Source organism: Antechinus flavipes, chromosome 6, assembly GCF_016432865.1.
Source record: "Antechinus flavipes isolate AdamAnt ecotype Samford, QLD, Australia chromosome 6, AdamAnt_v2, whole genome shotgun sequence".
In the NCBI taxonomy this organism is placed as follows: Eukaryota; Metazoa; Chordata; class Mammalia; order Dasyuromorphia; family Dasyuridae; genus Antechinus; species Antechinus flavipes.
Genome location: NC_067403.1, coordinates 98,989,293 through 99,061,381, shown reverse-complemented (window position 1 = coordinate 99,061,381; position 72,089 = coordinate 98,989,293). Strand labels below are relative to the sequence as shown.

General features: G+C 33.9%; 1 pseudogene; it reads right to left on the bottom strand.

The window, feature by feature from the left end:
* Positions 1-13,954: 13,954 nt before the first annotated feature.
* LOC127541415 (claudin-6-like) lies at positions 13,955-54,154 on the bottom strand (annotated as a pseudogene).
* Between the last annotated feature and the right edge of the window lie 17,935 nt (positions 54,155-72,089).

Sequence of the window (72,089 nt, the reverse complement as noted above, 5' to 3'; positions counted from 1 at the left end):
TGAGAGTACTAGAGTGAAACTCTTTCACTAGCTTTTCTCCCTAAGAGTTGAATAGCCATGAGAATCTTTAAGGACACTAAGCACCTATTTGGCAGCTAGATCACAATGGATGGCCAAATCTAGCAAAGGAGCTGCAACAATCACCGTGACATATTCTGGATATAGTACTTATTACATCTAGCTTTTATCTAAATCATTTAGTTAAAAAAAAAAAATGGAGTGAATGTCACATGATCAGGGACACACTTTTTGAGTTCCTTGGGGAAAAAAAACTTTTTGAAAGTTGACATTGATCCACCAATTGTGGTTCATTGAAGTTGGTTATTAAATTTAAGGATTTTTAAAGTCAAAATTTCTTAATGTACAACTGTTGGAATCCTTACTAACTGCTAACTAATTAGAGTTGATCTAATCTTACAAGAAGATGTTTTGGCCAGAACCTGAAACTAGGTACTAAGTAGAACTAATCAATACAAGGCTTGTGTTCACACCTTTACTCATTGGAGTTCAATGAATTCACACCTCCCTTGAAGCTCTTTGGGAGCATAAATAGAGCTTCAATGGGCCAGTCGAGGAGCTCTAGAGAGTGAAGACGCTACAAGTCGAGATTTCAGCGGAATGACATGAAGAGTTGGAGCTGGCTGGAGGCTGAAGAAAGCAGAGGCAGAGGCTGAAGGACCAGACCTTTGGATTTGGTGACATTCGGAGAGAGCTCTTGGAACCAAGCAGAGAGATAGGCCTCTAAGCTAACCGGGCTATATTGGGATAATAAAAGATCTGAACTTTTATCACCTGGCTGCGTTTTGAGAAGAAAAAGATCACAACATTTTGGCGCCCTGAACGTGGGACTGACAGACCCCTCAGTGGATTTCAGTGGAAAAGCTCCAATCCTGATTCAAGTGGAAAAGCCTCTGATCCTGATCCAGTGGAAAAGACTCTTCAACCCAGAAATTAGAGTGAGTACAACAAAGAAATTTTGTTAAAAGAGTTAAAGTAGAATTTCATCTAAGATGGGACAGATATTTAGAAAACAGCCTTCTGTTTCTGTTCAAGGAAAATGTTTAGAGAGCATTGTCAAAATTATGGAAAGCCAAGGTTTAATTATAAGTTTACAGCAAATCACTGAACTTTTACAAACTGTAAAGGACATATGTCCTTGTTTCTCTCTTGATAAGGAATTAGATCTAAATGAATGGAAATTGGTTGGAGAGGATCTTTGTCAATTCTATGATAAAAATGGGCCTAACTCAATAATTAATACATATAATGTAATACAATTGGCTATAAGAAGTTATTTAAGTGATAGAATGATGAAAAGGAAAGTACAGGAGGAAGAAATGCCAACTTTACTAGGTGAAAAGGAGGACGAATCAGATGAGAATGGAGTTAATTACAATTCTGAGTACAGTGGGCACAAATGCTTATTATGCCCAGACTATGATGAACATGGAAAGACAAGGTCCTTCTTGGCAGAGGAATTCTAGAGAAACTCGTCGATGTTTTCAGTGCAGAAAAATTGGACATTTGAGAGCTCATTGTAGATATGGAGATAGAGTGAGAAGACAGGGTGAGAGAAAACCCAAAACCCCATGTCCAAAATGTAACCGAGGCTTTCACTGGGCCTCTAAATGTATATTGACCCAGAGGAATGAGAGGCAGGGCCCAGCTCTAAAGTATCAATCAAAGGACAGGTGGGGCATGATAGCAGCTGAGGTTACACCCAGAGAGACTTTAGAAATTCAGAACTCTGATGTCATCAACCAACAGAAAAGCAATCAGGATTACAGTTGGGAAGAATACAGGCCTTTTATGTTGTTACATTACTACTAGCCTGTGTTATATTACTATGTGCTTATGCATTTTAAGCAATTGCAAGAATCATTGGATTTCTTGAGATGAAAGATTGTTGATGAGACTTTTGCAGTAGTTAAATTTTCATGTTGATTCATGTTATTTGTTACATTACCACTAGCCTGTGTTATATTGCTGTGTGCTTTTGTAAATTATGTATAATGCCTCCCATATTGATGGATTTATGTATACCATGTATATCTGTTACAAAGTTCTGGCCCATATTGATGGATTTATGTGTACCCCCTCAGAAACCCCCTATGTTTTAAAACAAAAGAAAGGGGGAGATGTTGGAATCCTTACTAACTGCTAACTAATTAGAGTTGATCTAATCTTACAAGAAGATGTTTTGGCCAGAACCTGAAACTAGGTACTAAGTAGAACTAATCAATACAAGGCTTGTGTTCACACCTTTACTCATTGGAGTTCAATGAATTCACACCTCCCTTGAAGCTCTTTGGGAGCATAAATAGAGCTTCAATGGGCCAGTCGAGGAGCTCTAGAGAGTGAAGACGCTACAAGTCTAGATTTCAGCGGAATGACATGAAGACTTGGAGCTGGCTGGAGGCTGAAGAAAGCAGAGGCAGAGGCTGAAGGACCAGACCTTTGGATTTGGTGACATTCGGAGAGAGCTCTTGGAACCAAGCAGAGAGATAGGCCTCTAAGCTAACCGGGCTATATTGGGATAATAAAAGATCTGAACTTTTATCACCTGGCTGCGTTTTGAGAAGAAAAAGATCACAACATACAACAATTTATTTTCTCTTCTACTGAAAAGACAAGCAAAGTCCTAATAATAATTATATGTAGTCAAGTAAAACAAATTCTCAAATTGACCATGTTCAGAAAAGAGTCTTAGTTCCCTATTAATCCATCATCTTTCTTAGGAGGAAGTTATCATCTTTATCACCAGGTTTAAGAATCACGATTGATCAATGTTGATAGATTCATGAGTTTTTATGCCTCTCAAATATTTTTTCTTCTGGCTCTGTACACTTCAATCTACATCAATTCATACAAATTTTCTCAAAAATCTTTGAAACCACCTCTTCCATCATTTCTCATAGTATAAAAAATTCCTTCACAGTCTCATCCTACTCTATAGAATTGTATCATTGTTTAGCTCACAACTCTTCTTATTCACAAATATCTTATAAAAGATTATTGAATTTTTTTTTTTTGGAAATTCAGATATAATTTGTTTACAATATCATCATCTGCTTCACTGGCCTACCAGTGTGGTTTCAAAATTGCTATTGTTTTCCAAAACAACTCAGTTAAAACATAAAAGAGGCAGGGAATGAACCCATTCTTATCCATTATCACATTGTTATGGGTTGTCTCGTCATATTTTAGAGAATAAGGTAACCTGAAGAAATAGGCAGAATCTATGCTTTTTTTTTTTTGCTAAGGCAATTAAGGTTAAGTGACTTGCCCAGGGTCACCTAGCTAAAAAAATTTAAGTGTCTGAGATCAGATTTGAATTCAGGTCCTCCTGATTTCAAGGTGCCACCTAGCTGCTCCAATCTAAGTAAATTTTGATAAGATGAGCAATTTCTGACCTCTGAAGAGAGAAGCTTAGGATGAGGTTTTATAGTGAGGAGAATATGCAGAAGAAGAGAGAGAAAAGAAGTCTAACAAAAATTTGGGAGCTGGGCTAATGGAATAGGAAATTTGACTTATTAGGGGATTGGAGAGAGAGGACAAGAAAGTAGGAAAGTAAGTCAAGTATGCCTCAGTTTCTCATCATCTTTACAAACACCAAATTTCCATCACTGAAAAAGTAAATGTATTCAATAGTGACTACATTCCTTACTTGCTCCAGATTTAATACTGTCTTGACTTTTGTTCTCTCTGCTTTTTGGACTTCATTTTCCCCTTCTGAATTTTCATTTATTAAATCTTAATTTCCCTTATTTGAGCTGAGGTTCCTTCTGGCAACTTTCTTGCCTATTCCTTCAGATCCATCTGCTCAGTCTACCCACAACCCATAATCAGGAACACATCCTTCCTACCACAAGCTTAATTACATGGTACAATAATTCAACCAAGGACTCTTTTCCCAGTTTTCTTTAATAACCCTCTACTTGATGATCAGACACTGCTGCTCTTGCTCAGTTATGGCCCTGCTGCCTACTCTGGTTTTTGTAATTACTTCAGCAACAATTGTTTTCTTAGCTGCATGAATCTGAACTCCAATTCAACATAGTGGGATGAGAAATCTCTCTCTCCCAAAAAGAAGCTCTGCCAACTTATTCTCTATAAATAATGGACATTTCTACATGCCACTATTTTCAGTGAACTTGTTCTCAACATCTTAATATGTCATTTACTGCCATTAGGGAATAGAACATTGTATAGAAAAGCATTACTATGAATAAGGATAGACTCCTGATTTCACTGATATAGTGATTCCCAGAGGAATAATTTTCTCTAACAATGAAGATTAAGAACTTTTGCCTAGTGTACTATGTCGAGTTCAGAAAGAAATGGATTCCTATGGGTTAAATATTGACCTTTTTTAAAATGTTGTTAAACATTTCCTAATTGCATTTTAATAAAGTTTTAATTGTACTTGGGAATGTTGTTGCTGCTTGAGATCAAAGCTGGTGAGTTTAACATTTAGTCTAAGCTAGATCAGAGAGTTGCCATATGGGCAGTATTTACTGAAGTTAGGATTTGAAGTCAGGTCTTCCTAATCCTGAGGTTAACTCTCTATTCATTATATACTCTTTATCCATATCAGAAATAGAAAAAAAAGCAATACAATAGTTTTTATGAAAGTCCAAATAGAGCAAATAGGGAAAAATGTGTTAAATTAAGTTTTACTCTCTATTCACAGTTTTGTTAGATATAGATATAGATGTAGCCATAAGTGTAAAAGTGAATATATGGGGCAGCTATGTGATGCAGTGGATAGAGCACCAGCCCTGAAGTCAGGATGATACATTGTTTTCAAGTTGTTTTCTTTAAGAAAAAATAGGTGATGGAAATAACAAAAACTTGCATTCGAAAAAATACATTTGTAGCTCTTGACTTGAAAACAAAACATAAAATTAAAGAATATAAACTTGATGTTTCAAATCTTGAATGAGTCACTGTTATGTGAAAAATATAGCCATGATACAGTACTTGTCATTGGGGCAATCAAGTGACACAGAGGAAATGATGCTGGATTGAGAGTCCAGAAGACAAGTCCTCAAATTCTGTTTCAGAGACTTACTACCACTTTATCTTCTTTAGCATTAGTTTCCTTATTTATAAAACGGAGATAATTGTAGCTTCTACTTCACAGGGGTTGCAAGGATCAAATGATATAACATTTGTAATATACATTGTAGTATATAAATGCTGGGTATTGTCATTTTCATCATAAGTAGTTTTATATGTTATACGACTCATTGCAACTCTTAGAGAATTTACCTGAATATTAATAGACTTTTGCAGCTTCTCATTTAAAATATGCATGAATATTTATGTTTTATATATGTTTCTTAGAAACATATTTGTATTCTGTTCAATTCTAATTTTTTGATTCATTCAGCTTTCCTCTTTTTTTTCCCTTTTTTCCCTCTTTTTTCCCCCTTATTTTGTGGATAATTTCATTCTTTTCAGGATTATAAATTACAAAGATTATAAATAACAATTGAATATTTCCCTTCATTGTATCCTCATATCTTTCCTTTCCTTTTCTTTGTTTTTCTTTTCTCTCTACCCTATTCTTTAAAAAGAAAGTGGTAAAGGATAAGTTTGTCAAATGAGTGTGATCTGTACACAAAAAGAGAATTTTCTGCCCTATTGCCTCTCATCCTTGCCATTGCTCTGCCTCTATTCATAGGTATTTCTTCTTTTTTTCTTTTTCTTTTTGATCCTGTTTTTTCTTTCCTCCTGTTCTTGAATACTGAAATTCATTATGCTAATGATTATTCTCTTAACTTTCTTGCTTTCTTTCTTAACCACTCCTCTTCCTGTTCCCACATATTTCCTTACTGAATTAAGGTGTGTAAATGTGTGTGACAGACAGACAGAAAGATACAGAGAGACAAAGATAAAAAGGGAGAGACAAAGACAGACAGAAAGATTCACCGAGAGAGAGAGAGAGAGAGAGAGAGAGAGAGAGAGAGAGAGAGACAGAGACCAACCAACAGACAAAAAGAAAAACACACACAGTGAAAATTCAACCTTGCTTTGTCTACTTCAGATGAACGTGAGATTTGTAGGATGCTTATTCTCAATTTCCTTTTCTCTTCCTCCATTCTTAATTACTTTTCCCATGTAAAGTCCATGACTTTACATGGACTTCCTAGATATTTTTTCTGGGCCAGTCTCCTGCTATAGCAAGGGCTTCAGGGCTGTCCTCTACTGCATATTATTCATAGCCTGTTGTCTGTTGAGGTTATCTCCAATCAGACTTTCTAGAGGATTCTGCCACTATTTTTTATATAATCCTGAACTGGATAGAAGATTTTATTGTTGAATCTCTTTCTCTTTTGCTTATTTGTTTGTTTTGTTTTGTGTTGGAACAACACAAAACAAAACAAACAAATAAGTGGCAGAATCCTTTAGAAAGTCTGATTGGAAAAAAAAAATAAATTAAAATTTAAACAAGAGAAGGTGGAAGGCACAGTGCAAAGAAACTCAGGCCCATTGTAAAACAGCTTCATACAATATCTGGTGATAAGACTACAGGCATCTTTATACCTTTGGTAGGAGATGGGATCAGTACCCACCACAGACAGCCTTATAATCTTGACAGTTGGGATTCAATTCTTGGACTAATTAAAGTCTCAGCTCTCAAATTAGCAATAAATATTGTAGTCAAATTCATCTCTGGAACAGTAGGTATCTTTTTATTTTAAGCAATAATTTCTACATTCTAGAAGCTATATAGGAGCACTTTCCCTCTTACACTATGCTCATCTGTTGACCAGACTTCATCAGGCAAAATAGGCTCCACAGTACAAATCAGAGGAACACAATTATGCAGATGCAAAGGGTAATTCAATGGTAGAGATGCTGGAAATAATTGTCTATGTAACCAAATATAGATTTTTTTTAATTTAGAATTAGCAGTGTTGTGTCTTCCACCAAAGAGTACCTCTCACTGTTTCATTGAGGGTAGTTGAAGGAGCAAGAATACAGATAGCTCCTCAAAGAAAGAGGAATTGTGAGGAAAGATACAAGATGAAGAAAAAAGGTAGCCAATAGGAGAAAACAAATGAAAACAAAGGTGTGAAAAACCTTATATCACAGAGAATGCCAGAATTAGGAGTTTTTCTTCACTTGTGCTCCTACCAGACAGGAAAGTGTGAGGCAAAATATTCACCAACCACTCTATTGTAGGCCTTTGTTGCTCTTCTTCTGAGTGGAATGTAGAAATTATTGCTTAAAATAAAAAGATACCTACTATTCCAGAGATGAATTTGACTACAATATTTATTGCTAATTTGAGAGCTGAGGCTTTAATTAGTCCAAGAATTGAATCCCAACTCTGCTATTTCCTTCCTGTATAATCTTGGATGAATCATTTAACTTTTAGGAGACAGAGTTTCTTCATCTGTAAAATGAGGGAGTTGAAGTAAAAAGATTTTGAAATCTATTCCAGTTCTAACTTGTTTGAGGGGAAAATGTGGACAAATTCCAATAAAAGAATAACAGCTAGCATGCACACACTTCTATAATGTTTGCAATGCACTTTACATATATTGTCAATATATTTTATTTTGTGAACATTGAATTTTGCAATATCACTTATTTTTTCTCATTTCTCATTTAAAATAATAATTAAAATTTAATTAAACCATTTTAATTTTTTTTTTATATACCATATTTTTGTGTGTTATAGAAAGATGAATTAGTGAAAGGTTGTTTTCAAAATTCCTCTTTCTAATGCCTTTTAGTAATCATGAGCAAAATCATCCAAATTCCCATCTTCAATTACAAGTCACTGTAGTGATGATAAATCTTCCAAACAAGAGTTACAGTGTAGATACTTTATAAGGATAGCTGATTAGAATATGAGAAAGAAAAGATTAAAAGCCATTTCTAGACTGCCTTTCATAAAATGATTAACACAGAGGCAACCAAAACGGAGAATATGACAAGTCATCTCAACAAGTTAATCTCTGATTATGGAAAAAAGAACCTGGTAGTGAGATAGAAATGAGGCTAAAGGAGTCATTTTAGTGAGCTTTGTTCCTCTAACTGGCCATGATATACACAAATATAAATGAGAAACAAATGTAAATTTCCTATCTTAACCCTGAAACTCAGACTTCTAATTTAAATCATTTAACTAAGATTTTGATTCAAGAAGTATGTTAATTCTTTCTTGGGCAGAAAAATATAGAAGGGATATTAAATAACACAGAACACAAAATGAAATGGTATTGTTTATTTAATGAAAAGAAAGGCTCTAAGATATAGGTATGGGTAATAAATAGAAAAGAATATTGGTTTTGTTCTTTAAAGAACATTTTTCATTTTGTTGATATGTTTTATTGGGAAGCTTATTAACACACAAATATAAAAATACAATGGCTTAAGCAATAGACCAGACAAGCATAAGAAACATTTTAATTGTAAAATTGCTTCAAATATATTATTTTTAAATGCCTCCGTTTTACTTACATGTAAAATGGTTAAATTCACAGACTATGCCCTTACATAACCACATACACACACACAACACACACATACACACACCCCTCATTGTCCAACTTTATATTATTAGAATGCTATTATGCACACTGGGTTTCATCTCCAGCAAAACAATATAAATGAATTAGTGCAATTCAGTGGAGTCATTAATCTCTAAATTTATTTGGAAGCCGTATATCTCATAGATAGAGTGCTAAGTTTGGAGTCATTTATACTAATTTCTACTTCTGACATTTGATAGCATTTTGGCCTTGATTATGTGACATCTTCCTGTAAACCTCAAGAAACTTCTGGGACTTTATCTACAATCACAAATGAAATATAATATGCATTGATGAAAGGAGTTCCAAATTCCATGAGTACCCTTCTTTCTATGCTGAAGTTCTTTCATTATTAATATCTGAAAAATAAGACCAGTGAAGAAAGTTCAAATGCATTAGAATAACCTCATCTAGAGAGAAGTTGTTTGAGCCAATCATGGCATTTGCCTCTAATTCAAACACTGGAAAGATTTAGTGAGAATTCTCACTTCCTTCTGACTAAGTTAATACTTCTAGGATTAGAAAAGGCAACACTGTAAATAGTATGAACAGGACATTACTAAACACAGCTTCTTCCCTAATCATTTATTCAATGAATATTTATTGAGTCCCTCCACAACCCAAAGAAGATCTTACAATTCAGAGCAAATTAAACTGGTCATTAGCACTTCTTTATTTTGGGCCTCTGAAACTCAGAACCCTACCTCCTATATTCATTGTTACCTGCTTGATTCTCCTAATTTTAATTGATCTATTTGAACTTGACATCTTTCCCATTTGAAGCTGTAGCAGTTACCAGAACAACTTATTTACTCAAAGTCCTATTCTTATTTTCTCTCAGCTGACCCCAGTGTCCAATATCTCATTATGACTGAAAGATAACCCATTCATAGTCTTTGAGTATATGCAGGAATTAATTATATTGAGGGGGAAAAAAACATAGAGCAAAAAAGAGAGCTAAGTTCATATCAAGGATAAAGTGATACACTAATTTACAGTGCCCATCATTAAACAAAGATATGGATTTTTAAGGAGTATGCTATTTTCTGTATGTTTTTACAAATGGGGTTAATGACATTTAATCTCTCATCAAAGATGGGGATCAAGAAGTATGATCATCTCATAATGTCTTTAAAATTCAGTGATTCACTCATTCTACTGCACAGAGTTACTGTAAACAATAAAAATTATCACTGATTCCTTAAACATAGAGATATACAATAAAAGGTAAATATAGCAGCAATAAATTATAGTTCAAGTCAGAGTTGTCATTTGGAATAAGTTTTCTCAAGAATCATGATTTAAAAGTTGGAGGATGAAGTGTAGAATGACAAATAATGGAAAATCTAGCCTAATGCCTCAGCATCAATGTGTGTGTGTGTGTGTTTAGTGATTAACTATATACTATACAATCTCAGTGTAAATTCTCTTTTGCACAGAAGATGCTATATTCCAGACTAAAGTATTAATTCCAAACAGGGGCTTAAAAAAAATTAGTTCAATTTAATTCAACCATTTGTTAATTTCCAGTTGGGCAGCTAATCTAGGGGATATAGATCTGGGAATTGAGTCAGAAAGAACAGAATTAAAATTCTACCTCAGAAACTTACTAGGTATTTACCATGGATAAATCACTTAATCTATTTGCTTCAGTTTGCTTATCTGTGAAATGGGATAGTATTAGCACCTACCTCCTAGATTTTCCATGAAGAATAAATGAGATGATAATTGTAAAATGTTGATCCCAGTAGCTGGCACCTAGTAAGCACCATATAAATTTTGACTATTCTGTAGGTCATTGGTAACATATAATGATATATAAGATGCATTTGCTTTATAAAATTTATAATCTAATAAAATGATATGATATAATAATTTTAACAGTAAAATTAAATAGAAGATGGTTCTCTATTAATGCACATTTGTGAAATGTTTATCTTTACTTTAAATATACATATATAAATGTGTGTGTATATAAAATGAGAAAGGAGAGAGAGAGAGATATTCGATAGCAGACTATTTTTTTTTCCTTTTTCCTTTGCAAAGCACAGTACCTAGTATATGGTAGACACAGTACTTTTAGGTGCATTGATTGGTAATAGACATTTTATTATTTTTTTTAATTAAAGCTTTTTATTTTCCAAATATGTATGTATAATTTTTCAACACTGACCCTTGCAAAACCTTCTCCCCCACGCCCTTCTCCGATATGACAAGTAATCCAATATATGTTAAATCCAATATATGCATACATATTTGTACAATTATCTTGCTGCACACACACACACACACACACAAATCAGATCAAAAAGGAAAAAAAAATAAGAAAGAAAATTAAATGCAAGCAAACAACAACAAAAAGAGTGAAAATGCTGTTATCCATACTCAGTTCCCACAGTTCTCTCTCTGGGTGTAGATGGCTCTCTTCATCACAAGACCATTGGAACTGGCCTGAAACACCTTATTGTTGAAAAGAGTCAAGTCCATCACAGTTGATCATCACATAAACTTATTGTTGCCATATACAATGATCTCCTTGTTCTGCTCATTTCATTTAGCATCGGTTCATGTAAGTCTTTCCTGGCCTCTCTGAAATCATCCCACTAATGGTTTCTTATAGAACAATGATATTCCATAACTTTCATATACCATAACTTATTCAGCCATTCTCTAATTTATAGACATATAGACAGTTTACAGTTTCTTGCCACAACAAAAAGGGCTGCCACAAACATTTTTGCACATGTGGGTCCCTTTCCCTCCTTTAAGATCTCTTGGGGATATAAGCCTGTTTGGGACAAAAAGACCTACCCAAATTGTCTACTACAGAGATCACTCATAGAAAGCAGAATTATTAATTAGAATCTCTAGAAGCAGACCCCATCCTGGCCTGCAAGCAAAATTTCACAGCAGGATAGGACCAGAGCCTTGAAAATGCTTACAGCTTTTATACATTTCAGACAAAGAATCTCCAAAATCCTGCCCTGTATATATTGTGATTGGTCACATAAATCTACTGTTCCCCTAGTTGGTCAGTGGAATGCAGTAGACAAGGTGATATACAGCTTCTTCAGCCACGTAGTCCAGGCCTTATCTAAAATCATGTGACTCCGGAGAAGCCCAAACTGAGGCCTATAAAGCTTGATCTACTTTAGAATCTGTAAATTCTTCAACTTTTCCCACACAAGCCCAATAAAAATATTGCTGGACCAAGGGATTTGCACATTTTGATAGCCCTTTGGGCATAGTTCCAAATAGCTATCTAGAATAGTTGGTTCAGTTCACAACTCCACCAACAATGTATTAGTACCTCAGTTTCCTCACATCCCCTTCAACATTATTTTTTTCCTGTCATCTTAGCCAATCTAAGAGATGTGTAGCAGTACCTCAAAAATTGTCTTACTTTGCATTTCTATGATCAATAGTGATTTACAGAACCTTTTTATATGATTAGAATGGTTTCAATTTCTTCATCTGAAAATTGTCTGTTCATACCCTTTGACCATTTATAGTTTGGAGAATGGCTTGAATTCTTAAGAGTTTGAGTGAATTTTCTATCTATTTTAGAAATGTGGCCTTTAGCAGAACTTTGAATATAAAAATGTTTTCTTAGTTTATTGTTTCCCTTCTAATGTCTGTATTAGTTTTGTTTTTAACTTAATATAATCAAAATTATCTATTTTGTGTTCAATAAGGAACTCCAGTTCTTCTTTGGCTACCAATTCCTTCCTTGTCCACAGATCTGAGACATAAAGTATTTTTTGTTCTTCTAATGTTGTCTATAATATTACTCTTTATGTCTAAATCATGAACCCATTTTGACTTTATCTTGGAATACGGTACTATATGTAGGTCAATGCCTAGTTTCTGCCATACTAATTTCTAATTTTCCCAGCAGTTTTTGTCAAATAGTGAGTTTTTATCCCAAAAGCTGAGGTCTTTGGGTTTGTCAAACACTAGATTGCTATAGTCATTGACTATTTTGTCTTATGAACCTAACCTATTCCACTGATGGACTATTCTGTTTCTTAACCAGTACCTAATGGTTTTGATGATTACTACTTTATAATATAGTTTTAGGTCTGGCACAGTTAGCCCACCTTCATTTGCATTTTTTTTCATTAATTTTCTTGAAATCCTTGACTTTTTGTTCTTCCAGATGAACTTTGTTATTATTTTTTTCTAGATCTATAAAATAATGTCTTGGGAGTTTGATTGATATGGCATTGAATAAATAGATGGATTTAGTTACTTTTGTCATTTTTATTATATTCTCTTGGTCTACCCATGGATAATAGATATTTTAAACTTGTTATATGAATTGTATGCCTTATCATTCCAACTATTTTAAGAAATGCTATGGGACAGGTACTTTTTTATTTCTCTTTTGTATCACTAAAGCATTTTTATATCCCTTAGACATATACTTAGATATTTCAGGCATCAGAGACTTCACTGATAAGAGTTTTTTCTGCCACCAGGACAAATTATATTTCAATTATTCACCAAATTAGTTAACATGAAAAAAAAAAAGAATAAATTTTAAAGAGTGCTAGTAATTAATTTGGTGAATATGAAGAGATATCCCAGAGTTGTTTTAATTTGCCTTTCTCTAATCATAATGATGTAGAACATTTTTTTAAAAATAATATATACTTTATTCTCTAAAAAATCTCCAACCATGGAAACTCTATAAAAAGACAGGGAGGGAAGGCAGCAGTATGGTGGGAGGTTGGGAAAAGTGTTTTCTAAATTCTGGATTAGGAAAAGTATGTTAAAAGCAGAATAAAAGAGCTAGCAGTTAGATCACATCCTGCTTTCTGGGGTTCAGAGGGATCATAGTAGCTATTGTAGTTCCCGTGGAGACCAAGAAAGGCAAATGGAATATTGATAGTCCCATTTTCCTGGGAGTTGGGGATGGCAAGGATAAAAGATAGTGGAGAACTTTGCACTTACCAGAGTTAGAAACCAAAGAGGATTCCAGAGAAATAGATGCTAGAACTCTTATCCAAGAATATCTGGAAAATTTTAGAATTCATCAGTAGTAGCAGTAAAGACCAGAAAGGGATGTCGAATCTTAGCTCAGTCACCCAAGAATGTTTTTTTTTTTTTTTTTTTTTTTTTTTGAGGCAATTGGGATTAAGTGACTTGCCCAGGGTCACACAGCTAGGAAGTATTAAGTGTCTCAGGCCAGATTTGAACTCAGGTCCTCCATACTTCAGGGTTGATGCTCTATCTAATGTACTATCCAGCTGCCCCATCCAAGGATTTTTTTAAAACAATAAAAATAAATGAAAACCAAAAGCCTCAAGACTGACAGGGGTCACCTGTAACTTCATCTTCTCTTACCTGAGGGAATCATTTGTTTTGTCCCTCCCCATTCCTTTCAGATTCAAACATAATTATTGGTTGGGTACTTTGAAGGACTTCAAGAGTTCTTTGGGGAAGGAAAGATGTAGAGTATTGGGCCCTATAGCCACAGCTGCCCAGCCCATATATAGCCTATTCCCCAATTCCTTTGTCTGAGCATCAGCCACTAGGAGTTGTAGAAGGCACTGATGATCACATAGGCAGTCCAGCATAGAGGAATCAGGATCAGGACTGCTGAAATGAGGAAAATGATCCCTAAAATCAGAACTAGTCAAGGTTTTGATTCCTCGTCTGCTACAGTTGACCCCAGAAAAATAGGCCCACCAATGCCACAAGAAGAGTAATGATAGTGAAGGCTGTAGCTCCTTGAAGGTCAAGAGGCCAGGCCAGTAGAGAATCATACACCTTACACTGCATCTGAGCAGTGTTCTAGACCTCACAAGACATCCAGAAGTCTTTCCTCATTACCTAGGACACTACAATGTTATTATTAATGAAAGCTGTAATCTATCACATCGGCATGGCACAGAACACTACCACTTATATTCAGCTCAGTATTGAAAGAATTATGTCCAGGATCCAGAAGTGAAAAGAAGCTATGGATGAGGCTTAAGAGAAAATCTGCCTAGGAGAGGAACAGGTCCAGTCAGAGATCAGGGTAGACTATCTAGAACATTTTTTAATGTAAGGATTGATAACTTTGATTTCTTCCTCTAAAAATTTCCTGTTCATATTCTTTGAGCATTTATTAATTAGAAAGTGGCTAATATTTTTATAAATATGACTCATTCCCTACATATTTGAGAAATGAGACCTTTATCAGAAAAATGTTCCAGAGCAATCTAGAATTTGATAAATCCCCAAATCCAAACTTTAGGTGCAAAAACTCACTATTTGACAAAAATTGCCCAGAAAACCAGAAAGAAGTTAGACAGAAACTAGGTATATACCAGCATCTCACATACTGGACTAAAATAAAATCAAAGTAGGTATATGACCATGGGAAATGAGTAATTCTGATTATATGAAAGTAAAAAGGTATTGCAAAATAAAACAAACAAACAAACAAACAAAACAAATGCAACCAAAATTAAAAGGAAAGCACAAAACTGGAGGGGAACAACAACAACAACAACAAAACACTACAATTACGATTAGTGTCTCAAATAAACACCTGATTTCTCAAATATTTCGATATCTAAGTCAAATGTATAAAATAATAATAATAAAAGCCATTCTTTAATTGATAACTGGTCAAAAGATACAAATAGCCAGTTTTCTGAAGAAGAAATCAAAACTACCAATCATCATATTAAAAAATACTCTAAATCATTACTAAAAAAATTTAAAACAACTTTGAAGTATTACATCACATCTATCAGATTGGCTAATATGCCAGAAAAAAAATAAAATGACAAATGTTGGAGAAGATGTGGGGAAACAGTATATTAATGCATCCTAATAGAGTTTTAACTGAGAGAGCAATTTGGAACTATACCCAAGGAGCTATTATTCTTTTACTCAGCAATACAACTATTAGGTCTGAATCCCAAAGAGATAAAGAAAAAAAAAACAGTAAATTATTTAAATTATTTTTTCTGCCTCTTTGTCTCTCTCTCTCTCTCTCTCTCTCTCTCTCTCTCTCTCTCTCTCTCTCTCTCTGCATATATAGATATAGATAGATGTTCAAATATATATATACTTGTGTGTTTTGGTGTGTATGTGCATGTGCATATGAGTAGCAGCTATTTTTGTTGTAGCAAAGAATTGGAAGTCTGGTGGAGCCAAAATGGAAGAGAGTACCCAAGACATTGACTGAACTCTCCCCAGCTTCTCTCAGAATCAATTTTAAATCAAGACTTTGAGTGAATTTTGGAGTGACAGAACCCACAAACATTCAGAGTATAATAACTTTTTAGCTTTAGATAACTTGGAAGGACTTCAGAAAATGGCTATTTCAATTTTGCAGAGGTGGGGGAAGGTACAGGCACAATGTGGGGAAAACTGGCAGAGGGAATCTAGCAGGACTCTCTTAATCAAAATATAACACACACACACACACACACACACACACACACACACACACACACACTGAAGAAAACAACTCCTTAAAAATAGAATTGGTGAAACACAACTGAGAAAATGTATGTAGACTAATGAAAAATGAAGTGAGCCAACAAGACATAGTCATACTGATAATGTAATAATCAATTATAAAAGACTTAACTACTCTTATCAATATAATTGTCAGACAATATGATTGTATTATAATAAATACTAATCCCTTTCAGAGAAAGAGAATTTATAAATCCTGAGTGCAAATTATAATACTTTTTTCAATTCCTTTCTATTTCTTCCTTTTTCTTTCTTTTGCATGTTTTGCAACATGGCTAATATGGAAATATGACTTCACGTGTACAATTGATGTATTTGTTTCCTTCTCAATGGTTACAAGAGGAGAAGGAGGGAGGCAGAAAATTTAAACCAAAGTTTTCTTGACTGTAAAATAAGGATCATAATATCATCTATCTCAGAAGATAGTGATGAAAAATGAGATGATTTTTGTAAAACAATTAGCATAGTGCCTCACATATAGTAGACATTTAATAAATTCTTGTTTCCTTCCTTATATTTCAACATATATTCCTGTGAATTTGCTGAATGAATTTGTTGAAACTATATGATTCAGGAAAAATACTCAATACTGGCATATTACTTAATAGACTATCAAATGCTAGAAAGCAAATAAGTTTATTATTATTTTTGTATTCCTAGGACTTGGATCAGTACCTGCTGCTGCTAAAATGCTTAGTAAATAAATAATAAGTTGTACTGAATTTAATTTAACTGAAAAAGAGGCTTTATATCACAAATTATCCGCATATTTGCCATAATTTATAAAAATCTGTAGAGTTAAGATGTCAAAACTAGTATTTTCTTTTTTTTTCTTCAAGGACCAAATTTTGTGGATAACTTCAATGTATTGGTAGGGGGCGAGTGGGTTGTTTTTATTGTTGTTGCTCTTTGCAACTTTGAAAATAGCAATGTCAAGAATGCAGATTTGAATGTCAGTAGTCACACACTTCTCATATTTCCATTGATTTATTTTCCAGTTCTATGTCTCACTTTCTCTTAAGTGCAACTCAACTATAAGATGTGCCAGGGCTATTAGAGCTAATGAAAAAAATGATGTTTACCATGGACATCGTATTTTTGCATCAGGCAGGATATTAAGAATGGTAACCTGCTAATATAACATCCTGCTTTGCAACCCTGCTCAACAATGTTCTGTTTAAAAATCAATTACACATGTTCAAAGACATGGGCTACTGACAAAGAAAAAATATATTTTTATTTTTAGAGTTGCACTCATATATGTGTGTGTGTGTGTATGTGTGTATGAAAATGCAACTCTAATAGTGTGTGTGTGTGTGTGTGTGTGTGTGTATGCATTTTTTTTTAAACTAATGTTTGTAGTTTTAGTGCTCATTATCTTTGGTGCCCACCATCCCTCCTCCAACGACTGAATGTAACAGAATATATTCTCCTTCAGGTCAAAGCTTATTTAGTTTTCATTTTTTGAATCCCAGGGTGTATAAAGTACAAAACAAAGATTCTGGAAGACATTCATTTAAATTCTGCCTTAGACATTTTATAACTAGGTGACCTAGAGTGAGATATTAAATATCTCTGAGCTTATTTCCTCACCATAAAATATAGATCACAACTACTTCCAAGGGTTATTGTCAGGATCAAATGAGATAATTTATGGAAAGTGCTTTGCAAATCAGAAGGTGTGATATAAGTCTTGGATATTATTTTCATTATCCCTAATCCAGTACAGTGTCAGGCACATAATAATTTGATATGTTTGCTGATTGCCAACTCAAAAATCAGTACAACTATAATTATTTAAGATCTTTATTGTGATGCCCACATTTGTTTCATCAACATAATTATTATATCAAATTAATTTTTGGCCGAAATGTCTGTTGTTAAATTTAAAAGGTGAACCCAATTGATTATCAGCACTTATTTTTGCCTTTAGGGATCATAGCCTCAAAGCCTTTAGAACTTTTATAAACCAAAGGCAAAATGGATGCAAAATATTTGCAATTATCTTTTGATCCCAGAGAAGTGATAAGGAGGCACTTCTTTTACAATAAATGCAGGAACTATGGATGCGGAATGATGTTTACTCCCATTCCATTCATTTTTTTTTTTATAGTAATGAGTTACTGAATATCCAGAAATAGTTTTGGCATAAAATCAAAAGGCAGTAATAATAAACCTATTTTAAAACAAATCTAAGAGAATATAAGACTAGACGTAAAACTATATAAAAATATATTTTGTTCTAGTGTTTAATATATTTGCTTTTGTTTCTTTCTTACTAGCCTCTATAAGATCCCTGTGCCTCCCAGGATTTTCAGTCATGTGATTTACTTTTAGATACCACTTATCTTCATGTGGGAGATACATAAATTAAAAATATCACAATTTCACATTTCTGACCCATTTTATTCCCAAAAGCTTGAAACATTCTCATCCAGTTATCAGAAATGCTTTCTTGAAAATATTGTTATATTCATTTTACATTTATGAGAAACAAGCAAAGAAAGACCAAAAGATCTTGACAAAGGAATCTTAGTAATTCAAGAGAAATTTGGGAATATCTGATTTCTATGTTAAAAATATTATCTTTAGAAATGTTTCTATGCTAAAATATTAAGTTATGTAATATTTCATCTCACATATCCAAATACACCAGCATATTTTTGTTTATATCTATCTTGCCAAGACATCTTTTTCCAGTAGGCTTTTTCTTGCCCTTCCCTCTTTATTCTTTTCCTCTGTTTCCATCTAAATTCATTAGTAAATTACCATCTTTATTTAGATATGCCCAAACTTCTGTCTCCAATCTGGGCCTCTTTCTTGAATTTTGATCCCTGAACTACAATTTCATTTGCCTACTAGGCATTTCTATGTGGTTGTCTCCCTGGCATCTAAAATTTAGAATATTATGGAATCAAATTCTTTATCTTTTCCTAACCCCAACTCCACAAACTTTTTATCTTTCCTTTGTTCTACATAATCAATCAGTAACTAAATTCTCTTAACTTTATCTGGCTAAAATATTTGAAAGTTATAATTAACTTTCTATTTCTAATGCCACCCCAATAATTGAGGATTTTATTATGCTTCATATAGGTAGAATGGCATAGCCTTGGAGCCAAGAAGACTGGGATTCCAATTCAACCTCAGTGATTTACAAGTAATGTGACCCAGGGAAATCATTGATTATGTGTATCTTTTTCTTGTCTGTAAAATAAAAATAGTAAAAATATCTACCTGCCTATAAAAGTTTGTGTAAAATGATTTTCAAACCTCAAAGGACTGTACAAATATGACTTATTTTGGTTAGAGTACCACATTTAGTCAGAAGACTTGAGTTAGTATATTTTCTACCTGAATTACTTTGAATAAGACATTATTAGTCTCTAGAACTCAGTTTTTTCATCTGTAAAATAAAGGAATTAGATGAAATTATTTCTATCACACCCTCTAATTCTCATCTCAGAGATGAAATTGTATTCAAGTAGGGCATGTTTTTAGATTCTACTTCAGATATTTTCTGCATAAGCATGGGCAAGTTACTTAATTTCTGAACATCACTTTTCTCACTTTTAATTAAAGAAGCATTAAATAAAATCTTTTTTTGTTTAAAAGTGTCAAAAAAAATTGGACCAAAGACATATGCAGATGAATCATATTAATATTGAAATGCATATCATATGTATATATACACACATTCTTAGAAAATTTTTTTAAAAGACTGTTAACCAGATTTTCATTTTGAGATAATACCAAAAATAGAGAAGGATAAAGCAGAGGACAACTATAAATAAATATCACTACTGTATGTTGATGTAGTCATTTAAAGCAGGGATGGGGAACATCCAGTCTGTGTGTCATATAAGGCCCGAAAAATTATTAGGTCTGCCAAGACAATCACAGGCAACGACAAACTCCCTGCTTGAGTTTTTTAAGTTGATAATTTGATATGGCTCACAAATGATATTATGAATAATAATGTAAAGAAAGGAAAGAATGAGATGGGGATGATTGAGATGTCACAAGAAAACATGGAATGGTAGTCAGAGATGGAATATTATGCACATAACTCAGATACACAAAGATACTAAATGGAGCCAAAGAGCAATAGATTGTCAGGTCCTTTACAACAGCAAAATAATGTTAGTCTAATTATCAGTCTTTGAAATAGAGAGGAAATATGAGTGGGGAGAGAGTGATAGTACATCTAGTACTACTGCTAGCTCACTGTTGATGGACCTGTGAAATTGTTCCAACAACTTTAGAATAAAATTTGGACATGTGATGTTTTTAAAGGTAGATATAATATCGTTACTTTAACCCACTTCTAGGATATTCTCAAAGGAGGTTAAAAAAAAAATTGGAAGGCTTTTAAAAAATAAGATCGTAGAAACATTAATGTACTGTTGAACTGTGAACTGATCCAACTATTCTGGAGAGCAATCTGGAATGACGCCCAAAGGGCTATAAAGCTGTGCATGCCATTTGACCCAGCAATGCCACTACTGGGTCTGTGTCCCAAGGAAATCATAAAGGAGGGGGAAAGGACTTACATGTGCAAAAATGTTTGTGGTATCTCTTTTTTCTGGTAACAAAGAATTGGAAAATGAGTAGATGCTCATTAATTGAGGAATGTCTGAATAAGCTATGGTATATGAAGGTAATGGAATATTGTTGTTCTATTTTAAAAAAATAATAATGGACAAGCTGATTTTAGAAAGGCCTGGAAAGATATACATAAACTGATGTTGAATAAAGCAAGCAGAAACAGGAATACATTGTACACAATAGAAGCAAAAATGTATGATGATCAACTATGAAAAACTCAGTTCTTCTCAGTGGTTCAGTAATCCAAAGCAATCCCAATAGACTTTGGATAGAATGTGCCATTTGCATCCAGAAAAAGAACTATGAAGAGTGAAAGTAAATCAACACATACTATGTTCATTTCTTTTTTCTGTTTGTTTGTTTTTTTTTTTTCTTTTTTATGGTTTTTCCCTTTTGTTCTGATTTTTCTCTCCCAACATGATTCATAAAGCATCATGTATTAAATAAATAAATATATATATATATATACATATATATTTAAAAAATAAAGTAGTAAAAACTAAATACAAATACATATGATCCACTAAGGAATAATTAACCAATATTTGATTGATACTAATATTTAATACTAACAATTAACCAAGCTGTAGTATATGAATATAATCAAATATTATAGCACAATGAGAAACAATGTCCCTAAAGAATTCAGAAAGCACAGGAAGACAAAATCTTATAAGTAGGAAAATAAACAGAACCAGGAAAATAAATGGAAAGAATAAAGAAATGAAATTGAATAGTATAACATTATAAAGCCCAAGAAGCTTAACACTGGAGAACACTCTAGAATATTTCTTCCATTGCTCACACTGTCAGAGATGGTTCACACACTGAATTTTCTGAAGTGCCTTTTTGCTTTTTATATATACAATCATAGTTTGCCTTTAGAGTGATTCTTCTTAAATGAAAGGAATATAAAAATAAAAATAACCAAAAAAAAAAAAAAAACCTTTTATGTTTATTCCACCCTCCTTCATCTTGATATAACTAATGGACATATAACTAATAATTTTATTTTACTATATGTTAAGAGAAATATTTTTGTATTTATTAAAACTTTTTGTTCTATCTTTCACCACTTTGGAGTTCATAGCAACTAAAGTGTGATGTAATAGAAAAAACCATAAGTTCAATAGTGAATTCATGGACCTCCTTAACTATGCCTGTCATTTCAACATCTCCATCACAATTTACTTATGAAGTATCTTAATTATCTATTGAAGATGGTATAAATCTATATCTATATAATCTTCTCTTATCCCTCTATAGCAGCATTTAAAGAAGCAAATAGCTTTACAGTATTTAGGGAAAAACAAAACCTTCATTTCAGTTGTGACAAAATCTGGACACTGTAATGTTCTCATGAATATTTTTATAGAGAATTAAATTATAATTTTAGAACAGGCCATAGTCTGAGAAACCATTTAGAAGTCCAACCCAGCAATTCAGGGAGTTTCAATGATTTACCAGTAGCAGTTATCAGTGATTTATTTGGAAAGTGAGGCTATTTTCCCCCACATAATATCTATTATCAAGTGCCCACCTTAAACGATGTCATCTCTCATTTATTGGATACTTTCAACTTCTGGCATGCACATGGACAGGGTGATGAGGAAGTAATGATTCCATCAAGCATTGTACTTCATAAACTATAAAACCCATATTTTCTCTCTAAATATTCCCAGTACACTTCTTATGGAAGGAATAGGAAGTGAAAAGATCAGATTTTCAAGTAGGAAAAAATGCATTCGCTCCTGTAACTTCTTTAGGAGACACTGTAAAACTCCCTCAAGGGTGAAGGGAAGATTGTTCAATAGCAGTCCAAGTAAACATCAGTTTAAGTGCCCCAGGCTAGACTTGTCAAATTGATAAAGAAAACAACTTTAAAAAGCAAACATATAATTCTGCTTAACTTAAGTTGTGCTTTCATGATCTGCTACAGCACTGCTATAGCCTGTTAAGTACTACTAAAAAAAAGGGCATTTATGACTTATTAAGATTTTCCTGAGCTTTTTGGTACAGGGAATAGAAGTATGGGCTGTTATTTCAATATTTAAATATGAATCATTCCTGCTAGTGCTTTCTTAAAAGAAAATTAAGACTCTTCTGGGTCCCAGGAGAACATAAGGCTAAGCAGAATTGCCTTTTATCTTAAACACCGACATTAATTAGACTCCTGGATAATCTTAAATTTATCATCTATAAGTTACATGCAGTTTGGAATTTGCCAGCATCTTCAATCACTTCACTGAATTAAAAAAACAAAAGATATGTAAGGAAATGATCAAGTGGAGGCAGCTCTTCTTGGCTCCCATTCACAGAATTCCATTGGTCAATTTTCTCAATTAATATGCAAAAGTCACCTGTGGGGAGCAAGTAAAACAAAACACAATCTCAGGCACAAATCTTGTAATATAATTAGTATGGAAATAGAGATATTAAAGATTGAATTTTCCAATATCCAAAGTCACCAATATTACGGACTTGGAAGTGTCAGGGATTTTTCACAAAGATTTGAAGAAGAATAAAGAAATGTAGGAAGGTTAAAAGGTAAGACCATTTTCAAGGTCATTCTGTATCTTGACTGCATATGGATTTTGCAGAGTATAATGTTTGAGTTCACAATCATTTCAGATATATCCTGTTCCACTACAAGTGAACCATCACAATAACTTTTCTAAAAAAGAAGATGAAGAGAAAGAAAAAAAAAAAAAGGAGGGAAGGAAGGAAATACAGAGAATCAGAAACACAGAGAGAAGCTTCTGTTAAAGGAGAGCTTAGAATAAATTATGCCAGAAAGCAAAAGAGTTAGGATTACAACTAAAAATAAACTACCAATAAAACTGAATGTAATCCTTTAGGGTAAAAATTATATTTAATGAAATAAAGGACTTCCAAGCATTCTTGATGAAGAAACCAGAGTGAGTAGAAAATTTGACAATCAAATCAAAAGTAAATACTAGTCTACTATTTATTAAATAGCAGGGCTTATTAAAGTTAAATGATTTACCTTCATATATGAGAAAGTTATATGCTTAACTCCTAAAAGCTTTATCATTATTAGGACAGTTAGAAGAAGTCTCCATAGTTAGGAGGTGTAAGTCAATTATGTTGGGATGATTCCTGAATAAAACATATAGGATGAGGCAGCTAAATGGCACAGTGGATATACCAGATAGCAAACTGGCTCAGTCTGAAGGTACTGAGTTCAAATCCATCTTTCATACACTTTATATATCCTAGTCATATGACCCTGGGCAAGTCACTTAACCCTAATTGCCTTAGCAAAAATAAAAAAAAATAAAAAAAAAAAAAAAAAAAACAATGTAGAAGTAAAAAGGAGGAGTGAACTCTCAGGAGAGTGAAGGGAAAGGTAATTTTTCTCACATAAAAGAAGTATAGAAGGAAGACTTTTAAAATGGGAGAGGGTGAATAGGAATGTCAGGCAATTCTCTCTCTCACACACACACACACATATACATACATATTATTTTATTCAATATAAAAGTAGAGAAAGTAAAAAAAAAGGACATGGGAGGAAGAATGATAAAAGGGAGGGCACATTAAAAGAGGCAGGGAACAAGAGCAAAACAGACTTGAGAAGGAACAGAAGAGACAGAGAGACAGAGAGAAAGACACAGAGAGACACACACAGAGAGAGAAAGACAAAGACAGACAGAAAAAGAGACAGAGACAGAGACAGAGATGAGGAAGAGGAAAAGCAAGAGGCCAAGGGAGAAAGGAGAGAGAGAGAGAGAGGAGGGAAGAAGGGAGAGAAACACAGAGAGGAGAGAGATGGAGTTGGATACAGAGAGACAGTGAGAGAGACAGTATAGACGAACATCTCACACTGTATACAAAGATAAAGTCTAAATGGGTATGTGATTTAAATGTAAAAAGTGACACCATAATTAGAAAAGCAGGGAATAGTCTACCTGTCTAACCTATGATGTAAAGTATGGGCTAGTCTCTGGAGGCCTTCAGGGTCAGTCAGAGTCAGGATAAATCAAAGTCCTTGGTCTTTAAGGAGAGAAGTGAACGAGGCAGGCAAGCTGCCAAGAGGCTTGCCAAAGATCTCTCCTGGATTCTAGAGTCCTGAGTCACCAGCCTCTCTCCTCCTCATCCTGCTCCCAAGTGCTTCTGACTCTCCCTCCCCCTCCAGTCCTTGCTTATGATTATCTCACTGCCAGACATTCAGCAAGCACCAATGGTGAGGAGAGCCATTGTCCAAATTGCTAATAGAGCCATTGTCTCACATCAAATAGGTAGCTTTAAGTGCTCTCTTGTCTGATTCAGAGTTTCAGCCCTCTACATTGGGAAGGGGAAACATTCTCACTTTGAACAAGAGATAGAGAACCTTACAAAATACAAAACAATTTTTGTCATATTAAATTAAAAATATTTTGTACCAACAAACCCAATGCAACCAACATTAGAAGGAAAGCAGAAAGCTGCTAAACAATCCAAAGATGGGAAACAATTCAAATATTTACAGAACTGAGCCAAATTTATAATACAAGCCATTACTCAATAAATAGATGGTCAAAGGATAAAAAAAGGCAGTTTTCTTTTTTTTTAATTTTCTTTTGTTTTTAAAATTATTTTTATTTTCCCCAGTGACATGCAAAACAAATATTTTTTGTTATACATGTCCATTTATTTTTTACATATTTCCATACACATCATGTTGGGAAAACAGAGCATGAAAGGAACAGAAGGTAAAACAAAACAACAACAACAACAAAAAAAAAAAAAAAAAAAAAAACAAGGTGAACATATGTGTTGATTTATATTCAGTCTCTATAGTTCTCTTTTTGTAAGTGGATAGCATTTTCCATTCAAAGTTTACTGGCATTGCTTTGGACCCAAGTCTATCATAGCTGCTGTTACTTTGTACAATGTTTTCCTGTTTCTCCTTGCTTCAGACAACATCAGTTCATCTTTCCAGGCCTTGCTAAAATTGAAGGTTTCTTTTTGTTATTGTTGTCTGTTTGCTTTGTTTTTGTCCTTTTGAGGAGTAGGAAATTGAGGTTAAATGACTTGCCCAAGGTCATACAGCTAGTAAGCGTTAAGTGTCTGAGCCTGGATTTATACTCAGTTCCTCGTGGCTCCAGGGCTGGTGTTCTAGTCACTGTACCATTTAGCTCACAGAACAGGCAGTATTCATTGAAGAAATCAAAATCATCTATAGTCATATGAAAAAGTATTCTAAATCAGGGCTTCTTAAACTTTTTCATTCAGGAACTATTTTTGCCCAAGACATTTTTATATGCCTAAATACATAGGCATATAAAATAGGTATACAAATTAAAGTATATTGATAATAAATTACAATTTGGTGACCCCTACATTTACTTACATGATCTCATATGGACTCATGATTCATATTTTAAGAAGTTTTGCTTTGAATCTCTTTTGATTAGAGAAATACAACTTAACAGAACTCTGACATACTATCTCACAACTATCATATTGGCCAATATGAAAAAAAAAAAAAAGGAAAGTGATACATTTTGGAGAGAACATGGGAAAATCTGGATAGTAATGTATTATTGGTGGAGTTGTGAACTGATCCAATCATTCTGGAGAAGAATTTGGAATTTTGATACCACTACTGGGTCTATAATCCAAAGAAATCATAAAAAAGAGGAAAAGACCTACATGTACAAAAATATTTATAGCAGCCTTCTTCATTGTAGCAAAACATTGATATTTGAGAGTATGCATAGCAATTGGGGAATGGCTAAATGGTATATGAATGTAATGGAATGCTATTGAGCAAAAATGATGAGCAGGCAGATTTCAGAAAAATCTGAAAAGATATGTACAAACTGATGCAAAGTGAAATGAGCAGAACCAGGAAAACATTGTACATAATGTCAACAAGATTGTATAATTATCATCTATCACTGACTCAATTCTTCTCAGGAATACGATTATCTAATGCAAGTACAAAGGACTTACAAAAGAAAATGTTATCCATAATCAGATAAAGAACTGACAAACTCAGAATACAGATAGAAGCATATTTTTCACCTCCTTTATTCATTTTTATATTTGTTTGTTTGTTTTCTTTCACAACTAAGATTAATATGGAAATATGTTTTACATGATGTCACATGTATAAATGAGATCAAATTGCCTTTCTTCTTTGAAAGAGGGGAAAGAGGGAGTGAAGAAGGAAGAAAACTTTGGAACTCAAAATCTTTTTTTTTAAAGAATGCTAAAAAAAAATCTTGTAATGTATTTGGTAAAAATAAAATGCCATTTTATTTTTAAATAATTTTTAAAAACCAAAAAGGAAATAGTGAAACTAAATTTTTCCAAAGACAAAGAAATAATATCAAAAAGTTTTACAAGTTTCTCTAATTAAAATCTCATTTCTCAAATCAGAAGAAAACAGTCAAACTTATAAAAATAAGAGTCATTCCCAAGTTGATAAATGGTCAAATGATATAAAGAAATCAAAGCTATCAATTATCACACGAAAAAAGCTTCAAATCATATTAATTAGAGAAAAAAATTATAAAGTTTTTTATTTTCAAAACATATGCACAAATAATTTGACAACATTGACCCCTGCATAACCTTGTGTTTCAGATTTTTCTCCTCCTTCTCCCATCTCTTCCCCCAGACAACAAACAATTCAATACATGTTAAATCCAATATGTATAAACATATTTCTTGCTGCACAAGAGAAATTAAATAAAAAAAAAAGAAGAAGAAAATAAATGAGTAAGGAAACAAAATGCAGGTGAACAACAAAGAGAGTGAGAATGTTATGTTATAATCCACATACAGTTCCCACAGTCCTCTCTCTGTTTTGGCCAGAAATCTGGAGGTCTTCCCCTCCCAGATTAATTCATTATTTTTTTCTTTATTTAAATTTTATTTGGACTAGGCAAAAGAGGAGATTCTTTATCTCAATTGTCACCAAGCCTTATTCACTGAATGATTCTGTTCTCAATTAAACTGGGACCTCTTGAAAAACTTAGATATTCCTTTACAAATATTGTGTTCAACAGCAATATGGGAAAGGTAAAAAAAAAAAAAAAAACTCAGGAATCAAAGACATAAGCAACAAAACAACATCAAAGAAACCATTAAGAGATTCTTTGCAAAAGTACACAATGAGGTACTATCTCATGAAAGTAGAAGAAAATATGACATTAAGCATCATAAAATCTTGTCTGCAAGTGAATCAGCACTTTTAGGACACTAAATGATAGAATGGAAGAGTGCATAAGGGAGAAAAATAATGTAGATGGAATATGAGAAATACTCTAATCAAGTAAAAGGCAAACAATGAAAGGAAAATAATTCCTGTGTTCTTAAGAGAAAAAGATTGCCTCTAAAAAAATGGAAGAGGAAGAGTGAAATAAGGTCAAAGAAAGGGAGAAATCTTATTTTTATGTTAGAAGAGAGATTTTTTTTTTCAGACACACTGATCAATCCTGAAAGGATTTCATTTATTTTACATTCTTGTGAGAGCATGTGCCTAGGCCAGTAAACACATATTTGAAATTGCAAAGGCATTCTTTTATGAGAGATATTTTATAAATCAAAATGGAAATCTTACAATAGTCATAAGCAGCAAAAATTTGGTCTTTCTAGTTAGAAAAACCACTCATCCTATCTCAAGAAAAAGGGAATCATTCTCTTAAATATAACTGACATTTGGAAAAGTCGGAGGGCATAGACATACAGAGGAGATGTCATGACAATGGCAGGGAGAAGGCTTTAGGAGGGCAGAGATTAATAATGAATTTCATCATCAAAGACAAAAGAACCATCCTATCATGTATCAATATCTTTATTACCTGCAAGAATTGATATGTCTACAAATTAGGCAAAATATATAAAGCAAGTAACCAGGGGGATAAGCCCATTTTCAGCAAAATGTCCAAAGTCATCATCCTTGGAAGCAGCCCCGTTAGAAATATAGCTATGACCCTTACAGGTGCTACAGCCACATCTTTTGAAGATCAGAGCAAGAAAGTTTTGTCACCAGATTTCTTGTCATTGTCCATTGATTCAGTATCAGAAACTGGAGTGATTTTATCGGTGGGAAATGACATTAAAGAAAAGGTATTGCCATCTGTATTCTTTCACTCTTAGGGACCATGGGACCTTTCTATCTCATTTGTCTCTTAAATGTCTTTTCTTCCTCATTAGAATCTGAGTTTCTTGAGATCAGGGACTGTCTCACTTCTCTATTCTATATTTTGTACATAGTAAAATAAATGCTTCATTGATTCAATAAGTGGGCAGACTTTTGGGAAAACTAATATGTAAATTCTGCCAGCATACTTTTCATTTTTCATATAGAAAATTCTATTTCTAAACAATTTATATCTTCAGATTTATTGAATGTTGAATTCTATTAATTCTGAGTCTCCTTTATCTTGTCTGTTTCATTGTTCTTCTTTTCTATTTTCCTTGATATTTTGTCAGCATGCTCTCTAACATCTTCAAGTTAAAAGAAAAAAAATACTTCTTTGTCATCAATTTAGCAGAAACATTTTTTTAAAAGAATAATTTATTTTCTGGCAGTCTTTACTGGTGTGCTTTATATTGTTCCTTCCCTAAATCTCAGCTTCTACTGCTTTGGGGGATTAAAGAAATTAGAAGCATATTCTGGGTTTGGAATCAAAGTAGCTGCTCTGCTGTTTATTACTTGTTACCTTGAAAATTTTGTTGAAACTTTATTTTTTTTTTTATTATTTGAAGCCTTTTGTTGTCAAAATATATGCATAAATAGTTTTCAACATTCACCCTTACAAAACCTTGTGTTCCTCTCCTCACCTACTCCTCTAGGCAGAAATCAAACATGTAAACACGTGCAATTCTTCTACATATATTTTTTCACAATTATCATGCTGCACAAGAAAAATCATATGAAAAAGGGGAAAAAATGAGAAAGAACAGAAAATACAAGTAAATAACAAAAAAAGTGAAAATACTATGTTGTGACTCACACTTAGTCCCCTCAATCCTCTCTCTGGATGCAGATAGTTCTGTCCATCACAAGTTCATTGAAACTGGCCTGAATTACCTTGCTGTTGAAAAGAGTCTCTTCCATCACAATTGATCATCATATAATCTTGTTGCTACATACAATATTTTCTTGGTTCTACTCACCTCATTTAGCATCAGTTCATGTAAGTCTCTCCAGGCCTTTCTGAAATCATCCTGCTAATCATTTCTAATAGAACAATAATATTTCATAACATTCACATACTAAAACTTTTTCAGCTATTGCCCAACTGATGGGTATCCACTGATTTTCCAATTCCTTGTCACTCCAAAAAGGATTGCTACAAACATTTTTGTATATGTGGGTCTTTTCCCCTTTTTTGTGATCTCTTTGGGATATAGGCTCAGAATAGACACTGCTGAATCAAAGGTGTGCACAGTTTGAAAGCCCTTGGGGCATAGTTCCATATTGCTCTCCAGAGTGGTTGGGCCAGTTCAGAACTCCACTAACAATGTAGTTGTGTCCCAGTTTTCCCACATCCCCTCCAACATTTATTATTATCTCAGCTATTCTGAGAGGTGTGTAGTGATACCACAGATTTATCTTAATTGTGTTTCTCTGCTCAATAGTGATTTAGAGTACTTTTTTATACAACTAGAAATAATTTCAATTTCTTTACCTGAAAATTGTCTGTTGAAATCCTTTGGCCATTTATCAGTTGGAGAATGTTTTTTTCTTCTTATAAATTTAAGTCAATTCTCTATATATTTTAGAAATAAGCTCTTTATTAGAACCCTTGGATATAAAATTTTCCCCCCAGCTTTCTGCTTCCCTTCTAATCTTGTTTGCATTGGTTGTTTGTACAAAAACTTTTTAACTTAATATAATCAAAATTATACATGTTGCAATCCCATAATGTACTCTTAGGTTTTTTAGGCCACAAATTCCTTCCTGCTTCACATATCTAAGAGGTAGACTATTTTTTTTTCTTCTAATTTGCTTAATGTTGAAATCACAAATATATTTCGACCTTATCTTGGTAAAGAGTGTTAGGTGTAGGTCAATGCCTAATTTCTGCCACATTAATTTCCAATTTTCCCAGCAATTTTTGTCACATACTGAGTTCTTATCCCAGAAGCTGGAGTTTTTAGATGATAAACTCTAGATTCTTATAGTCCTTGACTATTGTGTCTTATGAACCTAACCTATTCCATGGATTGACTACTGTATTTCTTATCCAGTACCAAATGGTTTTGATGACCTCTGCTTTATAATATAATTTTAGATCAGGTAAACCTAGGCCACCTTCAATTGCAATTTTTTTCATTAATTCCCTTGAAATTCTTGACCTTTTGTTCTTCCAGTTGAACTTTGTTTTTATTTTTTGTAGCTCTGTAAAATTTCTTGGGAGTTTGGCTGGTTTGGGACTGAATAAAGTGTATTAATTTAGGTAGTATTTTTATTATATAAGCTCAGCCTACCCATAAGCACTTGATATTTTCCCAAGAGATCATATCTGATTTTATTTGTGTGAAAAGCATTTTGTAATTGTGTTAATATAGTTCCTGACTTTGTCTTAGCAGATAGATATATTATCTATAGTTATTTTAAATGGAATTTCTCTTTGTATTCTTGTTGCTGGACTTATTGGTAACATATAGAAATGCTGGTGACTTATGTGGATTTATTTTGTATCCTGAAACTTTGCTAAAATTGTGAGTTGTTTCTAGTAGATTTGTAATTGATTCTCTAGGATTCTCTAAATATACCATCATATGATCTGCAAAGAGTGATAATTTGGTTACTTCATTACTGACTCTAATTCCTTTAATTTTTTTTTTTTTTTTTTACTTTTCTTATTGCTAAAGCTAACATTTCTAATACAATATTGAATAGTAATGGTAATAGTGGGCAATCTTATTTCATTTCTGATCTTATTGGGAATGGTTCTAATTCATTCCCATTACATATGATGGTTGCTGATAGTTTTAAATAGTGATCATTTTAAGGAAAATTTCACTTATTCCTATGCTCTCTAGTGTTTTTGATAGGAATGGTTATTGGATTTTTTCAGAGATAATCATATGATTTTTGTTAGTTTGGTTAATGATATAGTCAATTGTGCTAATATCTACTCTAATATTAAATCAGCCCTGCATTCCTGGTATAGATCCTACATGGTCATGGAGTGTTATCCTGATGATAATTTGCTATAATCTCTTTGCTAATATTTTATTTAAATTTTTTCACCAATATTCATTAGAGAAATTGGTCTATAATTTTCTTTTTCTGTTATGACTCTACCTGGTTTAGGTATCAGCACCATAATTGTGTCTTAAAAGGAATTTGGTAAGATGCTTTCTTACCCTATTTTGCCAAATAGTTACATATTGTTGGGATTAATTTTTCTTTAAATGTTTGGTAGAATTTGAATATAAATTCAAATGGCTTTGGAAATTTTTTCTTCAAGAGTTGGTTATTGTTCAATCTCTTTTTGTTAGGAAAATGAAGGGGATGGGATTAGATAATCACTAAGTTTTCCAATAGCTTGAAATCTGTGATTCTCTGATCCCTGCCCTCCGATCACTCAAAGCCCTTTGTCTAAGCATCAAGAAGTCCTCTTATGGCAACAACCCTCTTCTCAGCCTTGGCACTGTTAAAAAACCAACCTTCAGGGGCTTTCCCCAACTCTTTCAACAACTTGAGTATTAAGGCCCCAGCAATTATTTTAGCATGTCAGTATTTATATTGACAAATCTGGTGGTCTAATAATAGAGCTCCTTATTCTCAATTCTAACAACTTCTTCTTCTGTCATATCTCAATCAAATAGTCCTCAGCGGGAGACTTCCGGCCAAGATGGCGGAGAGGAAATACACTTCTGTGTGTAACCTCCGTGTTTTTCTCTCACTATTCATTTCATTTCATGCCTCTGAATTAATGCTCGACTGAAAAAAAACCATACAATTACTTACCAAGAGAAACCATCCTTGAGACTCGTCAAGAAAGGTCTGTTTTTGCGTGAGGGCGGGGACGGTATTTGGAAGCAGTCTGTGGGCAGCAGCTGCAACCAGAGCACAGATAGCAGCTCAGAACCGGGTAGAGCGGAGAGGGGGTGGGGTGCGATCGCAGCCGTCTCTGCGGGGAGAGCTTTGCTACAGGAGCAAGTCAGCAGCCCAGCAGAGAAGCTAAAAACACCTGGGGTGAAGAATACAACCCCAAACAGCTGGAGTCTCTCGGGACCTGGCCACCCCTCCCCCACAGTGTCTTAGCCCGCTCGGATCTCAGAGCGCTCGGATCTCAGCGCGCAGGCGCCATAGCACAGTAGGACCCGTGCCTCACGAATACCCTGCCCCTCCCCCAAAGAAAGCAGCCTCCATTCAAGGGGTTTTTTTCCTTCTGTTTCTTTGATAGTTTGTCTTTGATAAATAGACAGAATGAGCAAGAAACTGAAAAAGAATTTAACCCTGGACAGCTTTTATACAGATAAAGAGCAGACTCCAAACCCTGAGGAGACTAAAAACAAACAGTCCCCAGGTGAATCCCCAAAGGAGGAGACCATATGTCCCTCAGCACAGATGAATCTCATGGAGGAAATTAAAAAGGCTCTCACAAGGGAGCTAGAAGAAAAATGGGAAAAGGAGAGGGAGGCTCTGCAAAAGGGGAAGGAGGCTTTGCAAAAGGAGAGGGAGACTTGGCAAAAGGAGAGGGAGGCTCTGCAAAAGGAGAGGGAGGCTTGGCAAAAGAGCCTGGAGAAGTCAGTTAAAGAGAGAGTGGATAAAGAAACCAAATCCTTGAAAAATAGGATTGGTGAACTGGAAAACAAAATTGGTGAAATGGAAAAAAATTCCACAGAACAAAAGAACTCAATTGGACAATTAGAAAAAGATCTTAAAAAAGTGAGTGAAGAAAATACCTCACTGAAAATCAGGGTCGAACAATTGGAATTGAATGACTCGAGGAGACAAGAAGAATCAGTCAAGCAAATCCAAAAAAATCAAACAATGGAAAAGGATGTGAAATACCTTCTGGGGAAGACAACAGACCTGGAAAACAGATCCAGGAGAGACAATCTGAGAATCATTGGACTCCCAGAAAAGAATGATGAAAAAAAGAGCCTGGACACTATCTTCCAGGAAATTATCAAAGAGAACTGCCCAGAAGTCATAGAAACAGAAGGTAAAATAGACATTGAAAGAATTCATCGATCCCCTACTGAAAGGGATCCTAAAATCAAAACACCAAGGAATATAGTGGCCAAATGCCAGAACCCTCAGGCAAAGGAAAAAATACTGCAAGCGGCTAGAAAAACCCAATTCAAGTATCAAGGAGCCATAATAAGGATCACCCAGGATCTGGCAGCATCCACATTAAAGGATCGAAGGGCCTGGAATATGATATTCCGAAAGGCTAAGGAACTTGGTATGCAACCAAAAATAACTTACCCAGCGAGATTGAGCATCTTTTTCCAGGGAAGAAGATGGACATTCAACGAAATAAGCGAATTTCATCTATTTCTGATGAAAAAGCCAGAACTTAACAAAAAATTTGATCTACAAGCACAGAACTCAAGAGAAATCTAAAAAGGTAAAGATTAATCTTGGGAACTATATTTCGGCTGTAAAGATGTATAAAGAATACATGTATACCTTGTTCTAGAAACTAGATGTGGAAAGGACATTGTACTAGAAAAAAGGGAAAGTGGGGGTACTACATTTCATGAAGAGGCAAAGAAAACCTAGTATATCTGAGAGAAAGAATGGAGAGGGATGAAAATAGTGAGTATTTTACTGCTTTCAGAATTGGCATTAAGAGAAGAATTTTAGACATATTCAATCTATGGTGAAACTTCTCCCACCTCATTGAAAAGTGAGAAGGGAAAAGTGAAAAAGGAAGGAATAAGCTAAGTGGAAGGGAATACGGTAACTGGGAGGGAAAGGGGCAAGTTGGGGGGGGAACTCTAAGGGGGGGGGGAGGGATACTGAAAAAGGGAGGGCTGTGAGAAGCAAGGGGAGCTCACAAGCTTAATACTGGGAAGGGAGGGAAAGGGGAAAGAATGGAGAAAAGCATAAACCGGGGTTAACAAGATGGCAAGTAATACAGAATTGGTCATTTTAACCATAAATGTGAACGGGGTAAACTCCTCTATAAAGAGGAAGCGGTTAGCAGAATGGATTAAAAGCCAGAATCCTACAATATGTTGTATACAGGAAACACACCTGAAGCGGGGTGATACATGCAGGTTAAAGGTAAAAGGTTGGAGCAAAACCTACTATGCTTCAGGTGAAGCCAAAAAAGCAGGGGTAGCCATCCTGATCTCAGATCAAGCTAAAGCAAAAATTGATCTAATCAAAAGAGATAAGGAAGGGCACTATATCTTGCTAAAGGGTAGAATGAATAATGAAGGAGTATCTATATTAAATATATATGCACCAAGTAGTGTAGCATCTAAATTCTTAAAAGAGAAATTAAGAGAGCTGCAAGAAGAAATAGACAGTAAAACTATAATAGTGGGAGATCTCAACCTTGCACTCTCAGAATTAGATAAATCAAACCACAAAATAAATAAGAAAGAAGTCAAAGAGATAAATAGAATACTAGAAAAATTAGATATGATAGATCTCTGGAGAAAATGTAATGGGGACAGAAAGGAGTACACCTTCTTTTCAGCAGTTCATGGAACTTATACAAAAATTGATCATATATTAGGACATAAAAACCTCAAACTCAAATGCAGTAAGGCAGAAATAGTGAATGCATCCTTTTCAGACCATGATGCATTGAAAATTACATTCAATAAAAAGCCACAGGAAAGTAGACCAAAAAATAATTGGAAACTAAATAATCTCATACTAAAGAATGATTGGGTGAAACAGCAAATTATAGACATAATTAATAACTTCATCCAAGAAAATGATAATAATGAGACATCATACCAAAATGTATGGGATGCAGCCAAAGCGGTAATAAGGGGAAATCTCATATCTCTAGAGGCCTATTTGTATAAAATAGAGAAAGAGAAGGTCAATGAATTGGGCTTGCAACTAAAAATGCTAGAAAAGGAACAAATTAAAAACCCCCAATCAAACACTAAACTTGAAATTCAAAAAATAAAAGGAGAGATCAATAAAATTGAAAGTAAAAAAACTATTGAATTGATTAATAAAACTAAGAGTTGGTTCTATGAAAAAACCAACAAAATAGACAAACCCTTAGTAAATCTGATTAAAAAAAGGAAAGAGGAAAATCAAATTGTTAGTCTTAAAAATGAAAAGGGAGAACTCACCACTAACGAAGAGGAAATTAGAGCAATAATTAGGAGTTACTTTGCCCAACTTTACGCCAATAAATTCGACAACTTAAATGAAATAGAAGAATACCTCCAAAAATATAGCTTGCCTAAACTAACAGAGGAAGAAGTAAATATCCTAAACACTCCTATCTCAGAAAAAGAAATAGAACAAACTATCAATCAACTCCCTAAGAAAAAAACCCCAGGACCAGATGGATTTACATCTGAATTCTATCAAACATTTAAAGATCAATTAACTCCAATGCTAAATAAACTATTTGAAGAAGTAGGGATTGAAGGAGTCCTACCAAACTCCTTTTATGACACAGACATGGTATTGATACCTAAACCAGGTAGGCTGAAAACAGAGAAAGAAAATTATAGACCAATCTCCCTAATGAATATTGATGCTAAAATCTTAAATAAAATATTAGCAAAAAGATTACAGAAAATCATCCCCAGGATAATACACTATGACCAAGTAGGATTTATACCAGGAATGCAGGGCTGGTTCAATATTAGGAAAACTATTAACATAATTGACTATATCAACAACCAACCAAACAAAAACCATATGATCATCTCAATAGATGCAGAAAAAGCATTTGATAAAATCCAACAGCCATTCCTAATAAAAACACTTGAGAGCATAGGAATAAAAGGTCTTTTCCTTAAAATAGTTAGGAGCATATATTTTAAACCTTCAGTAAGCATCATATGCAATGGGGAAAAACTGGAACCTTTCCCGGTAAGATCTGGAGTGAAGCAAGGTTGCCCACTATCACCATTATTATTCAATATTGTATTAGAAACACTGGCCTCTGCAATAAGAGTCGAGAAAGATATTAAAGGAATTAGAGTAGGCAATGAGGAAACCAAACTATCACTCTTTGCAGATGACATGATGGTATACCTAGAAAAACCCAGAGATTCTACTAAAAAGCTATTAGAAATAATTCATAATTTTAGCAAAGTAGCAGGATACAAAATAAATCCCCATAAATCCTCAGCATTCTTATACACCACCAACAAAATCCAAGAGCAAGAGATACAAAGAGAAATTCCATTCAAAATAACTGTTGATAGCATAAAATATTTGGGAATCTACCTACCAAAGGAAAGTCAGGAATTATATGAGCAAAATTACAAAAAAGTTTTCACACAAATAAAGTCAGACTTAAATAATTGGAAAAATATTAAGTGCTCTTGGATAGGCCGAGCAAATATAATAAAGATGACAATACTCCCTAAACTAATCTATTTATTTAGTGCTATACCAATCAGACTTCCAAGAAAATATTTTAATGATTTAGAAAAAATAACAACAAAATTCATATGGAACAATAAAAAGTCGAGAATCTCAAGGGAATTAATGAAAACAAAATCAAATGAAGGTGGTCTAGCTGTACCTGATCTAAAATTATATTATAAAGCAGCAGTCACCAAAACCATCTGGTATTGGCTTAGAAATAGATTAGTTGATCAGTGGAAAAGGTTAGGTTCACAAGACAGAATAGTCAACTATAGCAATCTAGTGTTTGACAAACCCAAAGATTCTAAATTTTGGGATAAGATTTCATTATTTGATAAAAACTGCTGGGATAACTGGAAATTAGTATGGCAGAAATTAGGCAAGGACCCACACTTAACACCACATACCAAGATAAGATCAAAATGGGTCCATGACCTAGGCATAAAGAACGAGATTATAAATAAATTAGAGGAACATAGGATAGTTTATCTCTCAGACTTGTGGAGGAGAAAGAAATTTGTGACCAAAGATGAACTAGAGACCATTACCAATCACAAAATAGAAAATTTTGATTATATCAAATTAAAAAGCCTTTGTACAAACAGAACGAATGCAAACAAGATTAGTAGGGAAGTAACAAACTGGGAAAACATCTTTACAATTAAAGGTTCTGATAAAGGCCTCATTTCCAAAATATATAGAGAACTGACTCAAATTTATAAAAAATCAAGCCATTCTCCAATTGATAAATGGTCAAAGGATATGAACAGACAATTTTCAGATGAAGAAATTGAAACTATTACCACTCACATGAAAGAGTGTTCCAAATCACTATTGATCAGAGAAATGCAAATTAAGACAAGTCTGAGATATCACTACACACCTGTCAGATTGGCTAAGATGACAGGAAAAAATAATGATGAATGTTGGAGGGGATGCGGGAAAACGGGGACACTGATGCATTGTTGGTGGAGTTGTGAACGAATCCAGCCATTCTGGAGAGCGATCTGGAATTATGCCCAAAAAGTTATCAAACTGTGCATACCCTTTGATCCAGCAGTGTTTCTATTGGGCTTATACCCCAAAGAGATACTAAAAAAGGGAAGGGGACCTGTATGTGCCAAAATGTTTGTAGCAGCCCTGTTTGTAGTGGCTAGAAACTGGAAAATGAATGGATGCCCATCAATTGGAGAATGGCTGGGTAAATTGTGGTATATGAATGTTATGGAATATTATTGCTCTGTAAGGAATGACCAGCAGGATGAATACAGAGAGGCTTGGAGAGACCTACATGGACTGATGCTAAGTGAGATGAGCAGAACCAGGAGATCATTATACACTTCGACAACGATATTGTATGAGGATGTATTCTGATGGAAGTGGATTTCTCTGACAAAGAGACTTAACTGAGTTTCATTGGAGAAATGATGGACAGAAACAGCTACACCCAAAGAAGGAATACTGGGAAATGAATGTGAACTATTTGCATTTTTGATTTTCTTCCCGAGTTATTTTTACCTTCTGAATCCAATTCTCCCTGTGCAACAAGAGAACTGTTCGGTTCTGCAAATATGTATTGTATCTAGGATATACTGCAACATATTTAACATATATAGGACTGCTTGCCATCCTGGGGGGGTGGGGAAAAGAGAGGGAGGGGAAAAAACGAAACATAAGTGATTGCAAGGGATAATGTCGTGTAAAAATTATCCTGGCATGGATTCTGTCAATACAAAGTTATTATTAAATAAAATAAAATTTAAAAAAAAAAATATTCCTCAGCCTTTCTAAAAAAATTTCCCACCTTGAAACTCCATGCTTTGGACATTTTTCCTTTTACCATGCTCACTTTCTCACTAACACTCAGATGTATCATGATGTTCATTGTCTTAAAAGAAGAAATAAAAGACTTGGAATGGCTTAAAATATTTTATGTTCTGTTCCTTCTCTCTTATGCAATCTTTGTCTTAACATAGACCTATGTGGTATTTAATGTTTCATTCACTATCTTAATAGATAATTATCTTTCTTATCTCCCTGACCCACACCAATTCCTAACCTACAAATCGTCATCCCTAATATTCTTCATGACTCACTATCAAATTTCTCTACCCTTGCTCTCAGGTTAGTATCAGTGGAAAAAATTGCTAAGTTGAACTGATTTCATTCAGTTTTATTGATACATAACTTTATCTGAGTCATAACTGCTATTTAATAAGCAATTTTCATATTTTCCTCAGAGACTGTTTAAATGATCCTCCTTTCTCTTTTTGTAACCAATGAGACTCCCAGATTCCATATGTAGGTTATATGTCTGACACTTCTACTTCATTGAAAAAGTTGAGATCATCAGTACAAGATCCTGACTACTCCATTTCTGTTACTCAATTTTTTTTTTTTTGCATCATCAACTTCATTTTTGCTCTCACCAATGAAAAGCTATCCCTACTTCTCAAATGTTATGTCTCATCAACTGTTTATCCCTCTATCTTCTTCCCTTATTCCTATCCCCCCCCTGTGTAATGTTTGGGCTAACTTTCTAGAGGTCTTTCAGACAAGTCTTGGTCTCAGTAGGATACATACCACAAGAATGGTCAAGAATAGAGTATAGAGTCTTTATTTTAGCCCAGTCTTTCTTAGTAGAGGAGTGCAGAAGGCAGGAGAGCCACCAGGAGGATGGTCAAAAATGGAATGTCTTACTTCCAGTCCTCTCAGTCCTTAAATACCTCAGTATGATTATATCATTACAGCACACTAAATCTATGTGAACTAGAGAACCATTATCTCATCAATTACACTGGGTAAACACCCTGTTGTAAGTATCCTTGTTTCAAATATACTTTTCCAGAGTTTCAGCCCTCTACATCCCTAGCTTTCTTTTGTTTTAGAACACAGCTGGTTATGCCTTCCCTGACTTCTCAGGAATGGAGGTGAGAACACCAAAAGGAAATGGGGAGTCAAACCAGATATTGTTAGCAGGTTTCCTCTGGGCTGAAGGGTAATTGAAACAGATATAAATCCATTAACATGGGAGGTATTATACAAGCACATAGTAATATAACATAGGCTAGTAGTGATGTAACAAACAATATGAATCAACATGAGGAATTATACATGTCCATAAGTCATGTTAATACATGACTTGGTCATGATAATGGGCCTATTATCTGTCCCATATGATATGGGTATAAATGTCTCTTTTTCTCCTCTCTACTATTGCCTGTTCTTGAGGGTTAAAGGGTATGCCAGTTGTGTGTAAAATCTGATACTGTGCACAAAAGTGTGTAAAATGTTTAGAAGTATATGCAGGCCCATTATCTGGTTTTATTGCTTGTGGAACACTCATAATTGCAAAAGCTTGAATAAGGAATTCAGTGACCACTCGGGCTATCTCTTTGGCTGCTTGTATTGCAAAAGTAAATCCTAAAAAAGTGTCTACTACAACATGGATAAAAAACAGACGACCAAAAGATTTATTGTCATGACCATGTTATGAACCAGGATAGTTTAGAATCAGCCAGAGTCAGGATAAGTGAAAGTCCTTGATCTTTACTCTTTGTGAATGTGAGAGGAATGGCAACACCAATCTGGTAAGGCATCACTCTGGCTTTCTCAATCCACCCTGTAATCCCTCCTCCAAATCTCTCTATAGGCCAACAGATCAAGCCAGCACAGAATGTTGGGGCGGACCATTTCCAAAGCAAATGCTAATAGAGTATTGTCCAATTGGTAATTAGCCTTAAGTGCTTGCATGTCCGAACCTCAGTGCATCTGCTCAGTTTCAGCAGATTACATCTTATAATAGGTCACATACATTTGCCAAATTTCATTGGGTCTCAAACCACAAGGGTTCTACCCTGAAGGGAGCATAGGAGCACAGAAAGAAAGGCAAGCTGTACTTGCTATACTCCTAGCTTCCTCTTTTATTATCCCAAATTGCAAACATAAAGCTCAAGCAGCTTTATGATATTTAGGATGAGATTTTTGAGCTGCCTGAAATAACAGAGTATTGGCTAAGATTGTTAGAAGGCTATCTGCCTTTGATTTTCCATCAAAAATAGGACCTGAAAGTCCTAGGCAAAGGAGGCAAAGGATCCATAGGCTAAACAAGGACAGATTTCACCTTTCCAGGGGATATCTCAGTAGTCCCAGCTGCATACATCTCTATCCTCACCAATTATAATCTCTTTTCCCCATCAGGTTCCTTTTTGGCTGATTGATCATGTAATATATTTCTCCCATCAAATGTCTTACCCACATCTCAGTATGATTATATCATTACAGCACACTAAGTATATGTGAACTAGAGAACCATTATCTCATCAATTATATTGAGCTTTCAGATACTCTACTTTACCACATTGAAAGCAATGATGAGTCTCTCTGGAAGTTCTTTGCCAAAAGGAACTCTGTCTTCCCATGTTCAGATCTTAAAAAATCTGAGTTATAGCTTGGGTATAAAAGGCATTTGAGCTCACTGTGGCACAGCATCTTATGATCTCATCTAAAGGAGCATCCTTATGTGGTCCAAGCATAATTCTTCTGCAAACCTCATTAGCATTTTCTTGAGCAAATTGTCTTATCATAATTTCTGTTGCTACATTTTCATCAATATTTTGTATGATAGTTGTCTGCAGATGTCCCATGAAATCAGCAAAAGGTTCATTTGGACCTTGCTCTATTTTCATGAAAGCTTCCCCTCTATCTTGTCTTCCTGGGAGGGTGCCCCATGCTTTGATAGCAGCAGAAGCAATTTGCTCATATGCTGTCAAGGAGTAATTAATCTGCGCTAAAGTGTCTGCATAAAGACCTAAGCCTGCTAGTTGATCAAAGATGATGGGTATATTTAAGTCCAGGTTGTCTATTTCATGGGACTTGTATTCTACAGCGTTTGCTACACTCAGAAAGCCATAACAAGTTATTTCCAGGTTTCTAAATATATGCGTATTGTAGATGTCCAATCATTACAGATTAAAACTTTAAAAGCCGAATTCTTTAATAACATCTTAACATAAGATGATGTAAACCCATAAAGAGTGTAAGTCTTTTTCAGATCTTTGAGAATTTCTAGATTAAATGGAGTGTATCTTCTTTTTTTCTTTACCTGAAGAGTCAAACTTTTCAATCACAGGGTATGCTTCATTTTTAGCCTGTGATAGGATTCTTACAAGACAGTGGAATTGATAGAGACAATAATTATCTAAAATTACATGGTATAGTATGATTGATTTGATCCTACAAGGAGATGTTACGGGCCAGAACTTGAAACAAGGTACTAAGTAGAATTGAGAGACATTGGTTAAATCTAATTTAGCACTGATTTAATCCTACAACAAATATAGGTTTCCCATGATATAATGATTGATGTATACTTAGTGTGGAACATATAAGGGAGGAGCTCTCAGAGCCTCAGAAAGGCCCTTGTCAAAAAGGACAAGCCCACTAGAAGCTCTCAGAGCCTCAGCTAGGATTCAGTTGAGGACATTCACAAGCCAGAAAAGGAAGCTTAAGCTCTCGGAACTAAGACTACAGAAAGCCTCTAAGAAAAGCTAGCTAAGTCCCATTGAAGGAGATAAGACTGAATGAGACAATAAAGGATTTGGACTTTAACTCCTGGCTGCATTTGGGGTAATTATACTAAACTGAAACTAAGGCTGCCTCCAGAAGTCCCCAATGAAACCTGGTCTCAGAACAAATTATATTTTAGAGAAGAATATTACATTTTGGTGCCAGAACGCAAGACCAAGAACCTTCATCTGTGACCCAGAAATTAGGGTGAGTACAACAAGGAAACTTTGTTAAGGGCTAAAGTAGTATTTCAGCTAAAATGAGACAGATGTTTAGAAAACAGCCTTCTTTTCAAATTCAAGGAAAATGTGTAGAGAGCATTGTCAGACTTATGAAAAGCAAGGTTTGATTATAATTTGGGAGCAGATTATTGAATTTTTAGAAACTGCACAGTATATATCTCCTTGGCTCTCTATGGAAAAAGAATTGGATCTAGAGGAATGGAAATTAATAGAAGAGCAACTATGTCAATTCTACAATGAAAATGGACCTGACTCAATTTCCAAAGATACACTTTATACATATAATTTAATACAACTGGCTTTAGGAAATTATATAAGTTATAAAAAGAAAGAGCAGGAGGGGGAAAGTCCAAATAAACTAGGTGAAAAGGACAAAGAATGGAGTTTAGTACAATTTTAAGAGTGGTGCTTCACAGCAGGAGAAATTAGGTCATTCCCCATCCCCTGACCTACCTACCTCAATTAACCCTTCATGGGTGGAGGGAGAAGGAGGAAGGGAAAAGCAGTAACACACTCAGCACCACCTATGAAGCAGCCTCTGACAAGATTACAAAAAAGCACTGGTTAAGGCAAAAAATGAAGGACAGGATGTATCTGATTTAATAAAGGCATACCCTGTGATTGAAGAGCTTGACTCTTCAGGTCAAAAAAAGGAGAAGATACATTCCTTTTGATTTGGAAAAAATCAAGGATTTGAAAAAAGATTGCACTCTTTATGGGGCTATATCGTCTTATGTCAAGATGTTACTACATAATTTGGCTTATGAAATCTTAACCTTTTGTGATTAGAAATCCATAGCAAGGACATGTTTAGAACCAGGGCAAAACTTGTTGTGGCTTTTGGAACATCATAAATTATATAGGATTCAAATCCAATGAAATAGGCAACCAGGAGTTAATATACAAGTCACCTATGACCAACTAACATGTGAAAGTTAATATGCAGAGAATTCAGAACAGATTAATTACCCCATAGGAGTTTATGAACTAATTGCTACTGCTGCTATAAAAGCTTGAGGCACACTTCCAGGGAAAGATCAAGGGGAAGCCTTCACAAAAATAAAGCAAGGTTCCAATGAACCCTTTGTGGATTTTGTGGGAAGTTTGCAAACAGCTGTCACAAGAACCATTGAAGAAAATGCAGTTACAGAAATAATGATAAGACAACTGGCTAAGGAAAATGCCAGTGAGGTTTGCAGAAGAATTCTATGGGGACTACACAAAGATGCTCCTTTAGAGGAGATCATAAGACACTGTGCCACAGTGGGCACAAATGCTTATTATACCCAGACTATGATGAACATGGGAAGACAGGGTTCCTCTTGGCAAGGGACTTCTAGATAAACTCATCAATGTTTTCAGTGTGGAAAAATAGGACATCTGAGAGTCCAGTGTAGGTACAGAGATAGAGTAAGAAGACAGGTTGAGAGAAGACCCAAAACCTTATGGCCGAAAGCTTCCACTGGGCTTCAGAATGTAGATTGATCCAGGGAAATGAGAGATAGGGTCTAGCTCCAAGACCTCATTCAAAAGGCAGGTGGGGCATGATGGCAGCTGAGGTTACATCCAGAGTCTTTAGAAGTTCAGGACTCTGATGTGTTCTATCAGAAAAAAAGCAATCAGATGAGAGAAGGGGATTACATGATCAACTGGCAGAAAAAGCAATAAAAAAGGGATTACAATTGGGGAGAATACAGGCTTTTTAAACCAACAGGGCAGTGTCCAGTGCAAACAGCTCCAATGTAATTGCCAGGTGAGGAGGAGAAATCTAGAAAGTGGTAAATAGAAGGGACTAGATAGGTTAACTGTTTGGGAGAAAGGGTTTGCTTGTATCTCTACAGGTGGAGAAGGAAACAGATGGATGATAACGAGCATGTGGAGAGAGACAGAAAAAAGATGAAAACCTCAAAACAAAGGAGAAGATCTAAAAAAAAAAAAAATTGACACTGAAAGAGTATGGCTGATAATGAGACTGTTTCAGGACTTGAAAACCAGCGGTTGGATTCCTTGAGATGAAAAATTTTTGATGAGATATTCAGTACTTCAAAATTTGCAGGAATTATTGGATTCCTGGCACATGAACTAATGGACAATAGATTGATTTTGGACTATTTCTAGGATGTATGGACATGTATAATTCCTCATGTTGATTCATGCTATTTGTTAATCACTACTAGCCTGTGTTATATTACTATGTGCTTATGTAATTTATGTAATTATGTGTAATACCTCCCATCTTTATGGATTTATGTATACCTGTTCAAAAACCTGCTAATCTGATTTGATTGCCCATTTCCTTTTTGAGAGAGGGTGTGACCACCTCCTTTTATGGTGTTTTCACCTCTTTTTGAGCAGTTAGGGAAGGTGTGATCACCCTCTATGTTGGGGTTCTCACCTCCTTGAGAAGTCAGGGAGGTCATAACTACCTATGTTCTAAAACAAAAGAAAGTGGGAGATGTTAGGATTCTTACAAGGTACTAAGACAATGGAATTGATAGAGACAGTAATTATCTAATTTAGCATGATTCAATATGATTGATCTGATCCTACAAGGAGATGCTATAGGCCAGAACCTGAAACAAGGTACTAAGTGGAATTGAGGAGACAATGGTTAAATCTAGTTTAGCATTGATTAATCCTACAACAAATAATGATTTTCTAGTGATTTTCAGTGTGGAACCTATAAGGAGGAGCTGTCAGGGCCAGAAAGGAGAAGCTCATTAGAAGCTTTCTGAGGCTGAGAAAGATTCATTCCATCATCCACCTTGTTGAGGCTCAAGCACAAACCTTTGGATTTGGAGACATTTGGAGGAAGCTAGAGGCAGAAGCTGGCAGAGGCAAAGGACTAGCGGCCGGATCTCTCAGAAACAAGGAGAGAGATAGGCCTCTAAGAAAGTTAACTAGGCCCCAGGAAAAGAGACAAGACTTTGAAGAAGACAATAAAGGATTCAGATTTTAATCCCTGGCTGCACTTGTGATTATTGAACTGAAACAAAAGCTGCCTCCAGAGACCCCAAGGAAAACCCAACAAGAAAACATTAAATTTTAGAGAAGAATATTACAGCCTGTCCTTCATTTTTAGCTTTAATAAATGTCTTTTGTAATTGTGTCATAGGGGATGGACAAAACTGCTACATGGGTGGTACTGATTGAGAAGAACCACACTCTTTAATTTCATCAGCATTATATTTAACTCCTTTCGTCCAATTCTTCATGCTTTTCAACTACTTTGTCAGTACCACCCCCACTCCTGCTCTTTCTCCTTTTTCCTTATTTTAAAACTTGTAAGATTCCTTAAAGCCAATTTTATTATGTTGTATATATAGAATGTTTCCTTAGGAATTGAATCAGGACCATTATCATTGTAATATTCAATTCGTTGTTCTCCCACTAGTTTCCACTTATTTGGCTCTAATTGTTCTTCCTTAGAGAACCAAGGAGATGTGCTCTAATAAGAGTTCAAAGATCTGCTCCCAAGTTACCAACAAACCTTACTCCTTTGTCAACCTAACTATGCTTGCTATACCCTTCCCTTGGGGTGGGGAAGACTCTTTTCTTAGTATTTGCCCCATTTTAGTTGAAAAACGAAAGTGACTAATTTACTCACTCTGAACTTATGATTGTGTCAGTTGAGTTGCTGAGTGTGGGTTCTTAAGTCTATATTTGGATGCCAAAATGTAATGTTCAGGCTGGCTTTTTGGAGGTCATTTGGATAGGTCTTGGTCTCAGCAGGATAGATACTCCAAGAATGGTCAGGAATAAAGTCTAGAGTCTTTATTCTGGCCCAGTCTTGATCTTAATGGAGGAGTGCAGGAGGCAGGAGAGCCACCAGGGGGGTGATCAAAACTGGAATGTCTCATTTCCAGTCCTCTCAGCCTTTAAATACCTCAGTATGATTACATCATACTAAGTATGTGTGAACCAGAGAACCATTACAGCCCCATACTAAGTATTAAGTATTTGTTAACTAGAGAACCATTATCTCATCAATTACACTGAGTAAACACCCTGTTATAAGTATCCTTTTTTCCAAGTATATTTTTCCAGAGTTCTGTTACTAACCTTACCCCAGCATCAATCTCCTTTCCCCTTTTTCATTTCTCCCTTTCTTCTCTCTATCTCTCTAAATTTGTCTCTGTCTCTTTCTCTGTCTTCATTTCTCAGTGGAAGAAAACACACAACTCAGGCCCTTTGCTTGAGTTCCAATGCCCCATTTATAACTGAATTTTCTTGTTCTTCTCTACTTTAAAATGAAGTTATTGTAGAAGAACAGACATTAAGAAAAGCATGTTGTAGAGTACTAAGTGGTTTAAATGATATTTCAAAGAGTATTAGCTATGTCATATTCTATAAAGTATAGTTATTATTTGATCTGTTTGTTTTAACTTGCCTTGATTTCTTCTAATTAATTTCAGTAGGTTTATATGGAAATATGATACAGGAAAAACTTACTTGTAGAGTACCTTTCTTAAGTGCGGATTTATTTATGTCATAGATTTAACCAAATTTTCTGAATGTAGAATCATATGTTCAGAACAAAATAGCTAGTTAATTGATGGAGTTACTATCTATACATGGCATTTTTTTGTAGCTTTCAAGGATTAACAAGGATTATGTGATAAATTATAGAATTATTATCCCACATTCCTAGCAAAATGTTATCCAACTTATTTAAATATATAGATATAGATAGATATATCATTATTTATATATCCATTGATGAACTCACAGATAAACTAATATATTGGAGAATATTTTTTATACTTAGCTTCTACTATTCTTTCCCTTTCATCAATGACTGGTTGTTGTGGCCGGCTTTTAAGAACTCATGGCATATGAGCCCTTTGATCTCAGAAGCGAGATGAATGAGGCAGGGGATTCATATGCTATTTGAGCACAAGTTTGGCAGGTTCAACCAAGCTAGAAAGGACATATGAACCATGACATATGCTTGTCTTTATGCCAAAGAGTAGTGAATATAGATATAGGATAAATCCACTGTCAAGTCAGACAGTAATTTTGGGGGGGAGCTTTCAGCAATTCTATCATCTGTTTGGTTCTATTGTGGTTGCAAGGTTATGATATGAAAGAAAATTCTTAGACATGTGAAATCATGGATCTTTGATCTGCTATAAGGCTTATAAGAAATCCTATTCATTTTCAAATATGAAAAGCAATATTTGGACTATGATAGATGGTTACAGGTGATGGAAAATGGGATCAATTCTCAGTTCTACTAATGTTCTTAAGTTTATTGGAATTGATTATGGAAGTAAAAAAAAAATGTATATATTTTGATACAGGGGATTCTGCTTTGCCTTCCCTAAGTCACTGAATTTCCATCTATATTTCTATATCTGGGGTCATCAGCCTTCCCATTTTTAAGTCATCATCCCTATTATGTGCATACAAATCAACCCTAGTTTCTCTGTAACTTTACCAGTTGCTACTAGCATTCTATGTAAGGACTAAAAAATTAAGGATTCCTTAAGATCCCCTTAGTCCTGTTATTTCTTTGATTCGTCATCTCTATCCCCTAGAGTTGTGAGAAGCTTATAAAATAATATTTAGGACATGCGTAGCATGGTGACTGGCATGTAGTCAGTTTTTCCTTATTTTACCTTTCTTTTAGTTTCCTTCCTCCCTCCCTTCCTTCCTTCCTTCTTTTCTTTCTTCCTTTCTCTCTCACTTCCTCCCTTCCTTCTTTCCTTTCTTCCTCTTTACTTTCCTTCCTTCTTTCCTTCCTTCCTTCCTTCCTCCCTTCCTTCCTTCCTTTTTTCCTTTCTTCTTTCCTCTTTCCCCTCCTTCCTTCCTTTCTTCCTTCTGTCATTCCTTTTTCCTTGTTTTCTTCTTGTCTTCTTTCCATCTAGCTTTTTTCCTTCAATAGGTTAGAATTCCAAGACTGACATTTGCTTTCTGGGAAAGTCACTTTAAAAAATCAAGCCTTAATTTCTTTATTTCTAAAATAGGATCATATTAACTATACTAATTCCAACAAAATAATATATATGGTTTATATGTATGTATGTACATTCATATGTATATGTGTATGTGTATGATGACTCAGAAGTTTTTAGGATTCTATGAGCTATCAATCATTCTACATTTTTATGTGTTTATAAATCCAAACTGGTGATTACATTCATATGGAGAACTCCTTTTGTGAAAACTCATTCATTTATAGCTAAAACAATTGTATGTGAGGCATTCAATTATTTGCTCAGGATCATACAACTAATTTATAGAGGCAAGAGTTGAACCCAAGATTGTTGATTCTTCTATGCCATGTTGTTGCTGTTATTTCAATAATTATTATTATTACTCTAATACACATACTGTATTATTTTATTGATAAATATTCTATCATCTGTAAATACCATGAGGACATGACTGATTTTACCTAAATTTACTTAATTCAAGTTTGACTTGCATCCCTTCAAGCACAATGTTTTGTCCAGTGTAGCACTTAGAAACTATATATTGAATTTAATTAGATTCACATTAATAGACAGGATTAGTTATTGAGTCTTCATTTTTCTTAATAGTAGATTTTTTTAAATTGGCATATCTCATTTGTAAACATCACAACTCCATATCAGATCCCTGGGTCCTTACCTAATTTAAATTTAAACCAACATTTAAATTGGAATTTTTCATTACTATCATTCTTAACTAGCATACCAAGGCCATGAATACAACTACTTAAATAGTTGTAGCAAATGTAAAGTTCACACAGAGAGATTGGTTCCAGATTTGCTTATTTGGATTTGCTCTAGTTTTAAGTTTTGGGAGGTTAAAATCCTATTTTGATGTTGTTCAGCTTGAGTGTGTTCCAGTTTATAACTGGTAAGAATTATTTTAGGATAAGTCTTAAATCCCTCTAATTCAGTGATGGTTAGCCTGAGATCTGCTGATAAATGATAAATGTACATGAAGTGGTAAACTTGGGTGGAAATAATTCTATCTTCAAACCAATAAAATGATTTTAAATTATTTTTGTGATTATATTTTATGTATTTTAAAACATTATATTGGACAGATGTCTATAGACTTTGCAGAATGCCAGTGGGACCCTTGCCACTATTTTCCCCCATCCCCTCCCCCCCCCCCCAAAAAAGAATCTATTTTCCAAAGGCTAGTGCAAAGTTCCCAGTGTCAGGGTCAGTAATTCAGGATGACAGTCTCACTCAAGGAAATTCAGGGTTAAAACCACTAAATATCCTTAAGCAAAGCTCATCATTATTATAAGTTTTTCTCCCTTAAATAAACAATTCTAATTACCTAGAAACTGGAACACACCCAAGTTAAATGTCAATAGGCCCTCATATGAAGAATTTAAACCCTGAAAAGTTGAAACAAAGAAAATACAAATAAGCAAATCTGGCAGCTCTATGAGCATCACACTCCTTATAGCTATTGAAGTACCTATATTCATGATCATATCTTATATGCCAGCTAGGAATGATAGTGATAAAAAAAAAAAAAATTCTTTATCTTAAGTGGTGATTTATAGACCAGGGAGGACACAGAGATTTGTGATGTTTGCACTCTATATATGCCATTTCTTCTTTTTTTAAAAAAAAATCTGTTTCTTAAATTTCAAGAGGATTCCAAAATATCAAATATGTTAATTAAAGACTCTTCTTGGTAAATTGGTTTCTGCATATAAATAACATTAAAGGAATCTTGCAAAATGATAGGTAAATAACAAAATATATTATTTTGAGCATAATCTAATCTTTTGATAGTTATTTTAAAATTTATTTCATTTAAATTCATTCACTCATTTTTTTTCATTTATTTCATTTAAATCTCTATTGATGATTCTATTCCTTCTACAATCATAAGACTACTAAAACAATTATTTGTCTATGTCTTCACAATTCTGCAAATACAAATCTTAAACCACCAATGAAGGGGAAAAAAAAATGTGTTATTCTAAACTTCATTTTTCCAAATGCTTCACTAAGTATCTTTTCCCATTACTCCTTCAACCATCTTGATGTAGAGAAACCTTTCTGTTATTCAGTTGCCATTTCCTTCTCCAACTCGTTTTACAGATGAGGAAACTGCAGCAATCAGAGTAAATTGAGTTTCCCAGAGTCATACAGCTAGTAAATGTCTAAAGCTAGATTGGAACCCAGTTATTATTAAAAACCATTCTATTCTCTGTCTCATCTACCTGCTCAAGCACCATCTCAGACAAACATTAAAAATTATTTAATCTAATCTCTATTACTTCTACCATAAACTTACATAAAAAGAAAGTGACTTGCAGAGAATTTGTAAATTTTCCTAGGTTACACAGCCACTTAGGAGATTTTTTACATCATTATTTTCTAAATTAACAAGTATGTTCTCAGTAATTGTCTAATTGGTAGTCATCCTTTTAGTTTCCAATATTTTACTATCACAAAAAGTTGATTTTTGTATGATTGCCTTTTATTTTTTTCCATGATTCCTATGAAGTATAGTTGTATGCTAAGTTTAATATCTTTTATCCTATACAGAAACATATATATAATCATACTTGTAGAGAGAACACTGGACCTGGATTCAGGAAGATTTGAGTTCGGACCCAGCCTGTGATACTTATTAGCTGTGTGACTGAGTAAAAGTCTTAATCCTTTTTTTTTTTTTTTTACTTCAGTTTTCTCAACTATAAAATAGGAATAAATAGCATCTATTTTTTAAGGTTATTATGAGAATCAAATGAATTAATAATTGCAAAGTGTTAAGAACAGTGGATGGCATAATAAGTAATGTATAATATAAGTTGTTGTTATCAACAAAAAGTAACAGGAAGAAATAGAGAAATTTCATTTAAAATAACTACAAACAGCAAAAAATACTTGGGAGTTCACTTGCTAATATATATACAAGAACTGTGTTGACACAATTATAAAACACTTCACACAAATAAAAATAGATCTAAATAATTAGGGAAAAAATAATTGCTCATGAGTAATCTGAGATAGTATAATAAAAATAAAGGTACTACCTGAATCAATTTACTTATTGAATGCCATGCCAATGAAGCTATCAAAGAATTACTTTATAGAATAAATAATAAAATTCATATGGAGAGGAAAAAAAAAATCAAGACTCAAGGGAATCATTTGATGAATTAATACTATACAGAGGAGTGTGACCTTTTCATGAAAGTTAAAAATTTTGTTGTTGGGTTTGTTTTTTTTTTTTTTTTTCCCTAAAGGGCTAAACAGTACCAGATGACAAAAGTAAATAGGGTACAGGTACCAACAGTATGGGACCAGGGACACTGACTGATGAAATCTAGAATAGAAATTAAGCTCCAAAGTAGAGTGGTTGTTAAAACCAAGAAAAGAAAGTCCTGCTTTTATCTCTATCACTGAACTAGTCACTTAAATTAGCTAAGTCACTTAACTCTCTGTGACTCAACTTCCTCTTCAATGAAGAGATTGAATAGTGATATTTAGGGTCTCTTTTTACAGTTCTAACATTTTAAGTGATCAAAATTTAATAACCACTATCATCAAAAATATTTATATAATACTTAAAATGTGTGAGGCAAGAAGTTTCAAGTTATCTTATCTGAGCCTTACAAACACCTTTGGAGTTGCTGCTATTATTAGCAGACAAGGAAATTTAGACAAACAAAGATTAAGTGATTGGTTTAGGATGACAGTAAATATCAGAGGCTAATTTGAACTCAGATCTTCTAACTCCAAACCTGGTCCTCTGTTCACTATATTACCTAGTTGCCTCATAATCTAGTAACAATTTACAATTTCCTAATTTCTTTCTTTTGTGACAATTGCTCTGATTCATGGAAGGGTACGTAATCTTCATGTCTTCGTAATTTCATTTACATTTGTTTGAGATGCATACATTTGAATTATATAGTAACATTTTCTTTTTATTACTAATAGTGTATATTTATTTGTAAAAAAAAAAGTATGTTCTTCCCTAAAATTTAATGTTTTACTTTATTATGAGAATACCAAAATAGCCTCTATGCAGATAAAACCATGTTGATTAAATTGAGCCCACTATCATGACAAAGTCTCCTAGATGAGATGGATACTCATTCAAAAATGAAAGAAATAGCTACCAATACTGGAGGGTAAAAAATTGGATAAAGATAATCTATTGCCCACCCATACATATGCAATTGTGTGAATTATAGTACTCATCTATTAATAAATATTTCTTGGACATTATTAGTAGACAATTAATTTGATCCAGAAATGAATGGGAGGAAGAGAGGAGGCTACCTTGATAAATTTGCTTTGTTTTTATTAACTCTAAACTCCACATAAACAAATGAATGAATGAGTGAACAAACAAGTAAACAAAGAGATAGATAAATAAGTAAATAAATAATACACAAACTATTTTAACCACAATTTCTTTTCTAGTGAAGATATATAACTGTGAATTTTATAGAGAATAGCATAGTTTCTGAAGATATAAGTTGTTCATCACCACAGGACCATGTTAAGATGGTTAAGTTCTCAATGAAGGGCCTTGTTGAGATGAATGCTGGTATGAAGAAATGAGAACACATTCTTAGTAAAGAATTGTGTAGAAGGGGCAATGCAAAGAGTATGATCTTAGATATGTCTAATAATAATAATAATAACTAACATTTACATGCTTGATATGTGCAAGGCAATGAGCTAAACATATAATTATTTCATTTGATATTTACAACAACCCTTTTAGGTGCTATTATTTTCCCCATTTTATAGGTGAGCAAACTGAGACAAACTGAAGGCTATATGACTATCCCTTAGGTCATATAGTTTATGAATGTTTGAAGCAAAATTTAAATTTATGTCTTCCTAACTCTAGGACTAGCATTCTATCAATACAACACCTAGCTGTGCCTATTATCATCATGCACAACACTGTAGGAAATGGGCCATTAGATAGAGCAAGCATTATAATCCATGTACAATTCATGGCTATCCTTTTTGGATACACTGTGTCCACTGTTTTTTTTTTTTTTTTAATGGGTTACATTCTGTTCTGACACACATTGAAGATTTAATATAATCTATACAAAGAATAAAATCTATACAAAGAAAGAATAAGTTGGAGAAATCTAGATAAAATTCTGAGAGAAAATTTTGGAAGGAGAGAAAATTTTCATCTTTGGGAGAAACTATTGCCTCCTTTTACTTACCTGTAATGAACATGTTGAAAAAATAGAATTGTAATCCTACTCTTTTATAAACCTGGGCCAGTTTTCTTGATAATCACCATTGTAATGTATGTGGAGCATGTGGAGAGAGAACTAGCTCCTAATCAATTGAAATCTTTGAGCCAATGATATAATGTATCTTTAAAAGCAGATTCATCAAAGAATAAGAAAGTAAGGAGCAATTTCAGACTTTGGAAAGATTTCTATGAAGAGACATGTGTGGAGAAGTTGGTTGTTAGCAGTACCTTGACTTTCATTTCTTGATAAGTGGGTTCTCCCTTAGTAAAGCTGATCGATATCTTGGATTCCATTGGATCCAACACTTGCATTTGACAAATGAGGAAAATGAGTCCTAGAAAGGGTTTGTGAATGGTTTAGGATCACAAAGCTAACATGTTTTAAGTGAGACTCAATGAGTATTTTCAGTGTTTGAGCCATCTCACAAAGCCAGAGTAAGAGCACAGATAGCTGGTTTGTTGCACTTCAAAAATTAAAATTCTTGATTCAATTACACAAGCATTTATTAATGTGCAATTCACTAAATCTCTGAGGATATAAATAAAAATGTAGAAACAATTCTACTTTCAAGGATCTCGTTGACTCAGGAAAATTATATTTTTTTTAAAAAATCATTGCTTTGCAGTATCATAGGACAGTAGGAATTAATAAATTCACTTTCCAGGAATATCTAAGGTACTTTCTTAAGAATTTGGATGAGTGGGAGGAATCTAACTCAATCAATAAAATTGAAGTTCAATCTCTATTAAGTTTTGGCATTGTTATAATCATAAACATGGAAGAGAGAATGAAAATCTGACAATTGTACAAAGAAATCAATGAAGAATGCCTTAGTATTTGAAAATTATACATTTTTCTTTGTGACTTTAAATGAAGTACAGAGCTAAGAAGATGAAATCCTTTCCCCTAAATAATAGTCTAGAAATTTTAATATTATGCTAATTATATTTTTACACTTCAAAGGAAAAGCAATTTTGAGTCCTTGAATATACTAAATATTTAAATAATGGAATAATGGGAAATATAGAGAACTGCTTCTTACCTGTACTAAATTAATATCTGCTGTCTATTATGACCTTTCTTATCACTTTTTATAATGCTGATCTTCATTATTAAGATTTCTCTGATGTAAGTATATATTTTCAGGTAGGGGAAAGAGGAAAAGAAATTCAGGAAAAGGTCATCTTGCTGCACAGCCAGTACTTTCAATTCCACCAGCATATGAAATTCAGATAGTGAGTGGATCTGGATCCATTCCATGAAACTGTCAAGAGAAAACTGTGGCCTTTAATGATCACAGGCATCTATGTTCAATTGAGTGTGACTAGATGAAGCAAGAATTCAAACTGAGTCTCCTCAGTGAATTGTCTGCTGATTGAGATGTAGCTCAGTGAGAAGAAAAATGTTCCCAAGAGAACAAGTTTCTATTGAAAAAAGAAGAGCAGAATCTGATTTCAGGTTTGGAAATATCCACCTCATCAGGTGGTATGTAGGGCAGAATAGGACACTCATCTATGTATTTATCTGTCTGTCTATTTAACTATCTATGTAGCATTTATAGGAATATAGGAATATATTATATAAATATGTGTATATATACATTGTATATATATATATATGTATGTATTCATCCATATATAGACATGTGTGCATATTTATACATAGTTTTATATGTGTATGTAGACATATATACACCTGTATATATATATATCAATATAATATCCATGCCTATATATTCATATATATCTCGATGTCTTTATAATATGCATATATATGCATGAATATACTTTTTTGTATATGAATGCATATATACATGTATGTATATTGTATATGTATAAATAATACAGTCAGTAAAACAAATTCCCACTTTGGTGTCATTTTGTTTATCATCTCTCTAGAAGGAGGTGAGTAGACTATTTCTTCTTTAGCCTCTGGAATTGTGCTCATTGTTTCATTATTCAAAATTTCCAAATCTCTCTTACTTGTTTTTCGTTGTAATTATGAATAAATTGTCCTTACAATGCTGCTCACTTCACTCTACATTAAGTCCTAGAAATTTCCAGATTACTCTGAAATGATGCATTTTACTATATCTTATGACAAAAACATTCCATTTCAGTAATAGATCATAATTTATTTCCTATAAGGTAGTCAAACAAAGACCCATGTTGTCCAGGTTTCTTAAAAAACATTTATTTTGTTCTGCATTTTAACCCAATCATGGTTCTTTTAGGCTTCCTGACTCCAAGCCCAGCCCTTACTCAGTAATCTATAGATTTTATTAAAATAAAAGATCTTAAATGAATTGTAGATAGAAAGATAACAATCCTGGAATATGTTCATTTGTAATATTTCATTGAGAGGCAAAACCTTCCTCTTGTCAATATTATTATCATAAGTACAATTAGAGCATGAAAAATTTTGTAAACATTTGTCACATTCTCATAGGATGCCAGTGGTTAATGATGCTTCTCCATGCTTTGAGTTTCCACAATTGACCATTCACAACTCTGTCTGAAATAAGTGAATGCTTTCACTACATTAAGTGCTCTTTTAATAAGCCACATAACCCCATCTATCCATGTATTTCTAATGATAAGTTGTCATCCAAGGATTAGCTTTTTAAAAGTAATGCACCAGGGGCTATATTTTTAAGTCTTCCGAGTATCATTTCTGCACCATCACTTAAGCCTTGTTAATGAAAATATTATGCATTTAAATGAGACAATTAAAAAGAATGCAAATTACAAAAAATGGAAATTGACAATCCAGGTTAGAGGAGACTTGTTTGCATATGTGGTATCATATGAAAGGTGATTAAAGAGTTTTTAGTAAGATTAAACTACAGATAAAAAGTCATTAAATTATTCATATTGTTAATAATATATCCATGTAGCAAATGAACATTTTCATAGTAGTGGAAAGTTTAGTCATAAAATATAGATTAATTATGCATATAATTTTCTTAAAAACAAAAAACAAACAAAAAAATTTAATGATTAGATTGTCAAAAAGTTTTCTACCAGAATCCACAATCACCAAAATACAAGTAAATAGATTAAGAAAAAATATTCTTGAACTTGTGGAAAGATAATATTATAGAGCCAAGGACAAGTGCTGATTTATAGCAGAAGAAACACAAATTAATTCAGTCTGATACTAATGTTTCAGTATTCATCTCTCCTATTGTTTCAGCTCAGGTCTCAGAAAGCACACAATTTCAAATCTACATTAATTTTAATCCCTGTGTTGGGAATTAAGATACACTTATAAAATTATGAAATGAACTATAACTGAAAATCTGTGAGACAGAGGTGATAAGAAGGACTTCTCCTTAGTTATAACTGTGAAATATGTTTCTAATCCTAATAGTGAGATTCATAAATCTTATTAGCAACTTTTCAATCCCATTTACAACTTGACTATTTGCATTACCTCATAGTATATAATGTCACCCTCTACTTTAATTCTAATGAAACATAATTCCCTATGCAAAAATAGCATTGAAACAAATTCATAATTTCACTAAAATCTAAATTATAGATATGAGATTTTCAAGTTATAGTCTCCCAGAGAAAGAATTAGATAACTATGAGATTCCATTCTGTGATTTTGATTAATATGCAAATGAAAAGAGAAATATAGGTAGATATTTTACATATATATGTATATGTAAAGGGATATATACATAAATATATATGTATTTTGACATGTGTATATGTATATATGCATTTGTGTGTGTTTGTGTGTGTCTATCACCCATTCTAGTCTCTGTCTTAGAATTCCCCCAGATATTTTCAGGATGGATCAGAATTCTAGAGATGATCCTTAGGAGTTAGGATTTTTAATATTATCCTTCACAAGCCTCTATTCAGTATGCTCCCACCATCGATCAAATAGTTGATATCAATTAGATATTAAAGAAATCACTGAGAATATATAAAACATGGACAGAAGGTTCCAAAAATATCCTTCCAAACTGGGGAAGATGGGTTACTTAGAATGAAAAAAATGGGAGCAAATATAAAAGATATAAAATGAACATACAAGAAGAGAAAATGTAAGGCTAAAGGCTAAGGTGATTCCTTGACAACAGGACCCTTTTCTTCCCTACATTTATGGAATCTCTACCAAGTTCACTTTAGAGAAAGAATTCCCTTGACTTGCTGGGCTCTCACTTTCCAGGACATGGTGTTTCAACTAATGAATGACCCATTACTAAGCTGGGTAAAACAAGTCATTTAGCTATGTGCTCAAACAGTTACTAATTGTAATTGCTAAGGGGATGTCTGATGGCTCTTCTAATACTTTGAAGACTATAAGATCATAATATGTTCAATTATTTTCTCTGTGTACTCATTACTTAAGATTGGGGCAAACTAGAGGCAGAGACAGAGAGACAGAGACATGGAAGAAGGGAGTGAAAGAGAGAAAGACAGAGAGAGACACATGCACAGAAACAGAAAGAGAGACAGAAACAGGGAGAGACAAGACAGAGAGAAGGAAGAAAGAAATGAAAGAAGGAAAGAAGGAAGGAAGGAAGGAAGGAAGGAAGGAAGGAAGGAAGGAAGAAAAAAGGAAGGAAGGAAGGAAGAAAAAAGGAAGGAAGGAAGGAAGGAAGGAAGGAAAAATACATTAGAGATACTATATATTGAGAAACTCATGGTAACTAACTGGGTTGAATATAGGATTTGTTGCCTTTCTCTCATAGCCAGCTCAAAGTCAACATCATCATTACTTAAAAGTCTCCAGGGAAGAGAGAGAATAGACTTCTCTATTTAAACTTTTTGTATGTTGGTAGTTCTGGGTCAGCTTCTCCTGTTCTTTTAACTCCTTAGTTAAGCAGAAAGATTTCCATTACTCCTCAGCAGCAACCTTTTAATTATCCATGACTAGCAGAGGCTCATTCAGTTGTTGGACAAAAACCAGAAACATGGGTTATGTACTTTACTTCAAACTTCTCTACTCCATATGCATTTCTATCCTGGAGAAAATACCATCTTGAACCTGATTAGTTACTGCCTGTCCAAGCTACTATTTCAGTAGGGTGACCAGCTATTCTTTATTATAACCAGGACTCCACTTCCTTTACTTGACAGATGAATTGCTTCTGAAAGGGTGCCTTTCCTCTGTCTCCTGATTTTCCAGTTCAGATTTAAGTGTTTTCTTCTTCTTTTACAATTTAAGTTCTTTGAGAGGAGAGATTGTTTTATATTATTTATATTGCTTATATTTGCATACATCTAGTACCTAGCACATTACTTATTATATTAATAAATGACTTATCTACCTACATATCCATATACTGTCTAATAATTCGTCTGACTGTCTATCCATTTGTTTTATACACTGAAAAGAACAAATACATTTGTGCTTCAAGGAATGATCCATATTTGATTAGACATTCTATTAGATATATAAAAACCTTAGACAATATAACAAAGATTTGTATTTCAATTTATCAATAACCTAACCACTTAAAAAATCAAACACAGGTCTGATTGCCTCACTGTAGATATTCCCTGCAACTATACAGTTTACAACCCATTCTACATCTATGCATTCCATAGATACTCTACTATACTTTCCCTGGTTCAACAGAAGTAGTACAACCAAATATACTGGGAATCTTCCTTGAGTTTACTTGTTGTCATGAAGATACAATGAAATCTGAAGTGCTAAAAAATTTACTCTTGTCTTTGAAGGATATGAAGCTCCTTCAGGTATTACATGATCACAGCTGAGCAGGATTATAGGAGTATTAATGTGACATTGTTCAGAGACAAGGTTGACATTATTAAAAGCACTGAAAAAAATTCAAAGACAATGTATCACATTGTCCTGCTTTTATGCAATTCCAGAAACTGTTTTTCATCTATCTATAGTGTCAGTCCAATATATTGTACAGATATAGCTATTTTTTTATGCTGTTCACACAATTGCATAACATAATATGGTTTTAAACAGCTTTCATTCACTTGTTGGTTAGTTAGGTTGAATAATTCCCCTTGTATTAATAAAGCCAACTTTTAAAAATGGTTAGTGCTTTCCTTTAGCAATTTTTTTAATGTGCTAAGCCTTGAACAGTCAGTACAGTGTAATAACTATAACATAAAAATCAGGAGGATCTCATCATTAACAAGAAATCCTTCTTCAATTTATATTCTGTCTTGAACATCCTGAATCTTAATAAAGTACACTCAAATGTAGACCCTCATCACTTTGCAAGATTATTTTTGTATGAGTTTGGTGGGTCTACCTGCATTAACTTTCTCTACATTCTAATCTATTCTCAATTCAGTCACTAAAGTGATTTTTTTCTAAAATTCAGGCCTGATCATGGTAAAAACCACTGTCTCCATTCAATAAACTCTTGTAGCTTCCTGCTACCTCCAGGAGAAAATACAAAATGTTCGATTTTACTTTCAAAATCCTTTATAACTTAGACCCTTCCTATGTTTCTAGTCTTCTTACACCTTATTCCATATCCATTATGATCTAGTAATGCCAGACTTCACAAACGAAGTACTTCATTTCTCAAACCTGGGCATTTTCTTTAACTATAACAATGCTTACAATGCTTTCCTTCTTCTACTGACCTTCCCCCATAAGTCCCCCATAAAATCCCACATTCTGCAGAAAACCTTCTCCAATTCATCTTAATTATAATGCTTCTCTCTGGTAATTATTCCCTAATATGTGTGTGTGTGTGTGTGTGTGTGTGTGTGTGTATTGATACAACTCTGCCAACACTGCCAACTTCTTGAATTGCTTCTATGAGAAGAACTACTGAATTACCCTTTTATTTACCTACAATTTTCTTTAATCCTCTGGTTTCACTTTTCAAAAATCACCAAGACTGATATTAATTTTTTTCCCAATAGTATGATCTTTTACTGAACTTTGAACAATACTGTCACCCTGAGAGTATGAATAGTTGAATTAATGTTTGTAGACTCTCTAAAAGCTGCCCAATTAGAAACAGATAAAATGGTATGATTCCACTTAAAGAAATTAAATCTGAGGCCAGATAAAAGTTTATAAGATCAGAAGAATATTGTTGTGAATGTCATTTATTCAATCCCACAATGCTAATTCTAAAAATAACTTTATTATAAAGAGTCTTACTACTTTATAGAACTCACGATCTTATTACCCAAGAATTAATACAGACAGAAAAGAGAGATTAAAAAATGATTTACGTAAATCCATGAAACACATAAACCTAGAGGCAGAGTGATAAACTTGGATTAGCTGTGTTATGTCTAATAGTTTGAAGTTGATGCCATAAAAGACAATCAAGGTGTTCTTTTAAAATTTCCTTAATTTTACCCTTTTAAATATAATTTTATTACTTTTCCAATTAATAAGTATATATTCCTCTTCTCTTCAACTTCTTCTCTCTATAAAAATATGAAATATTTATTAAAATATTGTTTTATACTGTCCATTTTTTCCTTCAACTCCATGTTTTAAGTCCAGTGAACTCTATGGCAAGAGGAGAATAGTCTTCCAGAATTGACATTATCTATATTCTAATTCTGAAACTCTGTAGTTTTCTGACTGGAAAATATACTAATTAAATTGGTGGAGTCAATATGTCTGAGTACAGGTATGAAAGAGTACAGATATCAATCCAGATAAATTCTCCCAACATTCCCCACCAAGCAATTTTAAAATAACTCTTCAGATCAAATTTTGATGCAGCAGAGCCAACAGAAAGTCAAAGGAAGACAATGTTCCACTCTAAGACAACTTAAAAGGTCTACAATAAGGATGTGTAATACTGGACTGGACCCTGGCCTGGAATGCATAGACCAGCATCAACAGCAATGGGCCTTGGAGGCAGCTGTAATAGCAGCAGCAGAGACTTAAGCAGTTTTAGGCCAGAAATGGTAAAAGATCCATATGACTGTTCAAAAAGACATTGCAGCGGTCCTTTTGCTAATATTAGTACAATTTGCATTGATTGAGAGTTCTGCTGTAAATAAGCATTTCTGAGGCACAGTTCCACATGGAAAGAAATCCTTATGGTTGGTCACAAGGTAGCAGGAGTTTTATTCAAAATATCAAAGCAAAGAAGAGCACTTCCATGGTATGACCTGAGAATAAACCAAGACAACAATTATAACCCTTCTCCCCAGATCATGTTACCTTTTGGTTGTTGTTTAGATTTCCCTGATATGTCAAACCCCATTTGGGGTTTTCTTGGAGAACATACTAGTTTACTATTATTTCCTTCTTCAGCTCATTATATACAATAGAAACTGAAGGAAACAGAATTAAGACATTTTTCTAGGGAGTCATACAGTAAATATCTGAATCTGGATTTGAATTCAGGAAGATAGTCTTCTTAACTTCCCAGTTTGGCATTCTAGCTATCACATCATCTATCTATTCTTCACACTACCTTGGAAGAACCAAAATTTTGTCAACCCTGAGAACTAGTTCTGAAATGGCAGCACAAAAAATTCTGAAGGTTGGGATAGTACCTCTTCACTCCAAGGTTAGCAAAGTCCATTTTTAACCTAAAGATCAAAATCAAAAGCAACTAGGGGAATGGGCAAACAATAATAAAAACATATATGTTAGTAATAAGAAAAAAATTATGGTGACCAGGAAAATCAAAACATAAATTCATACTAAGAAAATGTGAAAATAGCTACAAGCAAAGCTTCAAAGAAAAATGCTAATTGAACTCAAAATCAACAAAAATTCCTCGAAGAGTTAAAGAAAAAGATAAAACTAATAGAGGAAAAAGTGGAAAAAAATGAGAGAAATGCAAGGAAATAATGAAAAAAGAGTTGGCAGTATGGTAAAAGAGGCACGAAAATACTGAATAAAATAATACCTTAAAAAAAATAAGATTGTTTAATGGTAATAGAGGCACAAAAAAGAAGAAAATAACTCATTAAAAAAGCAGAAAAGCCCAAATTTTAAAAAAGACATATATAAGCTTATTGAAGAAAATAATTCTTTAAAAATTAGAATTGAGAGATAGCTAGTTGGTATAGTTGATAAAGCCTCAGCCCTCAAGTGAGGAGGACCTGCATTCAAACCTGTCCTCAAGTACTTAACACTTCCTGGCTGTATGACCCTGTGCAAGTCACTTAATCCCAATTGCCTCAGCAAATAAATAAATAATATGAAAGTTAGAATTAGGCAAGCAAGAATTAGGCTAATAATTCCATGACATATAAAGAAATAATACAAAATAATAAAAAGAAACAATAAAGTCAAAAGTGAAAAAAAAAAAGAAAAAATAAATAAATACCACATCAGGAAAAAAAAAAAAACTCACCTGGAAAATTATTCTAGGAGATATAATTTAATGCAAGTTATGATTATTTTAGAGTCTGAGCATCATATTTCAAGAAATCATCAAGAAACACTGCCTCAATATTTCAGATCTAGAGGTAAATTTAAAAGAATTCTGTGATCATCTAAAATAGATCTGCAAATGAAAACTTCCAGCAATATTATAGCCTAATTCCAGAGTTCCAGAGCTCCAGGTCAAAATGGCAAGCTGCCAAAAAATAAAGGCAAATATGGAGCCATGGTCAGGAACACATAAGAGTTAGCACATTCCATGTTAATGAAGTGAAGGGCTTAGAATATGATATTCTAGAATGCAAAGGAATTAGAATTACAATTAAGATTGACCTACTCCACAAAACTAAGTATAATCATTCAGGGGAGGGAAAAAAAATAACATTTAACAGAGGACTTTTCAGTAATCCTGATGAAAAGACTAGAGATGAAGATAAAATTTGACATTCAAACACAAGACTCAACAGAAGGATAAAAAGGTAAATATGAAAGAGACTCAAGAAAATACAACTATTTTCACATTTTTATATGGGAAGATGATACGTCTAACTACTGAAAACTTTAAACATTTTTAGGATAATTATAAAAGTCTATATAGAAGATATGAGTGTGAGTCAATTATGTTGATTATCTATAATGTGAATATTATGTCACATATTATACACACACACACACATAAGAGAGACAGACAGACAGACACACACACACAGAGAGAGAGAGAGAGAGAGAGAGGGAGAGAGAGAGAGAGAGAGAGGGAGAAAGGAAGAGAGAGAGAGAGAGAGAGAGAGAGAGAGAGAGAGAGAGAGGACATACTCAAAGAAAAGGGAAGGAAGACAAAGAATGGGGGAATTTTCTCCCATAAAAGTGTTGTACAATGAAGAATTTTTATAATAGAGAAAAATGTCAGGGAAAGTGGTGGCAACATTTGAACCTCACTCTCATCATAATTGGCTCAAGCCATAATTGGCTGCTATCACAACTGCCTCCAAGGCCATAATTGGCTCAAGAATACACACACACACATACACACTTGCGCACACACACACACACACACACACACACACACACACGCACTTGCATACACACACACACACACACACACATTCAATTGGGTACAGAAATATATCTTACCTATATCCCTAAGGGAGAGGAGCTATAAGGGATGACATAATTGGAGAGGGGATTTTAAAAGGGAATGGCAGATTAAGGTAGACAATGGTAAGAAGCAAAACAGATTTTTGAGGAGGGATAGAATAAAAAGAGAAAAGGATAAAGAGAAGAAAATTGGATGGTGGAAAAAAATTAGTAATCATAACTGCAAATGTGAATGGATTGAACTAAACCACAAAACGGAAACAAATAGTTGAATGGATTAAAAAGCATTATTCAACAATATGTTATTTACAAAAGAAATTTGAAATAGGACGGTGCACATTAAATTAAAATTAAGACTTGAATTAGCATCAGTAATGCTGAAATTTAAAAAAAAAAAAAAGGCATGAGTAGGCATAAGTAGCAACATGATCTCAGTCAATGGAAAACCAAAAATAAACCTAATTAAAAGAGATAATCAGGGAAACTACATTTTATGAGATAACATTGGCAATGAAATTATATTTTTAAAACAATTATATATTTTTTATAAATGTTTCACTTCTCAAATACACATGGAACTGAGTCAAATTTATAAAAATAAAATCCATTCCCTATAATGGGCTGAGGCTTGAGTTGATGCACTGAGGTCCCAAGCACGTGAGGCTAAATAGTAATTGGATCATACTTTATTAATATATATGCTTGGAAAAAGAATGGCCCCCACCCACTCCTTGGAAAATCAGCCGGAGTCAGGAATTCAGGTTAAGGGAAAAATCTTCAATCTTTATTCTTTTTGAGGTGAAGGGTGATTGCGATAGCAATATGGGCAAGTGCGACAGGAAAGCAGCTATTAGAGGTAAAAGGGGGATCAGAGGTAAAGGGGGGGTCATGATAGCAATGCGAGCAGCTGTGTCAAGAAACCAGCCAGCAGCCTCTCTTTCTGCTTCCCTTTCCGCTCCCCTGCCTCCACCCACAAAAATCATGCCACAACACATAAGGACTTGCACAAAGAGTGGGCGAGGGCCATTCTTTCTCCAAGTATATATATTAATAGAGTATGGTCCAATTATTATTTAGCCTCACGTGCTTGGGACCTCAGTGCATCAACTTGAGCCTCAGCCCATTACAATTCCCCAGTTGACATGTAGTCAACAAGGGATATGAACAGGCAGTTTTCAGAAGAACAAATCAAAATTATCTATAGTCACTTTTTTTTTAAATGCTCTAAATTGCTATCAATTCAAGAAAGACAAATTAGAACAACTCTGAGGTACTTTCTCATATTTATCAGAATGAGAAATGCTGAAGGGGAATAAGGAAAATGTGTACCTTAATAAATTGATGTAAACTTCCAACCATTCTAGAAATGAATTTGGAAGTAAGTCCAAAGAGCTATAAAACTGCATTTCCCTTAACACAGCATTACCACTGTTAATTCTGTAACCTAAAAAAAAAGAAAGAAAGAAAGAAAGAAAGAAAATGACATATATGTTCAAAAATATTTATAGCAACTCTTTTTATCATGGCAAAAATTGGGAATTGAATGGCTGAAAATTTGTGACATATGATTATGAAAGATCACTGCTGTGCTATTAAAAATGACAAGAGCAGTGGATTCAAGATGGGGGTAGAGGGAACTATTAAGACCTAGATGTGAAGTAAGTGAGAAAAACTGGAAGATCATTGTGCACAGTAACAAAAATATTCTATCAATTAGCAATAGTGAAAAATTTGGTTAGTCTGATCAATATGACCATCCAAGATAATTTCAAATGACAAATGATGAAAAACTGGTATCCACCTCCAGAAAAAGCACTGATGCACTCTGAGTGCAATATGTAGCACAATTTTCTCACTTCATTATTTTTATGATGTATCAAATATGGAAATAAATTTTAAATGTTTTCCTGTGTATAAATGATAATCATTTTGTTTATCTTCTCTATGAGTGGGAGAGCAATAAGAGGGAGGGATAAAATTTGGAATTCAATTAACAAATTAAGAAGTTAAAAAATAAATAATAGATTTTTCAAAAGAAAGAATATTCAATAATTTTACTGCAAAAAATATTTCTTTAATAAGAAAAAAAAAACAGGACAAATTTCTATGGAATCAGAATGGTTATGGAAAAGAAGCAACAAGATAAGAGTTGATATTTGCTAGCTGGTCAAAGGGAGAAAGAAAGAAGTGATGTATAGAACTTGACAGATGAACTTTTACTAGGAATCTTTCTCATTGAGAAAACAAATGTTTGAGGCATTTTATGTTTGCTTTAGAACTTTGGCAGAAATCTGCTAATTGCCAATAAGAGGCTGCTGAGCAAGCTAGCTCTCCTAATGACAGATAAGGCTGGAAACCCACCATTAACAAATGAAGACTCACTTGGGAGTCCTCAGCCACTGAAGTTGTACAACATTAAAACAGAAATACAATTTGTCAGAATAATTTACTTTGAGCTATTTCAGAAAAAGGCTATTGATAAGAAAAATGGAGAGCTAAGGTTCTAAATTCCTGAAAACTTTTAGGGTAAGGGGAGTTTTGCAAAGATCCACAGAAAATATTCTAATTTGTATTTTTCCCAGACACAAACAAGGAAAATGCACATAGAAATAGCACATTGTTCTCCTCACAAGAGGGAAATTAAAAGACTCCTTCTGAGAGTAAGGATAAATTTCTAAACTATAAATCCAAAGAAAAGATAGCAGTCACAAATTATGGTTTCTGAAATTCTTGTATGTCTTTCTGATCAGGAGGATTATTATTTTTTTTAAATATTTTCACTATTTTATTTGTTCACACTAATTTATTTGTTCACACAGACCAACATCAATGCTTTAACATACTTGTTATCAGTGTCTTTACACCTCTAATCTACTTTTTAAAAAACATTTAAATAATAGCTTTTTTATTATCAAAATATATGCAAAGATAACTTTCAACATTTACCCTTGCAAAGCCTTTTGTTCCAAATTTTTCTCCCTCCCTTCCTCCTACCCCTCACTTAGACAGCAAATAATCCAACATATGTTAAATATGTGCAATTCTTCTTTACATATTTTATCTGTAGGATTATACTTGTTTTTCTGGGTAAGTTATGTTTCTTTGTAATTCTAGCTCATTTGCTTTCCAGAATATCATCTTCCAAATTGTCTGTTCTTTATTGTGGTATCTGCTAAAGCTTATTTTATTGAAAGAATTAATTCTTGATCCAGTATTTATTTTGATTTTATTCTATACATGATTTCATTCTGTAACTATATTTTGTATTTTATTTAACAAACCTAGATTTCTTCTCTGTTTTTGAGGAAAGCAGATTATGGATGACAAAATTCAAGTTCTTGGATCACTGAATTACAACAAAAATGAAGTCTTTCATAGTTGATCAATGCATGATCTGCTGTTACTGTATACAATGTATTTCTTGTTCTGCTTGCTTCCCTCAGCATTAGTTCATGTAAATATTTCCAGACCTTTCTGAAATCCAGCTTGTTCATCTTTTTTTATAGAGCAATAATATTCCATTACCTTCACATACCACAACTAGTTTAGCCATTCCCCAATTGATCTACTCATTTTCCAATTCGTTGCTATCACAAAAAGAGCTGCTACAAACATTTTGGTACATGTGGGTCCTCTTCTTTCCTTTATGATTTCCTTGAAATATAGACCCAGTAGTGGTACTTCAGGGTCAAAGGGTATGCATAGTTTTATAGCCCTTTGGACATGCTTCAAAATTGCTCTCCAGAATTGTTGGACCATTTCACAACTCCACTAACAATGTATTTAGTGTCCCAGTTTTCTCACATCCCATCCAATGTTTATCATAACTTTTCCTATCATTTTAGCCAATCTGAGAGATAGGAGGTAGTACCTCACAGTTTTTTAAATTTGCATTTCTCTAATCAATAGTGATTTACAGAATTTTTCATGACTATTGATGGCTTTAATTTTGTCATCTGAAAATTGTTTATTCACATCCTTTGACCATTTATCAATTGGGGAATGACTTGCATTCTTATAAATTCACATTCAGTTATGATTATCCTTTGTATTTCCCTTCATCCTATCTTCTCCCTTGTGTACTTTTGTTCTCTCTTTCTATCTTGTCATTCCTTAAGTAATATATTGTTTTTAGCCCACTTCACCACCGCCTGCCCTATCTTCCATCATTCCTATCCCCTCCTTACTTCTTTCTACTAGTGTTTCTGTCTTCCCTTCTATCCAGCCCCTCCCTTTTCTTTCTTCTTTCTCCTCCTACTTCTTTATAGGCTTAGATAAATTTCTTTGCCTAACTGAATGATTAAGTTATTCCTCCTTTGAGCCAAAACTGATGAAATCAAGCTTTAGGCAATGTTCATTCCCTTTCCCTTTTTCCATCAATTGTAATAGGTCTTTTTTTTTTTTTTTGCCTCTTCATGTGATTTAATTTATCCCATTATGCCTACCTTTTCCTCTTCTTCAATTGTAGAAATTTTGTCAACTTTTAATTTCTCTTTCTTTGATATCATCACATCAGAGTCCATCACAACCACATTCTCTGTCCATGTGCTCCCCTCTTTCTGGCCCAGTAATAGATACAGTTTTCAGAGTTACAGATATCATGTTCCCATATAAGAATGAAATCAGGTTAACATTTAAATAATATACATTTTTGTTTTGTAAACATCTTTTTATATTTCTCTTGAGTTCTGCACTTGAAAATTAAATTGTCAGTTTAGTCCTGGTTTTTTCAAGAGAAATGACTGAAAATCTTTTACTTCATTGAAGATCCATCTCCTCTCTTGGAAGATGTTGCGCAGTCTAGCTGAGTATTTAATTCTTGGTTGTAACTCCAAGTGCTTTCCTTCCAGAATGTTGTATTCCAAGACCTCCAATTCTTTATTGTGCATACTGCCAGATCCTGAGTAATCCTTACTGTTACTCTTTGATACTTGAATTGCATTTTTTCTGGCAGCCTGCAGTATTTCCTTGCGATTATAGTTCTGGAGTTTTGACACAATGTTCCTTGGGGTTTTCTTTGTGGGATCTCTTTCCAAAGGTGATTGATGAATTCTTTCAATAAGTATTTCCCCCTTTAGAAAATTGGGGCAGTTTTCTTAATTTTTTTTTTTTTTTTTAATAATGCTGTCCAGGCTCTTTTTTTTTTTTTTTTTTTTGGTCATGACTTTCAGGTAGGCCTATAATTTTTAAATTGTCTCTTCTGAATCTATTTTCCAAATTGGCTGGTTTTTTAAAAATTTGTTCATTGTTTTAGTTTGTTTGACTAATTCTTGATGTCTCAAACAGTCATTGCCTTCCATTTAGCTTGTTCTACTTTTTAATGTGTAATTTTTTTTCAATTAACTTTTGTATCTATTTTTCTATTTGATTGAGTCTACTTTTGAAGTTATTGCTTTCTTCAGTGATTTTTTTTTTTTTTTTTTTGCATTTGGCCAATTGTATTTTTTTTTTTTTGTAAGGAATTGCCTTCCTTTTCCAAGCTGTTGATTCTCTCTTGAGTATTTCTCATTTTTTTCATTTTTCTTTTCCTTCTCCTACATGCCTTTTAAAATCTTTTTTGAGCATGTCCAATAAACCTTTTGGCCTTGAAACCCATTCACACCACTCTTTGAGATTTCCTCTGTGGACATTTTATCCTCATCTGAGTTGGTATTTTGGTTTTTCCTGTCACCATAGAAGTTTTCTATGGTCAAGGTTCTTTTCTGTTTCTTGCTCATTTTCTTTCCTTTTCTTTTGGTAATTCCTCTTTGTTTTACTTTTATGGTTGAGCTCTACTCCTAGGGTAAAGGAGGCACTCTTAGATTTGACTTTGAGCAAAGGGTCCCCTTGTGTTTGCAGGAGGTAGTTTTATCTGCTTTTTTTCAGGAAATTGCCTGGTTTCCCAGAATTTGTCTTCTGTACTGAAATAGTAAGCTGCCCCATGGATCTGCTCCTTTACTGAGCCATAAGTCAGGGTCTCAGTTGTTGATCTTCTATGATTTAAGACCCTCTCACTGCCTTTCCAAGGGTATGAGCTGAGCTGAACACCCCTTTTCATTCCAGGGAGACTGACCTACCTTGAAGTTTTTCCAATATGTCTTGAGCTGGAGAATTTCATTCTGTCAGACTCTAGTCAGATGCTTGGTTTCATGTGGCTTTTGAGGCAAACTGGGAGAGCTTGAGCAGCATCCTGGCTTTATTCCACCATCTTGGCTGCACCCCCAGAAACAACAAATTAAGACTTAATTGAAGAAAAATTTTCCTAAGCATTAGAGCATTGCCAGAATGAGAGATTGTAGAGGTATTCAATTAGGGGCTAGATAAATAATTATTGGGTATGATGTAAAAGGGATCCCTTTTCAAATACAGGTTAAGCCTGATGACCTAGAGATCTTTCCAATCCAAAGGTTTTCTGTAATTCTTGTATTAGGGTAGATCTTGAGATACCTTTTCCATAAGAAAGCTATTCCTTAGATTCTCTGAATTACTTACAGATATGCACTGGAGTATAAACAGTTTTTCAATTGAAATTGAATTAAACTTTTCTTTCCCTTGACTCCTCACCTACCACCTACTTAGCAATTCTGGGTAAGTACTAAGAATGGAAGTCAGTAATGCTCCAAGGTAAATTATAGCAAGTGACCTGGAGGTAAAATGCTCTAAAATCTATCACTAATCCCTTCTGCAATCTCTTCATTAGTCATGTGTGCTTTAAGAAATATAAATTGCACCTTTAACTAGATAATTAAAAGTTTTACAAAGAAGCAACCAGAGAAAGCAATCTTATTTTTCTAAGCCTTGGAAGGAAACATGACCATTTAGGCCAGTATATTCTTAGATAGATCTTTAAGAATGTATTTATATTTAGGTTAAGCATTTGTGTCAACTAAATTAATTGATTTTTTTTCCTTTGTGGATTTTCAACTTCTTTCAGAATAAAATAATATTTCTGTGATATTAGTTGTTGCTGCTGCTGTTGTTTTTAAATGCTATTCTTACATTGAAAAACAAGCAAGGTAGATAGGGTACCAGTATAAGGTATGGGTCACTGACTTTTTTTTTCAGCTTTGATTTAGACTTGACTGTTACCTCTCTGTCAGGACTATGCTAATAAGATCAAACAAATAATGGTTTGTGTGTGTGTGTATATATATATATATATATATATATATATATCATTCAGGCAACCAATCAGTAAGTTGTGCTCCCTGCTGTGACATTTTGAATGGTTGCAATGCTAGTCTTCCATTTGGTGTTTCATCTTCTAACAGAAATGAAAAAAAAAAAAGAAAAGATAAAAAGATTCTGATGAGTAAATATCACAGAAACATGCTATAAAAAATGAACATTGGGTTGTCACTCTCAAAATCATGATAATGTCTATATGATTGGATTATAATAATTCCCAAGGTTTGTTTCATGAGTTCCTGAAGGCCTGTTTCTGAGCTCAATTATTAAAGCCTACCACTTTAGACCATGAATTATATTATAGTATTTTGCATGGTAGT